At 57.4% G+C, this 58,476-nt stretch overlaps 2 protein-coding genes across 2 annotated transcripts; both read right to left on the bottom strand.

The window, feature by feature from the left end:
• Positions 1-4,247: 4,247 nt before the first annotated feature.
• P2RX1 (purinergic receptor P2X 1) lies at positions 4,248-18,650 on the bottom strand. The gene is made up of 12 exons (XM_082678921.1): positions 18,499-18,650; positions 9,743-9,890; positions 9,371-9,442; positions 8,845-8,914; positions 8,507-8,603; positions 8,123-8,203; positions 7,719-7,860; positions 5,934-6,061; positions 5,409-5,499; positions 4,924-4,989; positions 4,583-4,684; positions 4,248-4,472 (listed from the first exon to the last, which is right to left on the bottom strand). Exons 1-12 carry the CDS (start codon positions 18,633-18,635, stop codon positions 4,407-4,409), a joined length of 1,200 nt encoding a protein of 399 aa, XP_082535047.1. The 5' UTR covers positions 18,636-18,650; the 3' UTR covers positions 4,248-4,406.
• An 8,693-nt stretch (positions 18,651-27,343) lies between these two features.
• ATP2A3 (ATPase sarcoplasmic/endoplasmic reticulum Ca2+ transporting 3) lies at positions 27,344-57,030 on the bottom strand (the record flags this gene model as incomplete). The annotated part of the gene is made up of 21 exons (XM_082678578.1): positions 27,344-27,525; positions 28,246-28,363; positions 28,882-28,999; positions 29,462-29,595; positions 33,110-33,195; positions 33,661-33,863; positions 34,735-34,955; positions 36,798-37,133; positions 37,242-37,460; positions 38,518-38,643; positions 39,037-39,168; positions 40,381-40,483; positions 40,649-40,737; positions 42,683-43,147; positions 44,719-44,804; positions 44,895-44,975; positions 45,240-45,378; positions 45,561-45,665; positions 47,105-47,187; positions 47,484-47,501; positions 56,823-57,030. 21 exons carry the CDS (start codon positions 57,028-57,030, stop codon positions 27,344-27,346), a joined length of 3,252 nt encoding a protein of 1,083 aa, XP_082534704.1.
• Between the last annotated feature and the right edge of the window lie 1,446 nt (positions 57,031-58,476).

The raw sequence follows: 58,476 nt of genomic DNA, 5'->3' as shown, positions 1-58,476 counted from the left end.
CTTGCACCTGAATTGCTACAGCAGCCTCCTCATTGGCCTCCCAGCTCCGTGCAGCCTCATTGCCCTCCCGCACGGCCCCCACCCACTTGCATTTCTCCACCTGGTGGCCAGAGTAATATTTTAGAAACACAAGTCCAACTGGTCAGCTCCTGCTTCGGAATCTTCCATGGCTCACCAGTACCCTGAGAATAGATCTAATCAGGCCCTCCATGACCTCAGTCCTAATCACCTGCCTCACTCCTTTCAGGACTTGGTTCAATGCCCCTTCTGCCAGACACACTTCCCTATGAGCTCACTGCCCAGAGTGGGTTAGCGAGTCCTCTTAGGGACTTCCTTGAAGTGAGCATCTGTTTACCTGCCTGTTCCTCCTCTGGACTGGGAGCTCCTTGAGGGCAAGGACCATGCCTGATTCATCCAGCACAAAGCCTGACACGTTGCTTAAAAGATGTTTGTCGAATGAATGATTAATTGATATGGCGATTAGGGGGTTGGATGTGTGTGGTTGGAGTTCAGGAAAGAGGGCTGGGCCATTGAGACAGTTTTGGGAGTTGTCCGAAGGGACCCATAGTAGGGCCATGGGAAAGGCTGAGATAACTTCAGGGCAAATAAACAGGGGCTGAGGACAGAACACTTGCTTTTAGGGGGAAAAAATTTCTGTACCAGGTAGGATCAGTTTTGACTTAGATAACAGAAATTCCATGTAAGAGCCTCAGGGAAGACAGTCCTGGGCTGGTATGGTAAGCAGATGAGGTAGGGGGTCCCCGAGGAAAAGAACCAGATGTAGCATTTTGACATAAGAGAAGCCATTTTTGGCCTAAGCCGTTTTTGTAATCTAACCCTGGCCACAATGCTTGTCCTTGAACAGGTCTCAGTAATTAATGATCATAAGGGAACAAAAGAATGGAGGAACAAGCAGCTGTTATCAGGTGGAGAAATAACAATAGCAAAGATAATAGAGCAGTTGTAAAGACTCCCAGTTCTGTTTGAGTACTTCAGATTAGCCTGAAATACTTTCTTAAAAGAGCTGTTTTGCAGAATTTAAACCCCCTTCAACCACCAGATCAACTAGAACCTGAGGGATGATGTTGATCTTTTCTGACGCTTCTGTCAACCTTTGCCCCAATTCTATGATGCGTACACTGCCCAAGCCTCTTCACGAATATGCATGTACCCGTAGCTTAACACTTCCACAATTTTGCCATTCGGGGAGACACTGCTTTGGGAAAGATCCCCAGTGTTCTCCTTACTTGCCTCAGGTAATAAGTGTCTCCTTCTCCCACTCTTTGGCTTGGTTGTGTCTTTGGGCTCAACACCCACCAGAAGGTGAACCCAGTTTTGGGGTAACAGTATGTCAGCTGTGCTCCACAAAGACCTCCCAGATGTGGCTCTTTCCACTCACTACTCCAGCCACTTCTGGATTTGACTCTTGTCCTCGTGATTCAGGATGGTGGCTAGAGCTCCAACCATCACGCACACATTCCAGGCAGTGGGATGGAGACAAGGATGAAGAAGAAGAAGGCAAAGGATCTGCACCAGCTCTCTTTTAAGGAAAGTTCCCAGAAGGCGTCACATGACGCTTCCACATACATCCAATTAGCTATAACAGTCACATGACCAGACCCAGCTGCAAGAGGAGGCTGGGAAATGCAGCTTCCATTCTAGGCAGCCACACACCCAGCCAAGAACCTGGGGACAGCTAGCTGACTCTGCCATTGAAAGAGAGGATAGAGGCAGGGGCAGAGCACTACTGTGTGCCAGGCTCTGTGCTAGGTACTTTATGCATCTTATCTTACCCCAACCTGAGTAGAGGCTATTATTACCCCTGACTCACAGAGGAGGCTTGGAGAGTTAAGCAACTTGCCCAAGGACACACAGTGACAGAGTTGCAATTGAAAACTATCTTATCCCTACACTCCAGGCTGACTGGAAAATCTGGAGAGGGTGGGTCCTAGGAGCTGCTGGAAGGAAATCTTTCAACAAAGGAGGGCTCAGCCAACAGTGTCAGAGGCTGACAGGCTGAGCAGGATATGGGCTGAAGTGTCTGCTTGCATCTGGCAACAAGGACGCCGCTGGTAACCTTGGCAAGGGCATCTAGAAGTGGGGGTAGGGGCTGGAGGCCAATTGTAGAGGGTGGGACCCAGAGGGAAGTGTAGACTGGTCTTTCTGGAATGGTGGTGGCAGTGAACGGAGAGCAGGCAGAGCAGCAGGGAAATGTGGGCTGCGAGGAGGCAGGAGGGGAGCGGGAGAGAGGAGAGGCGGCCTCCAGGCTGGGGGAGGCATGATTTCCAGGGAGGAATCCTCTGCTCACTCGGGAGGGAAGGGGACTGGAGGTGCACAAGCAGGTAGATCTGGAGAAGGAAGGGAGGGAAGAAGAGGGAGTGCCTGTCTTGTAAAATCCGAGGGATGGCTCTTGGCCGGGGAAGACGGCAGGAGGCCAAGGGCCTGAGGGAGAGGGGAGGGGCTAGCCTGTGATGTTCAATATGGTAGCCACTAGCCATACGTGGCGAGTTAAATTCAAATGAATAAAATAAAAAATTCAGTTCCTTGGTTGCATGAGCCACATTTTAAATACTTAACGTCCACAATGTGAATACTACATTGGACAGCACAGATAGACACTGTTCCATCACTGGTGTCGGACAACACTGGTCTAGACAGAGCATGGTGATGGGGGTGCCCAGAGACCCTGCTTGGCCAGAGGGTCATGCCCACAGCAGGGTCCCTGGAGGATCCTTCCACACTGTCTCCAGTCAAGACCTTCCTCCCCTCTTTGGGATTCCATCCGATCTCCCTCCTGGGACAGCCAGCCCCTTCCTCACCCCTGCTTTCATGAGGCCACTCCTGGGGTCTCTGCTTGTCCCAGTGCCGGGCCTTTCAAAGCCGGGGGAGGGGCGTGAGGAGGGTTGGGAAGATCTCCAATGACTGGGGCCGTGCCAGGACAGCGGACCCTGGATAGAGGTGAGCTGATGCCCAGCACTGCCTCTGCATAAGGGTCAGCTCACCACCTCCCACGGAGAGACCCAAAAGGATCTCAAAGATCGCTCAGCTCAGCCCCGTGTTTCACAGCTGCGGACACTGGGTTTCAGAGAGGGCTGGGAAGAAAGGGCGGAAGGCAGAGGTTTGAACTCGTTCACCAATCCTCTTATTACACTCCAGCCCTTGATTTCCCAGACCTTGTGTTCACACAGGGCCGGGCAGGCCCCGGGAGCTGGGGCTGGCTCACAGGCAGAGAGCCCAGGATTCGGGTGAGGCTCCCACGCCGACCAGAGGTAGCTGAGTAAGGATTCATCACTAGAAGGGGCTGTCCTGGCCTGACACACTTGAGGAGAAGCACATCCCCACAGAGGCGGGGTGGCATGGACCATGAGTCTGCGCCTGGGGGTGTAGGTGTGTTCAGATGGTTGTGTTTGCAGGGCCCAAGCTGTTCAAACACACAGTGTGGATGGGAGGGGGGGCTGTGCGTGCGGGTGAGCGTGCATGCGGGTGAGTGTGCACGTGGGGGAGGAGTGCATGAGACACCGTGTGGCCTGTGAGCACACCACACACCTGCTCAAGGCCCGCACCTGCCAGGGGATGCCGGCCCCAGCTAAGTCTGATACCTGATCAGGAGCGGTTCTAAAACTTAGGTCCTGAAAATGACCTGAAGAGTTTGCTGTGCTTGCAGACCATGTGACCAGACGTGGAGTTTCTGGTCCCGGAGGTCTGGGGCGCACCCAGCTGCTGGCACTGCTTTTCTTTTTTTTTTTTTTTTCCTTTGGCCTCGCAGCTTGTGGGATCCTAGTTCCCTGACCAGGGATCGAACCCAGGCCCCTTGGCAATGAAAGCGCAGAGTCCTAAACACTGGACTGCCAGGGAATCCCCCGGTGCCAGCACTGTTGATAAGCATCCCAGGGAAATCTGGGGTCAGTAAGAAACAGGGTTCAAGCAGAGCTGTCCAACAGAACTTTCTGCGATGCTGGAAACGTTCCATGTGGTTCAATAGGGCAACCACAGCCATATGCGTGTATTCAGCAGTTGTAATGTGGCTATTTGAGGAACTGAAGTTTTAATTTTATTCAATCTTAATTAATTTAAATAGTCACCGATGGCTAGTGGCTGCCATATGGGACAGCAGAGGTCTGGAGACATGAGGGAGTAGGATGGATGGACAAGGGCCCAGAGGGAGAGGCATAAAACCTGGGGCCAGGAGTGGCTGAGGCTGGTGTGAGGCTCCCTTGGGGGCTGCAGAGTTGGAGCCAGAGCCCAGAATTGTGCAGGACTCTCCCAGAGTCCACCCTGAGCTTCCGGCAACCTGGTGTCTGCCTGGCCGAGAGGGTGGGAGCGCTCCTGGGGAGACCCCTCCACCCTGGCTGAGACCCCACCAGGCTCCCTGCCTGCTGTGTCCAGTAGGAGGGGGGGGACAGAGGTCAGGATGTCTTCACGTTGTCCTGCAGAACCAGGGTGGAGCTGGTGGCCGCAGGGTCGTGCGCCTCCTGTGTAAACATTGGGGGGATGAAAGTCATCCCGGGGGAAGCAGCTGGTTCCCCGGCACAGACACGCAGGCCTGGGGCCTCTGCAGGGCTGGCTCCGGGAGTTCTCTTACCGGCCCTGACCCCATGTCCTCCGCGTACTTGAACTTCTTCTGCTTGTAGTAGTGCCTCCTGGGCAGGATGTGGAGCAGCAGCAGATCGCAGAGAACCGTGGCCTGAGGGGCGGCGCACGGGAACCTGGGGGTGGGGACAGGACCCTCCACTCCCCACCTCTGTCCTGCCCCAGCTCTGGGCCCCAGTTTCCTCAGACATACTGTGTGCGGGTCTAGGGAGGTGGGGTGGGCTCAGTAATAGGGAACAATTTCGGTCAGGTCTGGGATGGGAGACTTGTTGCTGAGGTGTGGAAGGGGAGGGCCTGACCCCGGCGCAGTGACCCCATGACCTCAGCACTTACCACCCCAAAGATGCCAATCCCAGAGCCAATGGTGGTCATGGTGGGGATGATGTCAAACTTGCCAGCCTGGTGGCAGGGCCCAGGGGAAAGAAGGTTAACAGTCAGAAGGGTCTGGTGGAAAAGGCCTTCCACAGGAGCGCTGAGACCGGGCCGGGAGCAAGGGGCCTTCCCCACCCTCCACTGGCAGCTGGTCCCACAGCCTGCTGCCCACGGCTCTGGCTCTGCATGGAGACCCAGCTGCTGCTTGGGAGCCCTGGGTTTTGACCTTGACTCTGCCCTCCCTGGACAAGGGGAGACAGTGAGGGAGGTGTGGTCACAGGCTGGAAAGCCCTGCCCTCAACAGCATCTGGGTCCCTCTGTTATCAGATGTAGAAGTGCTGAATGAGGCCCATCCAACTTCCTGTCGCCTCTAACCACAGACACCCAACAAGCACCGGCAGGAACTGAGAGTGTGTCTCTGGCTACCCCTCACACTGGACACTCACCTTGCCGTCCACGAGGATGTCAAAGCGAATCCCAAACACCTTGAACAGGTGCCGGTAGTTGGTCCCATTCTCCACGAAGTGCCTGGCAAACCTTGGGGAAGGGGAGAGGTTGCAGGAGAGGGTGGGTGATGGAGAACTGTCTTGGGTCCAGAGTTTCCACAGCATCAGGGATACAGGAGCCCTTAGAGGTCCATGAGGACAGCCCCGTGCCCCCCAACATTATATAGAGGGGGAATCGCAGGCCTCATTCCAGGAATGCTGTACTCAACCGCTGCCCTAACTCCTGATGTGGGCAATCTCCCCAGCCAGTCCTGGCCAGGTGGGCCTCAAGGGAACCGAGAGCCAGGGGCAGGGCTCAGGCCTCTGGGCCCGTGCTCCCTGCTTGGTCAATTCCGGGAGAATGGGAGTTTCCTAGGATCCGCTGCTCCCCTCCCGGGGACACTTGCTTGGCCTTAAGGGGTTCTGGGAGTAGAAAAGCCCGCAGGACGCCAAGGAAGGATGCACTGGTGGGGGCCCGGCAGGCACCTGAAGTTGAAGCCTTGAGACAGTTTTTTCTCTTCATACAGCCCGTGGAACTCGTAGACGGGTTTGCAGTGTCGCACATGCCAGTCCAGGTCACAGTGCCAGTCGATGGTGATGCCTACCACCCCGCCCTACCAGGGACACAGGCCCTCAAGATCCGGGGTTTAGGATCAAGAACTCCTGCCTTACAGCTGGTGCAGCTGTTTTCTGTCTGTTTGAGAAGAGACACTGAGGAGCTGCTTCAGGGTTGAGGTCCCATCACCCTCTCTGGTCCTGCCTCCCACCCATCACATTCCAGCTTTCTGACAGTTTCTAGAATACACCAGGTTCTTCCTACCTCAGGGTCTTTGCACAAGCAGTCACTCCCCCCACCCACCCCCACCCCCGCCCACCACCATTCCCCACAAGGCTGGTTCTTTCTCATCCTTTGGTCACTTCTCCTGGGAAGCCTTCCCTGACCACCACCCCCAGTCTAAAATATGCCCTTGTGATTCCCTCTGTGTTCTCTTCTAGAACACGTGTCACTTTGTAACCACACCTTTATTTTGTGTGATTATTAACGCATCTCTTCCAAGACTGTAAACTCCACAAGGGTGGAGCTGTCTGTCTCATTTGCACTGACTCCTGAGTCACAGCGCAGGAGGCAAGTAAATAGCTGTTGAATTAAAGAGGGAGTCTGTAAAGACATGGGCTGGGAAGAGAAAACCTGAGAAAGTGAAGCCCCTCTGGGCGAGGCAAGGATCAGGGACAGGTGGGCTGAGCAAGAGGAGAGTTGCGTGTGGAGCTGGGCAGCTAGGCGGGAGGCTAGATGCCTACCGACAATGGTGATGGGTGAGAAGTTCCTACTGGGGGTGGCAGGGAGATTTTTAGGAACAGGGGAAGCTAACATTCAGCTTTCTGGTCCTGTGTGTTGCTACTGTGTAAACCCCCTCCAGGGGTTGGCAAACTGAGGCCTCAGGGCCGAATCTGTTTTCACATTGCCTGTGGCTGCCTTTGCCCTACAGCAGCTGACCTGGGTGGCTAGAACAGAGACCATGTGACCTGTGGCCCATACTTATTCTCTGGCCCCTTAAAGAAAAAGTTTGCTGACCCGTGTTCTCCATAAAGGCACTGTGGGTGAGTCGTTTTGGTGTGTGATGTCACAGAGAGGGGCTGATTTCCATCCCTGGATCCCACAGGAGCGGATGATAAGGCTCACAAGGGAGCATGTACCTAGGGTGCCTTGGGCCAGGCCACCCTGAAGTGCTGTCCCGTGCCCTCAAGGCAATCCCGAGAGACTTGCACTATTACTGCTCCCACTTTACAGGTGCAAAAGCGCAGACTCACAAGGTAAGAGACTTGTCTGAGCCAGGATCTGAACCCAGTCAGACAGGTCTGTGCTCCTTATAAGGTAACGTTTCTCTGGGAATCCCACGTGACTGTGTGCATCTCAGCCTCCAGAATTCCCAGGAAACCTGGGCAGGCACAGGATTTCCCAGGGCCATGGGCCATGGGATTTAAGCTGCTTGTATCTAATATTTAAAAAACACTGGGCCCTCGGAAGACAGCCAAGTGACATCTGCCTATGGCCATTCATTCTGGGCACCTCCTCTGTGCCAGGTCCATGCCAGGCCCTGCTGAGGACACAGGCCTGAACCACAGGGGCCCCCAGTATTAGGGGATAGATCTATATATATGCTCGGCCCACGCTAGGGACTGGGTGCGGTGCGGGGGTTAACTGGGCCTGAAAAGTCTTTTTGGGCCTGATGATCTGGGGGCCCAGCCCTCCCCACTCGGCTGGCACCATACCTTCTCGGCCAAGGTGCTAAAATTCTGGCCTGACTCTTGTACCATATAGCCGAGCTTGAAAACTGGGCACAGTGGGTGCAAGGTCTTGTGATAGAGGCAGGTCTTCATGTAGGCGGCATCCACCTCCTCCACCAGGTTGCGCCTACAGGGGCAGACGGCATTGGTGGTGGCAGCATGCCAGCTGGGAGGGCACCCACCATGCCTGGGAGCTCTGGGGACCCCTCCCGGGCCCTAGAGACGCCCCTCCCCTAGCCCTTGGAGACTGAAGGCAGCCCACCCCAGGGGCCCAGCCCAAGCTTCTGCCTCCAGAAGGAACTCAGCATGAGTGCAGGGTGACAGAGGTGACAGGTTAAGACCGGCTGGAGCAGCCTCCGCCTGCATCTCTGCCCGCTTTTCCCACAAACCTGGTGACCTTGAAGCGTGGAAAGCTGATGCTGTTCTTGATGAAGAGAGTGAAGTTCTCGGCCTCTCGGAGAAGGGCAGGGCTGGAGGAGACGGCACTCACCTACTGCCCCCTCCCCAGGAGTCCTTCGTGTGCCTACCAGAGCTGGGCTTGGCGTGTGGGGCTGTGAGAGCCTATGGGATCTTCCTGAGTCATTGGAGGGGTGGGCATGATGTAATGTGGACTCTCAGGCCCCTTGAGCAGAGGCTGGGGCATCTTTGGCCTGAGCTGCACAGATGGGGTGAGGGTGGGGTTGGAAGAAGGGGGGACAGAGCACAGATCCAGATGCTCCTCTAGTCTGGGCTGGGGACCCTGCTCCCAGCTCCCTGGAAGGACAGGGCATTACCATGGGATGTTGTCATCCACCTCCACGGGGCACCAGCCAAAGATCTCACACGTATGCACGATGTCGTTGAAGGCCACACACTTGCCTGTGCGGATGCCTGGAGCAAGGGTGGAACCCCTGGGTGCCCACCCCAAGCTGGGGGTGCAGAGGAGAACCCCCAGGCCCCACTCCTAGGAGCCCCCATTGATGGGGCGCCCAAGAGCAGAAGCCTGGCTGGTTCTGGGACAGGGGAGGCCAAGGTCAAGGTGGCGGGAAGAGAGAGAGCAGGAAGGACATCCTGGTGGAGGAAGCCTGGAACTGACAGGCTGTGGAGGGGGACAGGAGGAGGCCGACCTTACCTTGGGCCTTCCTTTCTGCCTTTCCCGGGGTGCAGCCACTATTATTCGTGCACGTGCCCCCTTCTGGGTTCTGGGGAAGGGGAGAGCTGCTGGCCCCAGGTCCCCTGGGTAGGGTCCTAAGAAGATCCCCCCGCCCCCTGCATGGCCCTAGGGTGTGGGGCAGAGTCTCAGACCCCTTTGGAGTGACGCTTAATCACAGCCTCCTTCCCCCAGTCCCCTCCCAGGACCCTCTGGGCTCATGCCCAGCTGCCCTAGTGCTGATGTCACAGCAGGGGTAGGGGAGGTTGGGGCCTGGGGGTTGGGCAGGCACTGAGGCTCAGCATCCTGCGTGGCACACAGCTGGGAGGGAAGCCTCAGCAACCGCCAGTGGTGGGCCATTACCGGGTGTGAACTTATGCCTGAGATTCCACCACTGTGGTGCCGCAGGAAGCCTACCTGGCTTCCCCTCCAATGCCCAAGGGGGCCTCCTCTTCTATGTTATTTTCCCCTGTGGGTCCAAGAAGGGGGGATGGGCAACAGTCCTCACCTCTGCACAGTGGCCTTGGGCCTGCCGGGGGGTGGCGATAAAATTGGTCATGACCACAAAGGAGTTGTCCCCCTGGAAGTGAGAGGCAGGGGGAGGGGAGGGCAGGGCTCTGAGCTGGGAGAAGAGCCCCAAGAACCCAAGCACTGCCCTAGCAAGCCCCCAGAACCCACAGGACACCCAGCAGCCTCCATAACCCACGACATCAGACTGGGGTGATGTTATGAGGCTGCTTCCGCCCCTCACTCACAGGGAATCTGAGGCCCAGAGAGAGAGAGGAGCTAGGCTGGTCCCCCAGGGAGGTGGGACGGAGCCTAACCCAGCTCTGAGCCAGCAAGCCCTGTGGGTGGAAGGTGCACCCCCGAGTCTGCTCACCTGGGCTGGGAAGACGTAGTCAGCCACATCCCAGACCTGGGGGCCCAGGCTTGGGAGCTTCGTTACAGCCAGACCCTTGAGTTTCACAGACACGCTGCTGATGAGGCCACTCGAGGTCTGGTAGCCCTTCTCATAGACAAACACCCACCTGCAGGGGGGCAGAGGGGCCAGAGTTGGCCGGAGCCATTCAAGGATGGCATGAGGCTGTGGGCCACCGCCCCTTCCGGCACCAGCTGGACGTGTCAAGTCCTTTCCCTTCCCCTCCCCAGACGCATCTCTGAGCCACTCTCCGTTCCTAAAGCTACATCTGGGACTGGAGGCTGGAAACCCTCACCTGCTCCCCCTGCTGGCCTGTGCCTAGGGTTCTACCATTCTTTTCACTATGAAAATACTCTTACTGGTTGGCCAGGGAGCAGAGCCCCTGAAGGTCTCTTTCAGAGCCTTTTCCAAGAGTAGCATTTGTTGGAGGCCAAGCTGCTTGGACTCCAGTCTTCATCCCTATCTCCTTCCTTCCTGAGCTCTTCCCGCTGAGAAACAGCAGAGTATGATGATGGCCGAGAGCCTGGCCTTTGGTGCCCGAGAGTCTGGGCTTGAATCTCACAGGCTGTATGAGGGTAAACTAGTCTCTGTTTAGGGCAAATCCCTCTCTGTTTCAGTTTCCTTGTAAAATGTAAACAATAATAGTACCAATACTACTTATGTTGTGAGTTAATGACTGTGAAAGCACTTGGAATGGAAACGGGCATGGGCTAAGCACTGTATAGACATTAGCTACTATTATCTCAGCCATGCTGGGAGCTCTTGGGGAGGGGGACTGACTGGAAGGGAAACCGGAGGGGCAAGTGGCCCTTTGAAGGGCTCACAGCATCTGGCCCCAGATGAGGCCCTTGTGGGTGTGGGTCAGGCTGGAGGTCTCCCAGCTTTCTCGGGAGATTCTGGCCTTCCCCTCCCAGCATCAAGAACCCCTGCTCCTCTGGGTTCTCCACTTCCAATCTGGGAGGTTTAGTGGGGTCAACCTCCCTCCTAGCCCCACAGTGGGGGGCACACGACCAGGGTTTGCCAATCAATGTTCCATTGCCCTAGCAACAGCAATGGGTCTAAGGATGGGCACACAACCCTGAGGAGTTTCAGCAACGCAGCCCGAATTTTTCTGGGAATTACTGGGAAAGAAACGTCCTCTCTGTTGGGTGGCTAAGCAAGGTATGGTTAGTCATCTGTGTTACCTCACGGAGACAGCAAGCCTGAGAATGAAGCCAGCTTAGAGAAAAGCCAGGCCAGTAGATGGAGAGGGGCAGACCCCTGACAATGTTGCTTGAGCACCTGGATCCTGCCACACCTGAAGCATGTTGAAAAGTCACTTCTGGACTTCTCAGTTATATAAGTTAATAAATTCTTTTCCTTTATTTAAGCCAATTTGGGTTTGGTTTCCGTAGCTTACAAGTGAGAGTTGTGGATAATACTTCTCTCCAGGGTGTGGTCCCCTTCCTTCAGGAAAGAATCTTGGCGATTCATTGTAACTCTGTGTGTGTGTGTGTGTGTGTGTGTGTGTGTGTGTGTGTGTCCATGGTATCCATCAGAGTGTGTAGCTGTGTATCTCCAGGGCAAATCTGTGAGCACACTTGTGGCTGTGGCTGACTGTGGGGAGGTGTGTTTCTGCCCCTGTCACCCCTCACCCTACCTTTAGCCCACCCGTCCAAAGCAGAGCTCAGAGCCCTTCTTCTGTCCCCCAGAGCTCAGGACCCATGACGGAGTTCTCCAGGCCTCCTATTCCCAGTCACCACTAGCTCTCTGGGGGCTGTCTCCCTGCTCCAGGCTCCAGGAAGGCAGCCCACCAATGTCGTCCTCTCCCCTCCTATAGTCTACTCCTCTCCTTCTCCAAGCCCCCTCAACCCCCAAAGCCTGGTGCTGGAGCCCAGACAACCCCTCCCAAGCTTAAGCGTGGTCACTGCTGCCCCCTGCAGGTCTCAGATGGCAACAGGTGAGGCATGACAAAGCCTGAGCCTGCCTGCTTGCCTCCAGCCCCGTCAGGGAGGGTGGGCCATCACCTATTCCCCCAGTCTCCTTAGGTTCCTTCCTCCAGGAAGGCCTCTGGCTCCAGGTCCAAGTGTGAAGTTGCTACTGAGGGGGATGACGGGGAGCTGCTCCGCACTCTGAACACGCTGCAGGAGAGAGAGGTCACCGGCCTGCCTCCTGGGCCCCCCGATCCCTGACATCCTAGTAGCAGCATTTCTCTCTTTGCTCAGAACCAACTCCTCACCGTATAGATAGAAAAACTGAGGCCTGAGGGAGTGTCCCTCCCGAGTCAGAGGCAGACCCAGGCTCGAGGCTCCCCAGCCCAGGACCCTGGCCCCGCCACTGAGCAGTCTGGCATCAATGTGTCTGCCAGGAGCCACACGGAGGCTGTGCCCCAGGGCTGATGTAGCCATTCCAGGCTGTGTCCGTTCCCAGGGGCTGTCAGTCCTGTGGCCCAAATCTGACATCAATGACCTCGGTTCTGATAATACCGGAATGACCATGGCGCCAGGCCTCTCCCTCCAAAGCCATGCTCTCCGTGATCCGGTCTTGTGGTCAACACCCCAGGAAGGCCACCAAGGGGGTCTGATGCCAAAGACACTGGCATCTTCAGAAGCCCCTCCCCTTCCAGAAATTCTCTTTTCCATTCTCTCCTCCTCATCCTCAGTAGTCTCTCTTCTTCAACAGCCATGGTGGAGTGGCTGAGAGTGTGGCCTCTGGAGTCACAGAGGCCGAGGTTCACACACCAGCACCGCCACTCACCAGCTGCGTGGCTTCAGGCTAAAGACTAAACCTCTCTGAGCACTAGACGTCTCAGTAAAAGGAGGTGAAGGCACCTACCTCAAAGATGCTGATCGTTCCACAGATATTTACAAGCAAGGCCCTACCCCTCACTGAGCCGTGGGCTGGGCTCCAGGAAGAAAAAGAGTCTAGGTGATGGTGTGGAGGACGTTCCCATGAGTTCTTTTTAAGGAAATTAACACAGTGCTTGGCATGCAGCAAGCACGTGATAAAATAATCCTATTTATTTACGGTCTCTGGTCCTCCTTCACCAATTCCTCCTTAAATGTCGATCTGTCCCCATCCTCTGGCTTCCATTCTCAGCCCAGGCAGAACCTTGTGTGTGCTGTTGCGGGCACACTTTGTCCCCGATTTTTTATCTCCACTTCTGCACTCTCCTCCGAGATTCAGTTCCACACATTCAGTCATTCAACAGATATTTATTTATCGGACCCCTATTATGTGCCAAGGAAAAACAAACCAAAATTCTGCACTCAAAGAACTTATATAGGGGCTTTCCTAGTGGTCCAGTGGTTAAGACTCCGTGCTCCCAATGCAGGGGGCCCAGGTTTGATCCCTGGTCAGGGAACTAGATCCCACATGCCAGCGAAGATCCTGCATGCCGCAACTGAGACGCGGTGCAGCCAAATAAATAAACATTTAAAAAAAAAAGAACTTATGCAAATGTTGAACCTCCAACTGTTTGGTGACACAGATTCCTCCCCCCCTGCCCTGCCTACCCTCCCACCCCCCTCCCAGACATCTCATAGGTACCTCCAACTTAACTTGACCCTTTGGAAAACAGTCTGGAAGGTCCTCAGAAAGTTAAACATGGAATTACCATTTGACCCAGCAACTCCACTCCTAGAACCGAATACCCAAGAGAACGGAAAACATGTCCACACAGAAACTTATACACAAATGTTCACAACATTATTCACAAGCAAAAAGTGGAAACAACCCAAATGCCCAGCTAAGTGTGGAATTTCCATACAGTGGAATATTATTCAGCCATTAAAAGGACTGAAAACTGAAACGTGTTACAACCAACGTGGACGAACCTTGCAAACATGGTGCTAAGTGACAGAAGCCAGACACAAAAAGGCCACATATTGTACGATTTGATCTTTATGAAACGTCCAAAATAGGCAGAGCAAGGGGTAGGGAGGCGCGACGGGGAGTGGCTGCTAAGGGGTGTGAGGCTCCTTTTGGAATAGCGCAAACGTTCTGGAATTAGATAGTGGTGATGGTTGCACAACTTCGTGATTACACTAAAATCCACCAACTTGTGTACTTTAAAAGGGTGAACGTTATGACTTGTGAAATCTATCTCAAAACAAAACTTCAACCGGACCAAACTGAACGCCTCATCTTCCCACAGAACTTCCTTCTCTGGTGCCCTCATCCTGAAGGACGGGGCCATACTTGCCCCAACCCCCAGGCTCACAGCCTGGACACGGCACCCTCCCTCTCATGCCCCCATTCTTTGCATCCCTCCATCCTTCCCATCTCCCCTTGGCTTTCATCAAAGAACCCAGAGGGCTTCTTGTGGGGAGGCTGAGACACAAGAGGAGCTGGGGCAGATGCCGGGGCAGCTCGCGTGCGGCAGGGAGGACAGGGCATGTGGCTGGTGATACAGGGTATAGCCTTGGGCCACGGGCTATTGGGCAGAGCACCCTTGGAGAGAGGCAAGACCAGGCTCCGGGCCCAGGAGGGACTGAGTTCAGAGCTGGGGCCCACACCGGGGCTCAGAGGTTCATCAACGTGCAGTCTGCAGACAAGTCAGGCTGATGATTTATGTCTGTAAGTGTTTTGACTGAATCATCAACCTCTAAAAACCAAGAGATGTTCCTTTCACCCATAATTTCCAATTTCCCACTGCTCTTGAGAAGTCAGGAACTCTGGCCATGCTGGGCACATGTCCTGATGCAGCAACGGTGGGCAGAAGCTGAGCTGTGGCCACCCCCCGTGCGGGGCCCGCTGGGATGATGACCTGTCTTCCATGCTCGCTGCTTCTGCCTTGGCCTCACCCTCACCTCTTATCACTGCTGCCTCTTCACAGCTGTCCTGCCTCTGGCCTCCACCCCCTACCCCAGCACCTGCCTGCCCTGGGCCTTCCCCTGTTAGACACCCTTCCATGGCTCCCCACCACCTGCAGGAGAAAGCCCATATCCCTCAACTCAGCATTGAGAGGCCTGAGCCAGTGGCCCTGCTCACTCCTCCACTTCCTCTCCCTGTCTCTATTCATGCTCCCTCAGCCTAGCCCTAGTGACTCTTTGGGTGTTCCTTCCCTGCCCCAGGACCTTTGATCACACTCTGCTTTCCAGCAGAAGTGCCTGAAGCGAGGTGGGTACCCAACCAGGCTCCACCAGTCAGGACATTCCCTTTCCTTGGCCACAACAACTGGTTCTGGGATGGGCACATGACCCAACCACAGCCGATAAGAGATGGACCTGGGACTTTTGCTGGAACTCTGGAGGAGAAGACGCTTTTGTGCCCCAGGGCTGCTGGTGGCCATTTTTCCACTCTGAGGGCAGAGAGCCTGCCTGAGAATGAGGCCTCCACAGAGGAAAGCAGAGCTGAGAAGATCCTGCCTAGCTTCCTTGGAGAACCCAATGGGACCAACCTGAGTTCCTCATCTTCCCATAGAACATGCTCCTGCACCCTCATCAGGGAGGATCCAGCCAGGCCTGAAGCCCACACTGATTTTTCAGTTACACAAACCAGTTAATACCCTCATCCTCCCTTGTTAACCCATTTTGATTGGGTTTCAGTCCCTAGGAACCAAGAAGTTCCAGCTAACTCATCCTCATCTTCTCTCTCTCCCCCTGCCCACCCTGTACCCCACCTCTGTCCCAGGGAACCTGACACAGGCCTAGGCACAAAGAAGATGCTATGGAAGTGTCCCTGGATGTGTCTCTCCCAGCAATAATTGCTATCTCTCCTTATCTCTGATTGGTGCACTCCAAGATCAGAGGCATGTGATTTCATGAGCTCTGTGTAGGGGCGCACAGGAGGCCTGAGGGAAAGCCAAGAGCAGGACTGCCTGGACTAGAGCCTCCAGGCCTTTGCTCAAGGCTGGTTCTACCACTGTGCCACCTCCTCCAGGAAGTCTTCCCAGGCTCCCCTCCCCAAGCAGCATTCATAAATCCCCTTGAGACCCTCCTGTGTGTGCAGCCAGAGCCCCCCAGACAGGGACATATCCCAACACACCTCTTGTATGGGCCTGCGAGGTCATGGATGACAGCTCACTGCCTGCACACCTCCAGTTACAGAGAGCTCATCACCTCCCAGGAGACAGCTTTAACGGCAAATTAAACCATCCCAATTTGAGATAAAAAGAGTGACATCTTAGCTCAGGCCGCCAGGGCCTCAGGTCCGCTCCCTCCACTTGCCCTCGACTTCCCGGAGGATTGTGACTGACAGAGAAAACAGCCTCAGTTTCCCTCCTCGGAGTCTGTTCGAGTTCTCAGCATCTCAGCCTCTCTGCCTCTGTCTCAATAATTCCCTCTCCATATCTGAGCCTCAGGGCCTCTCTCTTCATCTGAGTGCTGTGTTCCAATGTCTGTCCCTCTGTCCAGTTCTGTCTCTGTGTCTGCCCACCCCCCATCTGGACTATCTCTCTGTCTCTGGGGTTGGGGTGTCTGGCTCTTCTATGCTCCCCTCTGTGCCCCTGCAATGCCCACAGGACCAGAGAGTCTGACAGACAGGGCCCTTGGGAAGGGGGGGCAATTAAAGATAGGCCATCCCTCCTCAGAAAAGGGCAAATTATTGAGCCTGCAGACAATGTCTTTGGAGGGGGTCCCCTAACCCCTGCTCTGTGGAACAGCTGGGAAACTGAGGTCTGAAATTGTAAGACAAAGTGCAGGCTGGGTTTGGTCAGCAGTTGCGGGTGCCTAGCTGAGCGGTCAGTGCAGCAGTGGGCAGTGGCCAGACGAGGGCACCAGAGACAGCAGGAGTGGCGGCACCAGAGACAGCAGGAGTGGCAGCCCCAGCTGGAGTCTGGGGGTTGGTGGGTGTTTCCAGGGACTCTGCCTGCCTCCCTCTGCTCTGTGACTGGGGCAGGTCAGTGCCCCTCTCTGAGCATGTTTCCTTTCCAGGATATCAAGTCCAACTTTGGAGTCACACAGCTGGATTCAAGTCCTGGTTCAGCCTTTTTCTAGCTGTGAGAACCAGGCTAAATCATTCAGTGTCTCTGAGTCTCACCAACACTGAGGAGGCCACATCCATTTGGAAACTGAGTGCACTGTCTTGGGAGAGAGGAAGGGAAGGAGGCAGGTAGTGAGGTCCCTGTCACTGGAGGCATGTGTTCAGGACTGGATGGTGGCTTGGGGCATCTGCTGCAGCTGGGAGTGGGGTGGGAGGACTGTGCCTTTCCCTCTGACAGTCTGTCACCAACACACAAAAGGAGGTCTGGCAGTGCTGACCCGAGAGCAGAGATGGGGAACCATGGGGGCCACGGTGAGGACAACGTTCTCCCAGCCTCTTGGTGGGAGCGATGCGCTGGGCCTGTGGGCAAGCTCTCTCCCCGCTGGAGGGTCAGGAGTGTGGCTAATGGTGGAAACACATCGGGGCCCCATTAGAAGGGTTCTCAGAGCCCTTGTGAGGAGGGGAAGAGAAGGCAGAGTCAAGGCTGGGGATCAGGAGGCCCCAGTTCTAACTGGGCCTGGATGCTGACTTGCTGTGTGACCTGGAAACCCCACTGCTCCCCTCTGGGTCTCTTTCCCTCACAAGCTCAATGACACTGCACATATCAAACTGGTTTGTGAACAGTAAGGAGGCAGAGTCCGAAAGGTATCGGAGGGCTGGGTCGTGGCCCTGGCTCCACCCAACCAGCTCTGGGGCCTCGGGGGCAGGGGGTGGGGGGCAGAGGGAAGGTTGTTTTGGATGTCAGAGGCCCTAGGGGGACCAGGTGGTCACTGGCCTCCTGGTCAGCCCGCCCTAGTTTGGTCTCACAGCAAAAACGGGGACACGGAGACCAGAGGGGCAGGGCTTCTGGGTGCCCCAGACCCCCCAGCGGGGGCTGAACCCCCTTCAGTGGCCTTGAGGCCTCCAGGAGCCCTCTGTGGAGTCACTGTAAGTGGACATAGTGTCCCTGACACAGGGGCGCCCAGCCCCAGGGGCACCCCCAGCAACCACACCCGATAGGCTCGTGCCCAGACACACGAGGGCACGTGCACCCCACACAGAGCCCTGGGTACGATGCACACGCATCCACACACCACACACACGTGTGATCACATAAGCACCTGCCCAGACAGCCAGACCGATTTCAGGAAGATGGCCTTTGCGTGGCTCCCAGAACAGCAGCCCACAGGGGAGTCCCACCTACTTCTGCCCCTGCACCCCTGGGGCGGTGGGACAGGCCCCATGATGCCCAGAAAGGAGCTGTCTTCCCCGGGACCAGAACGGACCTCCCACCTCTGTGTGACATGCCACCATTAAGGCACCAGGTGTTCTGAATTTGAAGGTTTCTCTGCTCAGGTTCTGGAATAGACCAGGATGCCTTTACTTTAGGCAGGGCAGGTGAGTGCAGGGCCCGTCCCACTCTGGCCTGTAAAGTGGGGTGCGGCCTCCATCTCTCAGGAGCTGCGTGGCTTGGCTGGGAGGTCAGAAGTGGAAGGGCTCTGGCTGGGGCTGGCTGGGGCCCTGGCCTCTGATGCCCCCCCCACCCCTTGAGGGAACCATTAGCAGTGGGTCAGTTCCTCAGAGCCCAGAGGCTTTGCCTCTTGTTCACCACATGACCGGAGGCAGGGCTGCCCCTCGTCACAGTGTCCCCACCTAGGCAGCGGGTTAGCAGGCTTCCCTTCCTTCTGAATGGCACCTGAAAGGTTTGTCAGGAAGCATGACAGGCCGTGGAGGGAAAGAGGGGCTCTTTGGGGTCATGGGAAGCATCAGCCTGGAGGACAGGCCTGGGTTGGGGGCTGGTGCAGGAGGGCAGCAGGGGGGGCGTCCAGACTCACCCAATGACGTAGACCAGAACCACGAGCTGGATCAGGCGGAAGATGACGCCCACCTTCTTGTTGCGCACAAGCACCATGCGGGGAGTGTCATACTCAAAGAAGAAGGCGGCCAGCTCGTCCTGGAGCCGCCGCGCCATGGTGGCCCAGCTGGGGGCTGAGAGCCGAGCCCCCTGCCCGGCCTTGGCTCCTGGGGTGAGCCAGGCGTCAACACCCAAGTCTACAGCGAAGTTTCTAGAGGTTTCCCAGCCCCTTAGGAAGAGCAGGGTGGGAAAGGTGAGGCCAGAGGTCGGGAGTCAGAGGTCAGTTGTCAGCACTTGAGTTGGGAGGGAGAGTCCTTGGGTGGTCAGAGCCGCTCTTGGCCCCTGGCAGGCAATGGACTGTGGACCAGCTGTGCCTGTGGACAAATAAATTCCCAAAGATAGGCGGGGGCGGGGCCAGGGGGCCACCCAGGCCCGGCCCCACTGCCCCTCCTGGCTCCGCCTGGGCCCTGCTGGGCCTCCGGAAACGGGAGCTGCTGGCAGGAAACCATGGGCCACCCGTCACAAGGCAAAGATAAAGCTGTCTGCCCCCCACGAGCTTGGTGGAACAGAGCTGGGGGCTCAGGCCAGGGCCTGGGTGGAGTGGCCTCAGGCTGGAGCCCTCCCCAAACCAGGGACCCATCTTGTATCCAAACATCCTCCCCACCCTACCTTGGCCCCAGGTGGAAAGCTCAGTCCCTGGGAGTCTACAGCCAGGAGGGCAGAGAGGAAGGAGGGCTGCTTCCAGCCCAGCTGCCTGACACTTCCTGAACCTGGGGCAGGACCCCCACCCCGCCCTTATAGACCACCTTCCATCCACCCATCCCTCTGGGTCTGAGCCTGGCCCGTGCCCAATCAACCTCAGGGTCGGGCTGGCATCTCCATCCCCCCACCTCTCTTGTCCTAGCCGCACCTCCACCACCCTGAAACCAGCACAGGGCGCAGGAACCCAGGCAAGGCGAAGGCCGCGTCTGTCACACATCACTGTGGGGCTCTCAGAGCCCAGCAGGGGAAGCCTGACATCAGACCGCCTCAGCGAACACCCCTGGCTGTGCTGCTTGCTGTGGGGGCCTGGGTACCTTGCCTCACCTCCCTGAGCCTGCTTCCTCATCCGTGAAATGGGGCAATAATGGGACTTTCCTCATAGGGAGAGGCCAGGGGATGGGTCCTGACAACACTGAGGACAGAGAAATTGAGGCCACTCCTGCAGCCCCTGCCCTCAACCCCAACCCAGGCCCTGAAAGCAGAGGCCCTGGGGGCTGGGCTGGGGCAGGTCCTGTGTTAACTCTCCAAGCATCAGAGCTGGAGGCTAACTCCCAACCTCCCTCTCATTTTGCAGGTGAGGAAACTAGAGCTCAGAGAGGAGAAATGAATTGCCCAAGCTCACCCTGCACGGTACAGGAAGCCCCCGCTTGAAGCAGGAAGGTCTCCCTGGCCCTCCCTCCACCCAGGCTGGGTGTCCTCGGGGCTCCCCCACACCCCGCCCGCCCCGTCCAGGCTGCCCCACCCTGAAGGCTGATGGGAGTCTTCTTCCTGGCAGGCCTTTAGCTGGGAAATCACTCTGGGCAAGGAGCCAGGCCCCGGGGCTGGGAATCCCAGCCTCCTGTCTGAGTAGAGCTGCCTTCTAGACAGCAGGGGGTCCCCACAGAGGGCCCCTCCAGCACCCTAGCTCAATCCCCCCATCAAACAGATCAGCCTCACCCAACACAGAGTTCCCGCTAATCTCAGGCTCAAGGGTCTGTCCGGGGATGCTGCCTTCAAGAGGGGCTGGTGAGTACCACGTCCTGGCTTTTCTAAGGAAAATCCAGAGATGCTGGGAGGCAGAGCGGAGGTAGCCACATCCCCTTGGCCTGGTCTTGACCTCAGACAAACGGGCCTGTCCTCTTCCCAGCTGACCTCATGCCCTTGGAACAGCAGGCGCTGGACATGAACTGTTTGCAGTGGGGGTGAGGTGGATGCTGACACCGTGTCTGGGCCATCTCTGTGTTCCCACTCCACCCACACTTCTCAGGACAGCACACCACACTTGGGAGGGCGGCAGGCACTAAATTGGGGTTTGGGGGAAGGGGAGGGGGAAAGGAAGGGAGGAGGAAGGGAGGGAGGAAGGAGGGAGGGAGGGAGGGAGGAAGGAGGGAAGCCAGACAGTCCTCCAGTCTGTCTGTGCTCTTCACTCCGTCACCATGTTCTCCTCCTTCTCCCCTGCCTCCTCCTCCTCTTCCTCCTCCAAGGAGCTAGGCTTGCTGACAGACAGATGGACCAATGGACAGACAGACTTGCTTGGAACACACACATGTGCTGCTGTTACAGCCTCGGTTCTGACCCTGACACTCAGAAAACAGGATGCGCCGGAGGACAGTCTCATTTGGGGATGTTATCATAACCAAAAATGTGCCCAAAACAAAAAGAAATAAAAGCAATTACATTTCTTTCCCCAAATTCCTTTTCTCGTGAATCACTCTGCAAGAGTAAGACGGGCAGCTGAGAGGGTCGATGTCCCTTTCACTGGTCCTAAAGTGCGTCTTTCCACTGAGGCCTGTGCTTTCCCGCCCTTGGCCCCCACCTCAGCATCCCCAGGGGCAGATATCCGTGTTTGTTCCAGGCATTTGGGGAAGTGAAGGAAACCTAGAATTCTGCAGGCTTTTCTTTACAGCAGCCCCGTGATGGAGGCTCAAGAATTGTCACTTTGCAGATAAAGACACTGAGGCTCTGGAAGTTAAGGGCCTTGCCCAAGGTCACACAACGATTAGCTCCCGTATCTGCTGGTGGCCGGGAAGGAAGCTCCCCAAAGTCTGAGATCTTGGCCCAGAGCCCACCCTAAGACTCCAGCCCTTCAGAGCCGCCAGACCTACCTTATAAGCCCAAAGGCCGGATGGCCTGAGCGGGTACTGGGCCGGGCCTTGTAGGGAGGCAAGGCAGTGCTGCCAAGCTTGGCCCCAGGATGACCTCCCCTGCGTGGCTAAACTTAGCCACTCTGTGAGGGTGGAGGGGGCCTGTGTGCCTATCCTGGAGGCCAGCCCGGGCCCTCAAGGAGGTCGGCACAGGCTCCAGTGGGTCTCCTTGGCCACTCAGGGTCCCAAGGTGCAGGGGCCACGCCTCTGCCCAGAGAGGAGCTCGGTCCAAGCTCCCACACCAGCTGGTCCAGCCTCAGTGTTCACACAGCCTCTCAGACGCTGTGGAACAGGGCCCTGGGCTGGCCTAACTGGACTGTCTAGGGGAGGGCAGGCATCCATGGGGAGGCCACTACGGGGGTCCCCAGGCTGGCTTCTCCTCACTGCCCAGATCTTGCATGGCTTCTCTGGCCTCTTCCGTCCCCTACTAAGGGCCTCCATCCGGCTGGAGCCCCTCTGCCAGAGTGTCTGAGGCATCACGACCCCCTGGTTCTCCTCCATGCTTTTGGGCCATCTCCCCTTGGTTCTCAGCCTCTTCCTTCCCCTGGAATGTGGGGACTCTTTGGGGCTGGCCTGGGCCACTGCCCCACAAACACTGCGCACACACCTGGAGGCCCGCCCCCTGCCGACGCTGAAGCCACTACACCTACAGCAGCCGCGCGCCCGCCACCTCCTCTGGCTCCCACCTCTTTTCTCTTTCTTCTAAATCAAACTGCACTAAGGTATAATTTACGTGCAATAAAATGTACCCATTTTAGGCACACAGTTTGATGAGTCTTGACAAATGCATGGAACTCCCCTCCCTCCCCAATCCCTCACCCCTGAACGTTCCCTCCTGCCCCTTTGCTGTCGGTCTTCCCCAACCCCCAGCCCCCGGCAATCACGGATCCGCTCTGTTGCTACAGCTTTGCCTTTTCTAGAACTTCATGGAGGTGGAATCGCTCAGTATGGGCTCTTTTTGGTTCTGGCTTCTTTTCCTCACACCAGGGTTTTAAGCATCACGCATTCTGTCGCATACATGGGTGCGTTGTTTTCTATTGCTGAGCAGTATTCTGCTGTATGGACATGCCAGTTTGTTCATCCTTCCCCTGCTGATGGCCATTTGGGCTGTTTTCAGTTTGGGGCTACGATGAATAAAGCTGCTGTGGACACTTAGGTTCAGGTCTTTGCGTGGACACATCTTCATTTCCTGTTTTTGCCCTTCCACTTCTCCCAGGGCAGCCCCAATGGGCATCCATCCCTCCTGGGAGGGGTGCAGTGTGGGGGTCCGTAGGAGCACAAAATCCTGGCCTCTGGAGGGGACGGGGAGGCCATGGGCATTTTGGTCACTGCCATCCCCGAGCCAGTGCGAAGTGTGCCGGGGCTTTCCCCGGAATTCCCTCCTGGGTCAGTGGCCGTGAGGTAGGAAACCTCTGTTTACCTTGGCCCATCGGGCTCCATGTCCTGTGGGCTGGACAAGGCCGGACTTGGGCAGGGCTGGGTGGGGATGGAGGCAAAGCAGGCCTGGCCACGTGCCCCAGAGGCTGCCAGGAGCTGGAGCCCGCCTGCCTCCTATGTAAGCACCCCAGGCCCATCTTAGCGCCACTTGCTGCCCGTCCGTCAGGATGAGGGCCAGCTTGAAGGTCAGACTTTCAGAGGGCCTCAGGCTCTTTAACTGTAAGACGGAGCCCTACGCCCTGCCGGGCCCATCTCATGGAGCTGGTTGAGGACCCGGAGACAAGGTACATGAAAATGCTTTGTGATCTGAGATGGATTTTGTTCAAGAGGGAATCCTTCTGCCTGCCCATCCCCAGCTTCTGCTGTGTGCTGTGTGTCAAATCTTGTCTCCTAAATAAAGCCTGGGAGCTCCGAAGGGTGGGTCCTGCCTGTCTCCTCTGGTCACGGCCTGCTTCCTGGACGTGCCATCCTTGCATTACATGGGGCCCTGTGCTCAGAAGGGCCCCGCACTTGGTGTATTGCTCTGCTGCCACTGCTAAGAAATTCTTAAGTTTTGAACAAGAGGCTCCCCATTTTCATTTTGCACTGAGCTCCACAAATTATACAGTTGTTCCTGCCTCTGGCCCTGTGGGCAGGGCCTGAGTCCCCTTCCGAGGGCAGTGAGTCCTCCTTTCAGAGGAGGAAATGAGGGAGGCAGGGGAACACGGCTCTTCCCTTCCCAGAGCTCCCACTTTTGGAGGGCAGGGTCACCTGGGCGAGTCAGGAGTTAATGTCAAGCAGCCTCACGAGGCCCCGGGACAGTGTGAGCCTCAGGAAGCCTCGGGGAGGTGCATTTGAGCGGGGCTGGGAAGGACGAGAGACGGATGGTACCTCAGGGAGACGCAGGACCCCTGGAACAGCCAGGGCCGGGGGCCCCTCTGTGGGGAGCAAGTGACCCTGGATATTCAGGCTTCAGACCCAGCCCTGCCCCGGGGAGTCACGGGCCCCTCGCAGCCTCATCTCCCTTGAATCGTGTGTAAAGGGCTTTGATCACATGCACAAACTTTCAAGTGCTGTACACGTGAGGAGAAGGCAGTCAGGCCTCTGCTACGGGGGCGTGGCTCCCCGCCCCCTGTCTGAGGATGAGATCTCCCTCCGGCTGGCATCAGAGCCCCAGACCTTCACTCACAGCTCCTGGCGGAGGGGGCACAGGTGGTGGGAGCCCCCAGGGAGACACCGAGGGGGCAGAGGGGGGACCGCTCTCCAGGAAACACGCTGATGGCCCTTGTTGCCCCAGACACTCAACCTTTATTTCTCTACCAGACTGCACGTCAGCAGGTGGGTACAGGGCCCTGCCGCCTTCCGAGACCTCCGTTCCCCCAGCAGGAAAGATGCAGGAGAATCTCTGGGGGCTCCAGGAAAGTCCCACCCAACTCTGATTCTCTCACTTTCGAGAGAGGGGAGGGCGGAAGTGTGGGCGGAGGGGCTACTGAACGTGGAGCCCATTTGTCTGCAAGGCGGGCCCAGGGGGCCTTTTGATTCTGGGGACCGGGACAGGGATGCAGGTCTTGATTTACACATAAAATAATCGCTTTGTACACTCTCTAGGAGGGGCGAGGACGCACGGCCATTTACTCACTGCTTCTTCTTCTCTTAGCTAATTTTCGCTGGAGGGGCAAAAGCTGAGTGAAGAGAACACTGGTGTCCCGCAAACGCTCTTTTCCCATCATCGGAAGGGAGGGAGCGGACGTGCCCTTGGGTAGCTAACCATTCTTCAGGACATCCTTTCGGCCCATGGGTGTGGGGACTCAGGATCACGCAGCCGTGCAGAGCTTGACGCGGCCAGGAGTTGGGTCAGGGTGTCAAGGCGCAGTGGTCAGGGACCCGAGGACGGCTCGGGTCTCGGGCGCCAGGGACGCAGAAGGCAAATCGTCCTCCGCTTGGCAGAGCAGGCAGCACCAAGACGGCGCGTGCTCTGTCGGCTTGGAACAGAGAAACCTGAGCCTGGGGGTGCGCCGAGCTGCGGCAGGCAGGCTGGCCATCTCCCAGGAAAGGAGGGCCTTGCTCTGCCCCCCTCCCCCGCTCCCGTGTCCCTCTCTCTGAGCCTTCCACCCCCTGCACACATAAACACAAACAGGCGCAAGCCCTCGGGAGCTGACTCCGTGGAAGCAGAGTGGAGGGGGCTGTCTGCCCTCGCTGTGCACAGCTGGGCCTGGCTGTCCCCGCTTCACCCTGGGCCAACCAGGCCCCAGCCCAGGCACTGAGGGAGAGGCCAGAGTGGCTCCCAGGAGGGCTCTGTCTATGCAGAGATGCAGGTCACCTGCGTCCAAGGAAGGGGAAGCAGACTCCTGAGCGCCCTTGTGGATCTGGGGAGGAGGGCTCTGCTGTGGGCTTCTGGGCAGGCCCTGCCCGGGCTGTAGCTCCTGGGCCACAGCTTCAGGGATGAACTGCCCAGGAGGGCCCTAGAGACCTGAATTACAGAGCCCCCAGGGAGATGGGAGGGGGACAGAGACCCCGGGATGGGCCTGGGGGTGGCCGCCCCGACCTCAGCAGGGTCCAGTGAGCAAGCAGGTGAGCGTGCAGGCAGGGGGGGCTCGGGGGGCGAAGGCTTGGGCACCATCACTCTGAGGTACACACTGGAAACTCCACTCTGCTCCCGGCACTCTCTTCTGGAAGAAAACCCAAGAGCGTGTTAACATGTACGTAGGAGAGCACACATCCACACTGGTTCCTTCTGTCCTCCTCTTTCCCTGGGACAGCCCCACTCTCCCATGGCATCTCTCGGTCGGCCCCCAGCCCCGCTACACCCCCTGGATGTCCCTGGAGCTTCCTTCACCCCACATGTTCCATCAACTCCCTCAGAGCATCTGATGCACATTACCCTCTTGGTTTCCAGTTTGGGGAACCACTACCTACCATCATGAGGTCCAGAAACCCTGGCCATCCTTTACTCCTTGCCCATCCCACATACCAGGCCTGCTATTTCACCATCTTCATCTCTCTTCCTCCACTGCCCCCACCAGGGCTCAAGGCCTCTCACCAACAACCTCCTGTCCCTGGCATCACACTACAGACCTAGCCCATCACTCCCTTCAATGGCTCCCCAACTGCCATCAGAATAAACTCCAAACCTGCCCCATATCCTGAACCCTCCCAGATCGGTCCCCACTCAGTCTCTCCAGGCCTCCCCTCCCTTCAGCCTGGCCCACAGGCCTCCGCCTGACAGCTGAGGTCGGGTAAGAGGCCCCTGCCCCTGACCCTCCGGGACTGACCCAGCATCCACAGTTCTTCCCAGGACACATCTCTCGTAAATCATGGGGAAGCCACGAGCATCAGGCCTCAGCAAAACTTCCCTAAAAGGCCACCAGGCTGGCTTGGGAATGTAACAGAGTCCCCTGTCTCACCCCTGCCCTGTCTGCCTTTAGGAGGCCCGAGGGACTGCGGCCGCACAGGCCATAGCTGCCTGGGCTGCCAGCGGGCACACTCCACCCCACCTCTCAGATGTGGCCACAGATACCCAGCCTGTGTCCGTCCTGCGGGTCCCATGGCCACTCCTGAGAGCAGAGCACCACCCTCACGAGCCGAGCTTCACCAGGACCACAGTCAACATCTCAGGTTAATGGTGGAGGTGGAGGCATCTTCCGGGACCAGCTTACCCTGGGCTGGGCCTCAGTGTCTCCCTCCCAAACCAGCTTAACAAGGCCCACCAGCCTCCCTGCCCTGAGTCTCGCTCCCATCTACCCTCCATGGTCACCGCAGTCCCTCCCATGCTTCCACCCTTCTGTGGCTCTCTCTGACCTGAGGATAATGTCCAGGGTCCTTACTTTGGTATCCGAGGCCCCTGCCACACTCTGGCCTCAGCCCTCTACCCTGCACTCCAAGCCCCAGCTCCACTAAAGAGGCCAAGCCTTTCGAGCCCAGCCTCTTCTCCACCAAGTTCAATCCTCGCCTTTCAAACCTCTGCCCAAACCCCACCTCTTCTAGAAACCACCCCCAACCCTGGCCCAGTAGGGGCTGCTCCCTCCCCAGTCCTTCCAACCTACCCGGTCCTGCTAGGGGCCCGCTCCTCTCCCCCACCCAAGCCAAATCCTCCATCATCCAGTAGCCAGCACTGGAACAGTGCCCAAGACATAGGCTTCTCCCATTGGCTGAGAAACGTTCTCACTTTTCAGCTTTCTCGAGAAGACGCGGAACCTCTTGGCTAGGGAAAGCTCTTAAAGACGAAGGTGCCCACATCCCCCGGAGGATGTGGGGGACTTTGCAGGTGAGTTAGTGTGGTCAAGGTTGGCCGGCAGCCTTCCTGGTGGCCCAGCCCTGTGCTCCAGCCAGAGCTGGGGCTGCTGCAGACGGAGTTTCAGGTGACAGAGCCATTTCCCTGTCTTCACCTCCCCAGAAGCGCCCTGAGGGTGGGCCCGAGAGAACCATGCCGGGGCAGAATGCCTTGTCTGGCTTGGCTCCCCCTTCCCCACCCCCAACCTGTGGGCTCCAACAGACCTTGCTTTGACCAAGCACCCACCTCTACCCTCAGCTGAGCCCCCTTCCCCCTGCCACGTGTGTGGTCACCCTCTGGACAGACCTGCGGTGGGCCAGCTTCTCCAGAGAGAGGAGGCCAACTTGTTTTAGCCTTTTTAATAACATAAAATATTTGCAGTGCCTGGGAGGGCTGGCCAGCATGGGAGATGGGGGCTGATCGGCTGCCCTGGCCCCTGCGGAATGACAGGCACGTGATCTGTTTATGCCCCCCACCCCCACCCCGCCCTGGCACCCTCCCCTGGGCCCGGGATACATTCCTGCCAGAGGTGGCCCTCAAGGACCCAGCTGCTCCAGAGCAGGCCTCAGCCATCTCTGGGCCTAACCCGGGGCCCTCAACAGCAGCCTGGCCACAGACCTACAGCCTTGGCTCAAACTCCCAGGAACAGGGACTTTCTCACCCCTGCCTCCTCCCTCTCTGGGCAGCTCGGGCAGGGTCAGAATCACCCACGCTCTGAGCCCCTGGCAGAGGCAGGCAGGTGGACACCGTGCCCCAGCCTGCTCCTCCACTCACCGCCCCCCACGCCAACCCTGCCATTCTGTCCTCCATTCCCGGGTTCAGGCAGACCCAGAGCTGTGAACTCAGAAACAGAGAACCGCCTGGGAGACGGTGCTGAGAATGCCTGCATAAGATCAGGCCCGGTTCAGGGAAGTCAGAGGCCAAGCAAGGCCCAGGGGAGGGCACAGCAGGCCTGGCTGTGCAGGGCCGGTGGCAAGTGAAGAAAGCGAAGCCGCGTGGCTCCGAGCAGCGCTCCCGCTGGCGGCCCAGTGAGCCCAGGGCCCCAAGCCCTGCAGTGCGAGACCCTGCGGACACTCCCTGCAGCCTGGAAGCAGGGGTGGGCGGGGGGCGGGCTGGAGGCGAGCAGGGTGGGGAGGGTCTGGGGCCTCTCACTCACCATCCACGTGCTTCCGGGACAGGTACTTGAAGGCCTCATCGAGCAGGATGACAGGCAGAGATATCTGGAGCACCACCACCCACTGGTGCCCACTCAGTGGGGTCACCTGGAAGATGAGCTGCGGCGGGGTAGTTCTGGTTAAAGGAAGGAGTGCCCAGAGCCCCCCAAATCCACTGCTTCATACACCCGGACTACAGTGGACTCTTCACGAGCACGTCTGAGATGCCTCTCAAGGTCCCACCTCCAGATGTGTCCCCCCTGTTTCCTCTGCCTGAGGTGCTCTCCCCTGCCCTCACCCAGAGGACCAAATCCTTCTGTTCTGTTGGGAAGTGGGAGGGTTTCTGCACTGGGAAAGGGCATCAGGTTTCCTCCTGCCCTAGCCTGGGAAGGTTCCCCACCTCTTCTGTTCCCCAAGTCTGGGGGGAGGGTCCCAAAGTGGGGGACACATCTGGAGGACAGTGGCTGGCCAGGGTCCCAACACAGGCTGCAGTCACAGAGCACCATCAGATCCCCCCATCACACCCCCCAGGCAGTTTCCATCACGAACAGGCCCAGAAAGGCCTAGCATCAGAGGAGAATTAAGACCCTGTGACCCCAGGAGCCCGAGAAGGTGAGCAGGGCTGGATGGAGACTCACAGGCAGGGGCGGCACAAGCAGGATGAGGAAGTGCAGGGCCATGGACATGGCCACAGCCACCAGCAGCCAGGGGTTCAGCCAGGGCGGCATCCGCAACAGTGACTGGTTCTCCGAGACGCTGCCAAGGGCACAGGGCGCTCACCTCAGGCCAGGATGCGGGCAGGCCCCGCCGTGGTCACCCACCCGCCCCCCCATGTGAGATGCAGCAGGTGGTCTGGGCCTCGGCACTGCCCTTTAAGGACGGGAGAGCTTCTGGGAGGCCAGTGCCGCCGGAAGGTGGATGTCACTGCTGCCCTCTCAGCCCCCAGGGGCCTATGCTGGGACTTGGACGCCCTTTCTCTGCCCCTCAGACCCAATCCTGGCCCCTCTGTTTCCTCACACCTCCATCAGCAGGTCCACCAATTTGGGCCCCCATGGGTCCTCAGAATCCTCTTCTGGACCCTCTGACCCCCCGACCCCAATCCTGGACCCCCGAAACCTCAGACCGCACTCCTGGACACCTCTGACCCCAATTCTGGGCCCCACTGACCCTCAGCCCCCATCCCTCAACACCCTCTCCAGGTCCCTCTGCCCAGCCCACCTGTTAAGGGCGTTGCACATCTCAATGGTCACCAGCACAGACAAGGCCATGGTCGTGGGGAAGCGTGACTCAAAGACCTCGCATTCAGTGCCGGCAAAGAGCGGGTTGTCCTCTGAGCACTTCAGGAAGTTCCTCTGAGGGCCCCCAGGTGGGGTGGGGTGGGGTGGTGGCAGGGAGAACAGCGGTCAGGGGCGGGGCCAGGGCATGGGAAGAGGGAAGCCTCACTCCGCCCTCACCCTCACCCTCACCCTCGGCTCACATCTGAGGACTCAATACAGCCAGCACTGCCGCGGGGAGGGTCCAGGGAGGGTGCTCGCTCTCCCAGGATGGGGACAGAGGGGCTGCACTGGGCCAGGGAGAAGGGCAGACCGTTCTGGGGCAGGGGGGTGGTGGGACGGAGGGGGAGCAGCTGGCATTAGGCTGGGGATGGACGGCAGGGGGCCCTGGAATCAGGGAGTGGGGGACTGAGTATCCGAGGTACAGGAGTGCGGGCGGTGATTAACTGAGGCCACAGAGTAACATGAGTAAACGCATATGAAAACTGATCAGTAAAATTATACTTGAACAGAGTTCACCCTTGGTGGGTAGAAGAGGAAGGTTACTGGGGCCCTAGTCATGATTATTAAATAAGATTCCATTCACACCTCCCTCCACTTCTGCTGCTGAAATCGAGCTCTACCAGACCTGCCCTTTGCTTATGACGTGGCCTAACTCATGGCCAGGTGCAGGCTTGCTGCACGGCTTCTTCATAATTAACAGGGAGCTCTCGGGGCTCAATAAGGGAAGTGGCCCTTGCCCCTGCAGCCCCAGGGGAGTTTTCTTCCTGCCCATAAACCTGGCTCACAGAATCTGCTGTAATAACATGCTAAACTGAGGACACTCGTGAGAACTTCCGTCTTGTTCTCTTCCGCACCACGGGGATGAGCATGAACGTTCATAACCGTTCAACAGCTCTGTTCTCCAACAATACAAATCTGGCCTCTGGAATCTCATCTGAACACAGTGATCCTTTAAGCTAAAAGTTCAGAAATGGGGGGGGGGGGACACATGCTGTGAAAATAACTCTCAAAGAGAAATCTGTAAAGTGACCAGCTGTCTGACCTCCTGTCCAGGAAATCCATCCCTCATTTCTCCCCGGGCAAAAATGCGGGTAAGGCGACTGTCAGCCAGAAGGGGCTGCTGGCACTTCCCTCTCTCGTGCAGAACACAAAATTATAAAAGGCTATGGCTTGGCTAGATTTCTTATTTTAACAAAGAGATGGAGAGTCTTACTTAAACGAACAGTGGGAATTTCTCCAAAAACCAAGCTCCGGTATTTGGGACAAGTGCATGTTTTTATTTGGCACTGATCACAGGCCAGAGAAAATGTCCTAAACTTTGAACCCACCCACTGATCAAGAGGACCAAATGCTCTTGCGAGTTGTGTCACCGCCGCCAGGCCCCACCTCCAGACCTTAATGGTAAGGACCTTGCACATGCATGTACCCACAAACACAGTGCACACGCCTCCCACTCGGGCATGTGTGTGCTTGCATCCCTATGCCCATGCAGGGGAAGAAAATACAAACAGGATTGAAACATGGAGGTGTTTCCATAGACAAACACCCTGCCCAGTTCAGACCTCCTGGGTTTCAGCCGTGAGCACCTGCCACACACGCATTGTCCCCAGGTCGTGGGTCACAGTGAGGCCTCCTACATTGTTTATTAGAAGGTGCTCAGGGCTGGAACTTCCGCCTCACAGATGCATGGTGAGCAGCCCCCGAGGGGTGGGGAGGCTGCTTCTTTGGGGGAAGCCACTGTTCTGCCTACTCCTTCCCTTTGCCTCCCTGGTTATTTCCTATTCACCTTCACCTGCAAGGCCCCCTCTGGGTTTCATTAACTTAACACTTACATAGCTCTTACTATGTGCCAGGTGTTGGTCTAAGCACTTTGTAAGTATTGAATCATCTTAGCCCTATGAGGCAGGGTCTATTATCCATTTTATATGGATGAAGAAACCAACAGAGAGGTTAAGTAGCCTGTCCAAAATCACACAGCTAGTGTGTGATGGAACCAGGGTGGGAACCTGGGCAGCCAGGATCCAGGATCCACTCTGCTGCTTTTACTCAGTGTTCCTCCAGGAATCAAAGGGGGCTCTGGGCACTTCTCCTGAAATTCCAGCACCTGGAGCTGAAAGTTCTCTTAGGTCTAACTCTTGACCATCTCTGAGTTCCACAGCCACCTGCCTTTTCTCTGCTGAAGCACTTCTCACTGTGAAATGTGACTGCCCATTTCCGTGGCTCTCTCCCCCACTGGACTGTACGCTCTTTGCAGAGCCTTTGCCAGCTCGGTCACTGTCATCGCCCTAACAATTTGTGCCTGGCACAGAGTCAGTGCCTAATAGCTGTTTCTTAACCAAGTGGATAAATGAGAAATGGAATGACCTGAGGACAGTTGGGAAGGTGGCACCAAGGGGACTGGGGACTGACTGGTAGTGGGCATGGGATGTGTGTCTAGCATGACCCCAGGGGTCATGACCCCAGGGGATCCACAGCACAAAGGATGGTAACAGAGGCAGGGCAGGAAGGAGGCAGCAGCGGGATGGCTGGCACATCCCCACTCTCCAGCTGCTGCCCCCACAGGAGCTACAGGAGCAGGTGCCTGAGGCTGGTCTGAGCCATCTGCCAAGGGCTGTGGGGCCACCAGCCTTTGGGACAAGGGTCTGGGCCCATGCTCTTCATTGCTGCCAGGAGGGAGAGCCCCATGTGCTTGAGGGCTGGTGGATGGAGGAAAGCATCCCCAGGCTGCCTCTACCTAGGTGTGAACCCCTGAACCCCTGAAGGAGCTCTCACGCTGCCCTCAGGGTGGGGAAGACTGTACTCCCCTGACACTCCCAAGAGTGGCCAGGAAGTCAGGGTCCCTCTCTTGAGCTCTTCTACCTACAGGAAAGTAGCAAAGTCAGGCACAGTCAGAGGAAGGAAATTCCACATCCCCGCCTCTCTCCCCTTTAAATGAGAAACCCACAACTGCCTTTGCCGGAATTGCCGCGAAGGTTCTTTCAAGCAAAGGAGATGCACTGGCTGCTCAGACAGAAGGACAGACTGACAGACAGCAGCTGAGGTGGGGCTCCCTGCCTGCTTCCAGAGTTTTGCTGAGCTAAGCCCGGCCCGTGGTGTGCACCTGCCAGCCAGGTGACTTCCAGAGGTCAGAGGGTCCCTTCCCCAAGACACACGTTGGTTATGAAAGTGGGGAGCCCGGCAGATTCCTTCCGTCCACTGTCAATTGCTCCAGTTTGACCCTCTGCCTGAAGTTCCACCATTTAGGGGCTCCTACCTCTGAGCCCTCAATTGTTTGGGCAGTTTCCCAGTAAAGTAAGACACTTCTGGGCAGTTAAGCCCCTTGGTCCCCCTGTAACTAAATGATTGGGGGAGGAAGTAGCCTCCTCTCTGGCTCGGGGGCTGTGCTGCCGTCTCTAGGCTTTCTGTGGCTTCTGAGCTTGTCTCTTTAGGTGGTGGATGTCTATACGTGAGGAGTGGGGGGGGGGGCGGGACAGCCACTGGCACCCGTGGGGTTCTGGACTCCTTTCCCCTGGAACTCCAACAACAACTTGGGCTGTGAGTTCTACCTCCCAGATGCCCCCAACAGGCTCCCTGGCCATCCCTTGCTCACCAGCTGGTAGAAGGTGACCTGAGGTCCCTCGGCATCATACAGGAACCACCAGGTGGCAGCAGCCACTGTGGCCAGGCCAACGTACACTGTGGGGAGGGCAGGAGAAAACTGGTTATAGTGGACACCTCTGGTTTTCTGGTATCCGTTTCCCCTTCCTAATAATTCGCTGGAACCACTCTCTCCCTTTCTGAGCCATGTGGTTTGCACACTACTGCAGGAGTAAGAGGACAAAACGCTCTTTCTCCTGCTTTATTTGAGGTTGTAATGGGGCAAGTACAAGGGCTGGAGCTACGGCAGCCATCCTGCCACCCCAAGGAGCACCTGCATGAGAATGGAGCTGAGGCAGAGCCAAAATATGCCAATGGTACTGTCTGAGGGCTGGGTCCAGCCATGCCTGAGGCATGATCTAATCTCTTCAGTTACACGAGCCCACACAGTTTCTCTTGGCATAAGCCAGGCTGAGTCATACTGGTCTGTAGTTTGCAAGTGTAACTGATACAAGGGTCTTAGGAAGCTCCAGGAACCGCAGTGAAGACTGGGGCCCCACTCACCTCCAATAGCCAGATATCGGAAGAAGAGCCAGCCACTGATGAGGGCCTCCCGAGGGTTCCGGGGCCGCTTCTCCATAATGTCCAGGTCTGGTGGGTTGAAGCCCAGAGCCGTGGCAGGTAGGCCATCCGTCACCAGGTTCACCCAGAGCAGCTGCACAGGGATCAGGGCTTCGGGCAGGCCCAGAATTGCTGTGATGAAGATGCTGGAACCAGAGTCATGGGCTCTAGCCCCAGCAAATGGAGGGTACAGCTCCTACTCTTACCCCAGGCCCAGGAGCTCCTGCACTGTCTCCACAGCAGCCCCGCCTCACACTGGGCCACCCCTGCCCCCTCAGTCCCAGCTCTGGCGCCTGGACAGACCTGCCTTTTAGGCCTCTCCTCTTGAGGACACAAGTCCTCTTTAGGGGCACACACACACACACACACGTGGACAGTGCATGCCTGAAACATATACACATTTGTTCACAGATGTGTACAATAACCTAGCACAGGTTACACAATCCCACAAACACAAGCAAACACCTACATGCTTGCCCCGACGTGCAGAGATGCAGAATTCTTACATAGCCAGGCAAACGTGTTCACCGTTCTCCACAGGCATCACTCACATGTGAACCTAAGTGCGTACCCAATTACACACTAGCACAAATCCTCATGCGAAAAGATGAACAAGGACTCACATGCACACACGTACACACACCTCTCACTCAGGCATACACCCTATGTGCGCGCACACACACACACACACATGCACGAACACATTACTGCCCAAAGGTGAAGCAAGTTCTCCCATCTTGCAGGACTCTGAAAGTGGGAAGAAGGTCAGGCTGGAGGGATGACAGGGGACTTTTCAGGCACCACCTCAGGGGCTGAGGTGCATCAGGGCCTCTGGAGAATGATGAGGTGTCCCCATCCCTCCCCAACCTGAGGTGGGACTCTGGAAGGCCCCAGCCTTCCAGGGCAGGGCACGGGTCCCTCCATCCCTGCAGCCCCATCCCAGGAACAGGCATTTCCCCAGTCTTAGGGATGCAGAGCTGGTCCAGAGGGCTGGGAGGAGGGAACACAGGGCCTCACCAGACGACCTCGCCAACATTGGAGGAGATGAGATAGCGGATGAATTGCTTCATGTTGCTGTAGATGGCCCGGCCCTCCTCCACTGCAGCCACGATGGAGGCAAAGTTGTCATCTGACAGTACCATCTCTGCCGCTGACTTGGCCACGGCTGTGCCGGAGCCCATGGCGATGCCGATCTCCGCTTTCTTCAGGGCTGGGGCATCATTCACCCCGTCTCCAGTCTGAGGGCCAGGTTAGGTAGGTTCATGCCTGAGAAACTTCCCTTCTACCTCCCTGACTCCCCTCAACTCAGCCTATCACCAAGTTTAGGGGATGTCCCCGAAGAAGCAGACAGCTGGACAGAACAAATGGTGAGGTCATGAGCCTAGAAACTGATTTGGGGATGAGGCTAAGGGGAAGGCAAGGAGTGCAGATAAGGACAAAATTGAGGAGATCAAGTCAAAGATCAGAGAGAATGGTGAGGTGGGGACAGGGATGAGGGTGAGTCAACGCCGAGAGCAGGGGTGAAATTCAGGTGGGATGTGGGGTAGAAGATGAAATTGAGATTAAGGACAAAGGTAAGCTCAAGTCAGGAATGAGGTGAAGGTCATGGCCCAGGTCAAGGGTCGGTTAGGTGTTGTAGTCAAGGGGAAGGCTGGAGCCAAAGTGACGAGCAGGGTCAAGAATGGACTCCTTTCAAGATAAAAAAAATTAGATTAAGGTAGAGGTCAAGTCAAGGCTATGGTCCATATCAGGAACGATGTCATGGTAGAAGTTGGAGTTGAGGTCAAGACTGAAGGCCAGATAAAAGTTGAGGTCAACATAAAGTATTGGACTGCGGGGGGGATCAATGTCAGGGAACAGATCAGGGTCCAGGTCAAGACTGGAACCCATATCAGGGTTGAGCTCAGACTAAAGAATCAGTTTAAGATGGTCAAGGTCAAGGTCAGGGACATAGTGTGAAGATCAAAATAAGGTCAAGAACAAGGTTACAGCTGTAGTCAAGTCGAGGTTGGTGCTCAGCTCATTATCAAGTCGAGGTTGGTGCTCAGCTCATTATCCAGGTCTAGGCTGAGCCACAGGTCAAGGTAAAGGACTGGGTTAGGCTGGAAGTCAAGATTATAAACTGAGGCCAAGTCAGGGTTGAGGCTGAGATTGAGAATCAGTTCAGTGTTGATGAAGAGGTCAACAATCAAGAATGAGACAGAACAAAAACTGGGTCCAAACCAAATGTCCATTCAGAGGTGAATGGATAAAGAGACTGTGGATGGGAATTCCCTGGTGGTGCAGTGGATAAGACTCTGCACTCCCAATGCAGGGGGCCTGGGTTCGATCCCTGGTCAGGGAACTGGATCCCACATGCATGCCGCAACTAAGAGTTTGCATGCCACAACTAAGGAACCCTGGAGCTGCAACTAAGGAGGAGCCCGTGAGCCGCAACTAGGGAGCCCACCTGCCACAACTAAGACCTGGCGCAACCAAACAAACAAGCAAATACATAAATAAATAAATAAATCTTTAAAAGAGACTCTGGTATATTCACACCATGGAATGCCACTGAACAGTAAAAAAGCTATCGTGTAACTGATACCTGCAACAACATGGGTAAACCTCAAAGGAAAGAAGCCAGACACAAAAAAGCACATGCTGTATGATCCCACTTACATGAAAATCCAGGAGAGGCAAAACTAATCTATGATGCAAAAAAATGGGAAGGAGCATAAGGGAACTTCACGGGTTGACGGTAATGTTCCCTAGCGCGTGTGGGGGAAAAGTGTACTGATGTCTGCAACTTTGAAACACATTTAAGAAAAGATGGATGAAGGATGGGTAGAGAGATAGGTACGTGATAAAGCCAATATAACTATGTTATTTATAGAATCTAGATAGTGGATATTTATAGGCATTCACTATAAAAATCATTTTGACTTCTCTTCGTGTTTGAAATGTTTTGTAATAAAATGTTGGGAAAAATAAGAATGAAGCAGAAGCAGCGGTTGCCCGGGTTGCTCCTCCCAGGGCTTATGGCAAGTGCTCGCCCCCACCCTCGCCACCTTCCCCAGGCTCCCGTCTCGTGGCCTCACCATGGCGGTGATCTCATTGAAGGACTGCAGGTTCTCCACGATGCGGGACTTGTGCGCGGGCTCCACCCGAGCGAAGCAGCAGGCCGTGCGGCAGGCGCGGCGCTGCTGCTCGGGGCTGAGGTCATCGAATTCTCGGCCCGTGTAGGCCTTGCCCGCCACGTCCTCTGTGTCCTTGAGGATGCCAAGCCGGCGGCAGATGGCCACAGCCGTGCCTTTGTTGTCCCCCGTGATCATGACCACACGGATGCCCGCCTGGTGGCAGCGTGAGATGCAGGCAGCCACCTCGGGCCTCGGAGGGTCCAGCATGCCCACGCAGCCCACGAAAGTCAGGTCCGTCTGCAGGGAGGGGGCAGATGCGAGTAGGGCCTGGGCCCATCCTCAGACTGCCACCTGCCCAGCACCGCAGGCGGACACATGGCTCCCAGCCCTGGGGCCAGCACCCACCTCGTACTGCACAAACTTGCTGCAGTCGTCTAGCTGCATGTCCTCCTTCCTCGGGGGCGCATCCCGGGTGGCCAGTGCCAGGCAGCGCAGTGTGTCCGAGCCTGAGCTCCAGTCCCGGATCTTGGCCAGAATCTGCTCCCTGGAGGTGGTGTTCAGGGATACCGTGCGGCTCCCCACGCGGACTGAGCTGCAGCGCTCGATCACACTCTCAGGTGCCCCCTGCCGCGTGGGGTAGGGGAGGAGACAAGTCCGTCAGTCAGGACCCCTTCCCTCCCTCCTGCCTAACAGAGGAAATTGAGGCCCAGATACGGGGAAAGGTCACCCAAGGGGACACACAGCAAGGCACAGACCAGAATCCATTCTTTGGAAGCTCGGAGAGGGAACCAATTAGGCCCCACTGTGAGAAAGCCCAGAGGGAAGGGGGCTCACACAGGGTGTGACACCGTGTGAAGCCCAGGCAGAGGCACCCTCCCCTCACCAACCTGCAGCTGAGAAGGCCTGCTGCAGCATTTTGGGGGATGGGGTGGGAATGGCAGCCCTCCTGCAGGCCCTGCCTCCCTGCCAGCCTGCTGCTACCGGGATCCCAGTTCTGTGGGGTGCTCGGCAGCGGGACCAGGAACAGAGCCCTGCTGAGGGTGTGTGCGGTGTGGCTCTGGGAAGGTGGTCTTGGGGGTGCCGGGCTACTCAGCGGCCTTGGGGTCTCAACCCAGATCTCGCCCGAGGCCTGGGAAGAACCTCTGAATCCTCCATCAGTGCCTCCTCCCCCTCCTCAAAGGGCACTCCAAATGCTAGGTTTTTTCGGCTGCCCAAGCTCCCAGTACAGAAGCTTGTCATTTCCAAAGAGGTTAAAACCCTCCACTGCGCGTGAAGACGTGAACGGGGGTCTGGATGGGAACGTGGGTCTCGGTTTCCAAAACACAAAGCACCAAAGTTGCACACCAACCACCTCAACACGCCCTATCAGAAGCAAGAGGGGTTCCAAGACCTGCCAGCCTGACCTGCTGTTCAGATGGGGAGCCCGAGGCCCACACGGGGGTACGGTGACCGCAAGGTCATGTGGCCAGGCAGTGCCTCTCAGCCCAGAGCGGGGACCACAGGGCATCTGGCCCTGGCTTTATCTGCCCCACATGTGGATCCCACTCCCAGTTCCCCATGGCAGGCTGAGCACCCTTGTTATGGAGTCGTCGCTTTGACAGAGGGCCTCACACCTCCCCCAGTCTCCCACCGCTGCAAGCTCCGGCTCTCCAGAGGCCCCAGGCTGGTCAGGCAGGCCCACCTTCACAAACATCTTGCTGCCCTGGGCCGCTAGGCCAGGGTGGGTGGGCGTGCAGTACACCGACATGGACTTCCGGTCTCGGGAGAACTCCAGGGTGAACTCCTTCCGCATCAGCTGCTTGATGACCTGCAGGGCCCAGGTGGGTCAGGGCGTGAGGGGCACAGCCAGCAACTCTGGCTCCTTCCTCGCCAGCTGCTCAGCCCCATGAAGAGCCTCTTGCTCCCTGCACGATGTTGTCTACCCTCTTCTGACCCTGGCATTCAAGGCCTCTCTCCCCCCCTCCAGCCCCAGAAATGCCCTGAAGTTGCCATTTCCTGACCACGCTGTGTAATTCCCGACTCGGAGTCCTTGCCCACACTCAGCTTTTCCTCTCTTTTCCCCCTAGACCAGTCTCACTAGGGGTCTGAGGGCCCTTCTCCTCCCAGAAGCCTCCCACCACTTCATTCCCTTCCCTCCCTTCTCCAGATGCCCCAGAAGCCCCAGCCACGCGGCCTGTGGCCGAACCCTCAAGCTGCTCACCGCGTTGCAGGCCCCAGCTCGCTCCACCCGGGACAGGGCCTGCAGGTCCGTGTCAAAAACATTCATCTTCTCTACAAGGCAAGTCAGGGCCGTCTCCGTAGCCTCTCCCACCTTCTCATACACGCCCTTCGCCTAGCGGGGGCCAGGTACAGGGAGTGAGGGGCAGGGTGGCCCCCAGCCTCACCTCCCACTCGCTCCCTGCCCCCTGGAGCTCCCTTTGCCCGTCACCTGTAACGCCCTTTGCGCCAGGCCTGTGGGCCCTTCCCAGCCCAGCTGACCTGACCCTCCCTTCCTCCCTTCCCTCCTCCCCTGACATCAATGGCCACGCACCTTTCCTGTCCTCTGAATCGCCCTCTGCTCACACTTCTCAGCTTCCTTCACCAGATTCCTCTTTCTAAACCTGCTGTCTGGGCCCTGCTCCTTCCGTCCACCCCCGTCTCCCTGAGGCCTCATATGTCCCTGGCCTCTCCCATCCTTCACGGGCTCATGATGGCCAGTGCCCACCCAGCCCACTGCAACCTCTCTCCTGAGCTCCAAGCCCACACGTACAGCTGCCACCTGTTGGACTCTGTTCCCTGGGGACCCTCAGGCTACCTCTCCCCCTCCCTATTTTGCCACTCCCATGACAGTCCCAGCCAGGACAGCAACTACAGGCTACCCTGACCTCCTCCCTCTTTCACCTAACCAGTCACCAAGTCCCAGGATCTGGGCTCCAAACTCTCTCTCCAACCCATGCCTGCCCCCCTCCCCCTGAAGCGCCAGCCAGGACTCAGCTGGCACCGCTCCGGCCTGGATGCCCACAAGGGGCTCCTCGGCTCCGGTCTTGCCCAGTCTGTTCTGTCCTCCACACAGAAGTCTGGGTGATCTTCTGTGAGTGCAGATCTGACCATATCACTCTCCTGCTCCAAACCCTTTGCTGTCTGTCTACTGCCCTCATCTGGGCATCAGACTGACTTGGCCAAGCGCCCCCGCCCCAACAGGCAGGAGCGGCCTCCCACATGCTCCAGCCACAGGGAAGAGCATTCAATGCTCGTTTCTGGGCTGTGCCTTCTGCTTTAAACACTTCTTAGTCTTGTCCCCCAAACCTCTTCCCCCAGGCACCCCTGGCCCTTCTGCCCTTTACATTACAGTCCCCCACAGCCCAAGAGCCCCGAGCAGGGTTCCAGAGCCAGTCTGAGGAAGGAGGGGTGACAGTGTGGAGTGGACAAAGGATGGCAGTGCTCCTGGGGTGTGGCACTCCAACGGGGCAGGACCTCCAATCCTGCGAGCTTTGATACTCTGGGAGCAAGGTCTGTTCTGAGCGCCTGGATACTAGGGAGGTCACGAAGGGGAGCGGGGGCCCACCTCGTTGTAGTCCAGCGCTGAGTCATTGCACAGGGCGCAGATGGTCGCCAGCTCCGCCAGCGCGTCAAACTGCCCGCAGCACACAGGCCACCCCCCCAGCCGCCTGTGGAGCCAGAGCTGTCAGTACGGTGCCCTTGTCCCAGCCCCTGGGCAATGCCCAGCTCTTGGCCCCCAAGAGGTCTCACCAATGACAGCTCTCAGAGCTGTCCTACATAGCTCCGCCCACCAGGAAACCCCGTCCACCTGAGCCCCCTCGCCGAGCACTCACACTTCGCCCTCCGGGGCATACGTGGTGCCCGAGATGGTGAACTCGTGCAAACTGCAGGTACCCGCTTCGGCCTCGGCTACCACGAACATCTGCGGAGCGCAGGGGCGTGCTCAGGCAGGCCCTCCTCCCTGGGCAGCCAGTCGGACTCAAGCCTGACCCCAGGGTGGTGTCCTGTGGGTCTCCAGAGGAGGTACCGGCCTTCCCTCCCCCAGGATCTTGGAGGTGAAGTGTAAGAGTACTGCGTCCAGGCTGAGGCCGGGCCTCTCTGCCCTGCCCAGCTGTGTCCAGTTCAGGCTTGTCCTTTGCTCTAAACCCACGAGAGATTTATGGCAGATTCTTCAATGTTCTGGGGCAGCTGCCAGCTTGACAGAGCTCTGAGCTGGGACGGGAAGCCTGGGTCCTTGCCCATCTCACTATGTGACCCCTGGCGGAGCACCTAAGCCTCAGTTTCTCCACTGGTAACGTGGAGAAAGTGGGATCAGAGTGCAGCTGCCCCTCCTTGCCCTTCAAGGGAACGAGTTCCTGACCTCCAAGGGAGGAAACCTACATAGCATCCTGAGGCACAGACCCCGTCCCAGAGAGTGAGCTCCTGCCCGCAGGGCCCAGCCCCTACCTGTGCCCCTGCGGGACAGGGGGCTCACCTCTCCCAGGGCAGCCCATGTCCTCATCTGTCAGCCAGCTCTGCCAGGGAGCTAATGCTTGCTTCCTGGAAACGGCCTCACTGCACATTCCCAAGCCAATGGCCAGCCCAGCACCCAGCAGGTGCTCAGTAAACATCCCTTCCATTGCACTTTCCTCCCTGCGCCTGGGGACAGCCCTCCAGCCAGCAGACCCCTGAGAAGTCAAGTTTCTTAGCCCATCATCCAGTATGTAAGGCCCCTACGACTTCCCTATACTGTGTTTTTCAAATCTTTATTTCAGAACCCCTAGTAGGACTGTTCAAATGAAGTCCTACTAGGGATTCTAGCAGGTCAGGGGCTGCAGGGCAGTAAAGCGTGCTGGTGCCGCCAACCCCATGGCAGCCGCTGATGGGCTTCTGTGGGGGACTAAGGTCTCAGATATAGAGCCTGGGTTTCCCAGGCCCAGTGGGCAGATTATGGGAGCAGGGGTGGGAGAGGAGTGATTGGGGGACCTAGGGAGCGGGAAATCCAAAAGCTTCACCGTCATGCCACCCACTCCTCTACCCCAGGGGCCTGCTGGAGTCTCAGCCAGACTCCCTGATGCATGTGGGCAGCAGCCCAGGATCTGGGATCAAGTGCCAGGAAATGAATAATTCCTGCCTGGGCCCTTCCCAGGTCACTGGAGCTGGCGCAACTGGTGATAGGCGTTGACCACAGAGAGTCACGGTGGTGAAGGATAGAACCTGGGTCCAGTCCCTGGTCCAGAAGATCCCACATGCCGCAGAGCAACTAAGCCTGTGTGCCACAACTACTGAGCCTGTGCTCTAGAGCCTGCAACCCACAATTACTGAGCCCTCATGCCACAACTACTGAGCCCACGCACCTAGAGCCCATGCTCTGCAACAACAGAAGCCACAGCAATGAGAAGCCCATGCACCACAGTGAAGAGTAGCCCCCGCTCGCCACAACTAGAGAAAGCCCGCGTGCAGCAACGAAGACCCAACACAGCCAAAAATAAATAAATAAATAAATTTCTAAAAAAAAATAAAGAAACGAACCTGGGTCTAGGCCCAGCTTGGATCAGATGCCCAGGCTGTACTTGACCCTCCCCTGTGTCCTTTATGGTTACCTGGCAGGGCTTGCACACCCAAACTTCAGATGGGGAAACTGAGGTTCACAGATGGGCAGTTGCCTGCCAGGACCCTACAGAGTGACCCATGGGTCCTAACGATGCATGTCCAGCCAGGCTTTGCTGCTCTGCCCCATGAGAACCTGGATCTGCTCCCCACCATGGGGCAGCACACAGGTTCTCTCCTCCACCTCTGGCCAAAAAGGAGTCAGGGAGTGGCCCAGAGAGGGAGCCTAGCCTGCCAAACATCACACAGCAATACCCAACCTGGCTGCAGCCACTCACCCGGCAGACCGACATCTGATTGGTGGTGAGTGTGCCCGTCTTATCAGAGCAGATGACCGAGGTGCAGCCCAGGGTCTCCACGGAGGGCAGACTCCGCACGATGGCGTTCTTGCGGGCCATACGCCGTGTGCCCAGTGCCAAGCATGTAGTGATGACAGCCGGGAGGCCCTCAGGGATGGCGGCCACTGCCAGGGCCACGGCAATCTTGAAGTAGTAGACAGCACCTCGGAGCCAAGAGCCGCCGTGGGCCGGATCAGCGAAGTGACCAATGTTAATGACCCACACGGCCACGCAGACCACGGAGACGGCGCGGGACAGCTGCTGCCCAAACTCATCCAGCTTCTGCTGCAGGGGCGTCCGCTCTGGTGCCATGGCCGCCATCTGACTCCGGATCTTACCCAGCTCCGTGTGCAAGCCCGTGGCCACTGCCACACCCATCGCCTTGCCCGATGCGATGTTGGTGCCCTGGCCGAGGGAGGGATAAGGAAAGGGCTGGTTAGCACCCCAACCGGGGCCCAGAACCCCTGATCCCTTCAGGCTGGGGCTAGGGCTCTTATTCCCCTCCTTGGCTTTCTTTTTCTCCATACTTAGTGCTCTCAGAGGGATGCCACTATGTAGTCTTGAGTCATTGTCATCGCCATGATAGTGTCAGCTCTATGAAAGCAGGGACTTGGTTCAGTGCCACATCCCCAGTGCCTAGTGTGGGGGGCCTGGCACAGAGGAAGCACCAGCTGATACTGACAGTATGATCAACCAGCACAGCACAGCACCAACCCATCAAAATTCAGCTCATAAACGACAAATACAGCCACACAGGAGTGTGGCTAACCGTGCCCTCAGGTAAACAGTCGATAAATATTTACTGAAGAATCCAGAAAATGTGCGCTGAAGTCCATCCATTCCCAAGGCCCCAGTAAGATCCCCAAGCCCCGGTGCAAGTGCCGGCCAGCCTTGAGCCTCTGTGTCCTCTGCTGTAAAACGGTCCAACAGAGGCCCGAGACACAGCTGCTCTGAGGAGGCTCATAACTCGGTCCCCTTCAGACAGGTGCACTATGCTGAGGCTGGAGAGAAGGTGGGTTCTGGTAGCCTCAGCGTCCCTTCTGCCCTGAGCCATGCAGCTCCTGCCCCCCCTTACAGGCCCCTCCGCTAAGGAAATGACCTGCAGTTAGCCAGGGCACCCTCCTTAGAAAGCTTCTAGTGACAGCTTCTAATGCCTGAACATGCCCCTTGGCGTCCCCTCCCCACCCAAGGCAGCTTGTCCAAAGCTTCCAGGCACCTAGGCAGGGTGCTCTCCTCAAGAAGAGCTGTGGGTGTATATCACTTTCTCCATTTCTGTTCACTTCTGGGGAGACTTTAATAACTTAGTGCCCAGGGCCACTGCCAATTGGCCTGACCCCTCCTTGTGGCCTCCGTGGGCAGCCTGTGAGCATCACTGGTTAAGTCCCTCTAAGGCCACAGGGGCTGATCCCTCCCACCAGAGAAGAACCCATCACTCTCCCTGAGAAGAGCTGGGCGGCTTGGAATCTTGCCTTGGGGATCAGTTTTCCTATCTGAGAAATGGACTGTTCTTGATATCCTTCACCATTTTGGCAATGCTTCTCCCTCTAGAGGATTCTGTTGAGGCAAGAGAGGCTCTGCCTCTCTCCAGTTTAAGGCAGGATAAGCCTAGCAGGTAGGAGGAAAAGCTCTGGAATCAGGAGTCTGAGTCCACATCCCAGCTCTGTCACTCGCTGGCTGTGTGACTTTGGGCAACTTACTTAACCTCTCTGTGCCTGCTTCCTTGCTGGAAAATGCAGACAAGAGTACTTATTTCAAAGGCGCTGTGAGGATTAAATAAATTAATACAGGTAAAGGGCTTAGAACAGGGCCAAGCACACAGCCTTAGGTAAACACAGCTATTATTATTACTATAAGTTTGTACATATTCTTAATAACAGATGAGGTTCTTTCCCACAGGGCTTCAGCTGATTAATCTAAATGTTATTATCTTTACCATCACCGTCCAGGCAAAGGCCCCAGGCATCCCAAGCACTTACAGAAAACAGCATGTTCTTCTTGTCCTGGTTCACAGCTCTGGGGTCTGGGATGGCATCCGTGTGCTTGGTCACAGACACAGATTCACCTGGATGCGGAATCAGAAATGAGAAGCCCCACGTGAAGGCGCCTCTGTCCCCTGGCCTAGCCGCCCCTGGCTCCAGCCTCCAGGCCTCACCAGTCAGGATGGACTGGTCCACTCTCAGCGTGGTGGACTTGATCTCGATGAGACGGAGGTCGGCGGGCACTTTGTCTCCCACTGTGGAGGGAGAACAGCTTGGCTGAGGGTGGCTTTGGATGCCACCTCCTGGGAAAGCCAGGAGGGCTCCCAGAAACCAAGGCTGGGGCTGGGAGGCAGAGGCCTGAGCTGTCCCCTGGCCTACAGTCCCCTTATCTGTCCGATGCGGTTTTGGCCAAAGAGCTTTAGAAGACTCCAATAGCTACCCCCTCTGCATATACAGTCAGAAAGAGAAGGATGGGCTCATCTGCGTCACATAATGAAAGGAGGAGGCCCCCAACGCACCTGCCACTTCCACGATGTCTCCGGGGACGATGTCCCGGGCGCGGATCCGCTGCACGCCCTTGCGGTCCGAGCGGATCACCTTGCCCATCTCAGGCTCATACTCCTTCAGGGCCTCAATGGCACTCTCAGCATTGCGTTCCTGCAGAGGCAGGAAGGCTGTCTGTCTCTGCTGGCCCCAGCAGGCCACCCCCTTGGAGTGACACCCTTAGGGCTTGGGATGGATCTGGAAGTAGAAGGACCTGCAGGATTTCCGGACCAAATGGAGGTCACACCTAGCAGCTGGGAGACCCCAGGGCCCAGTCCCACCACCGAGCCTCCCACCTGCCACACGCCCACGATCGCATTGGCCACAAGGATCAGCATGATGACCAGGGGCTCCACGAAGGCAGTTGTGGTCTCCTCACCTTCCTCGAACCAGGCCAGGACCTGCCGGGATCAAAGCTGGTGAGTTTAGGCTAAGCCGTGGGCCAGGGTCTGCTTGCCATTTCCTTTGTATGCAGGGTCTCTGTCTGCTCCCATTTTGGGGGAAATACCCCTGAGGAGCACCAGACCTAGAGAGGTCTGCTCTCAGAAGGCCTTGGCTTACGAAGTCCAGCCCCTGCAGGTAGTGACCACCAGAGCCCACGTCCCACCCCACCCACTTTCAGGGACGTGGGGCCGTTGTGTGATGGCCAGTAGGAGGCATCGCCACCTGCCTGGCGGTGGTTCTCGGAGCAGGTGTGGTGTGCCCAGACCAGGAGTGGCGGCAGCATCACCTGGGAACTTGTTAGAAATGCAAATCCTTGGTGTCCATCCCAGACCTCCCAAGTCAGAAACTCTGGGGTGGGGCCCAGCAGTCTGTGTTTTAAGCAGCCCAGGTGATCCTGCTGCAGGCTCAAGTTCATGGTTCACAGACCAGAGGACCATGATTCCAGCCAGAGCCCAGGCCTGGAGGCACGAGACCTGGTTCAAGTCCGCTCCCACCTCTTGGCCCAGGTGGGCACTTGTCATCCTCTCCAGGCCTCAGTGTGTCCATCTGTTCCGTGGAGAGGGTACCAGAACCCTTTTGGCTCAGCTGTTTTGGGCACATGCCTGGACAGACTTTTTTAAGAGTCCTCCGTTTCCAAGGAACAGTGAGTGGCCAGGGGGGTCAGACACAGCTGGCTGGGCCCCTCCTGGCTGGAGGGGCCTGGGGCAGGAGTCACATGCACCCCCGGGGCTCCATTCCCTGCATGACCGTTGGGTCTCTGCTGCTCAGCCACTGGTGTTCCCCTTCCCCACCGCTCCACTCTGGCCCCGTGGCCCTGCAGGTGCAGAAGGAGCCTGGGCAGGGCGGATGGGGGACAGCCGCAAGGAGCAGCATCCACGAGGAGGCTGCAGGAGGTTAAGGCCCGAAGTCTGTCTGAGGAGCTCTGCAAGTCACAGAATGGGCTCACAGCCGGGGGGATTTCGCCCACCAGGGACATTTGGCAACATCTGTAGGCTTGATTGTTACAAGTGGGGAGTGCTACTGGCATCTGGTGGGCAGGGGCCAGGGATGCTGCTAAAAATTCTACAGTGCACAGGACAGCTCCCACCACCAAGAATCATCTGGTCCAAGAGGTCAGCAGGGCCGATGCTGAGAAACCCTGCGCTAAGGCAAGGAGGGGTGGGGTCAGACCTGTGCCTCTGTGAGCTCACTCTGCCAGCCAGGGGACAGGTGGGAGCCGCGAGTCCAGTGCGCGGGGCTGCGAGGGTGTGGGCAAGGGCAGGGGGCAGGCAGGGGCCCAGGGATGCCCACAGCTGAGAGGACAGCCCTGTGGCCCAGAGCCTGGGCCTCTGAGCACTGCCCTGACCTGGTCTCCCTCCCGGGTTGCCCGATGCCATGAAATGGGGGCCCTACTTACGAAGGAGACCAGGGCCGCCAGCAGCAGGATGCGCACCAGGAGGTCCTCAAACTGCTCCAGCACCAGCTCCCACAGGGACTTCCCTGGGGACAGGAGTGCCGCATGAGGCCTGGGCCCCTGACCGACTGACCTGCTTCCATGCAGAGCTGGGGCGGCCTCAGGACCACCTGGCCCACTCCCTCCCTACCATTTGAAAAGGGAGAGCCCAGAGGCCCTGAGAAGCACAGATGGGCAATGCAGTGGGGTGGGGTGGGGTGGGGGTGGGGTGTTGCTCAGCAAGGCCCCACCCAGCCGGGGATGGGGGGAGGACACGGCCTGACAGTGAACGGCCCACGATGGTGTCTGGTGGCCTCATAGGCCGCCCTGGCCCAAGGCTCACCTTCCTCGGTCGGGAGCTCTGCAGGATCCAGGCAGCCACAGGAGCCATGGGGAGACAAGAAATGACTGGGTTATAGAGTGGAGTCTGAGCAGCCCCTGCCCATGTGCCCACCGGGACCTCCACGATGGGCAGGACACATCACCCCAGTTCTCTGAGATCACAGAACGGATGGTTTGAGCCCAGATGCTTCCACCCCCAACCCTCACCTCACTCTGGTTGAGGAAGGTCTGGTGTGGCCTGGCTCACCCTGGGACAAGACGGGAGCCAGGAGCGGCCTCATAGACACTCCCCCATTGCACAGAGGGGTAACTGAGGCCTGGAGAAGAGACGGGACCCCTGAGGTCACATAGGGAGTTTGTAGTTCTCACAGCTCCCTGCACTCTGCTCTTTCTCAGATGCCCACCTGGTCCCGTTCAATGTCCCCCACCCATGGCAGGGTAGCCCTTCCCTTAAATTGAGAACATCGGCTCAGGCCACCTCTGACACACCTGCTTCTCCAGGACCACAGGGACAAGGCCCACAGCACTGCTGTCCCTCTGAGCCTCACCCCATCCCAGGCTCCCCCTGAGCACGACCCCAGCAGCCAGCATCCCGGACACTGAGAAACCCACCGCAGTTCAGTTCCTAGAGGCTGAGTCTCAGCTTGTCCCCTCCCAGGCCCTCCACTCCAGGCAAGCTCAGTGAGGACCCAGCCAGCATGCCCAGGCCAGACCACAGAACATTTTGAAGAACCATGTTTCCAAACACCACCAGGACCTGCTGTCACTTTACGGGCTCCACTTTTATCTCCTGTTTCCCGAAGCACCTATGTTACAGGTGGAGCTGGCTGCCCCAGTACCTGAAGTCTTGGAATCTTCCCAACAGCCTAAAGGGGAGGCAGGTGGGAATTCCGACCCCGTTTCGCAGGTGCAAGAGTGAGGTCCAACGTGGATTCGTGGCTTGAACAAGGTCACACAGCCAGCAAGGGTATCTGTGGGTCTGTGGAAAGGGGCCCTGGACGGGCTTCTCCCTCCTCCTGCCAAGCTCGGGACCTGCCCACAGCTGTCTGAGGCCCCTCCCAGATCAAGCCTAACTGAGTCTTGCCTCCTCTTGTCTACACCCCCAGCCCCACCCCGGGTCGCTTGGGAGCTTGTTAGCATGCAGAATCCGAGCCCCACCCCAGGCTGGCTCTCCCTCTCTCCTCCTCCCTGACATGGGTCTTTGCCTCTGTCCACCTGCTTTCGGCTCGAGCACCTGCCAGCATTTCTTCCCATGGGCACCTCTCCCCTGACCATCTGTTTCAAAGGTCTGGGGTCTGCACCTGGCAGCTGAACCATGGGGAGTAATAAGCAGCCCACCGGGCTGCAGGAATCCAGGAGGAAAACATGTAACCTAAAAATACACTTTCTAGCATTTTCTCCAAAGTCCTATTTTAGGCAATGGCTGACATTTTCCGTGGAAAATGTAATCTCCAGTGTCCTGCGTTGAGATTAAAATCAAACAGACTTTTTCCTTCTGATCTATTTAGCTGAGGCGAACAGGAAAGGCGGGGGGAGGGCCAGGCCTGGTTTCTGGGCCGATTCTCCAATGGAGCAGCGCCCTTTAGAGGTCATCTCGGCCATGCCCCAGCTAATGGCACACATCAGTCTGCTTCTGCCATGCTCGACCCAGGAGATTCCTCAACCCCTCACCTCTGCAGGTGTCTTCAGGGTTCCTGACCTAAGGGAGAGTGTATCCGTTAAGTCTCACCTGAATCCCTCCTGCTGTCTCCCTGACCCCTCCCTCTATTTGGCATGTAGCCCCTTGACCACCATATTCCTCAGGGCTTTTTTTCTGGGTAAGAGTGAGGTCCGGGGTTGGGAATCATGTTATTGGACACACATACCAGCTCTAGTTCCCCTGCAAGCTGCCCTCTGCCTGCAGGTCTCACCAGTTCTCCTTTCTCTCCCCTTCCACCTGGATCTCCCCTTCTGCTGACCCACAGCTCGATCCAGGGTCCACTCTTGGTGGTGGTCATCATGCTGTTCCCCAAATACTTCTCATTCTCCCCACCTTGTGGGCACACAGTAGGACTGCACGTCCCAGCTTCCTGTGTGAGTGGCAAAAAGAAGGATGTATATTCGGGCTGGAATGTTGAACTGCTGGAGAAGGGCGCCGTCCGATGGAAAATTTCTGTGATGATGGAAGAGTCCTATAGCCACACTGTCTGATATGGTAGCCACCAGCCACATGTAGCAACTGAGCACTGGGAATGTAGCTAGTGTGACTAAGTAGCCACATTTTATTTATTTTTGCCACACCTTGAGGTTTGCAGGATCTTAGTTCTCTGACCAGGGATTGAACCCAGGCCCCCAGCAGCAGAAGCACGGAGTTCTAACCACTGGACCACCAGGGAATTCCCTACATTTTAAATTATACTTAATTTTTATTCATTTAAACTCAATCAGCCACACAAGGTTAGTGGCTGCCCTATTGGACAGCACAGTCTGGACTTCTTTGACCCTCTGCTACAGCAACCAGCACCTGTGCAACGGTATCTGCTTTGTGAACCTGAGTCACAGAGTCGGGAGACACCGAGCCCCCAGATGGGCTGCACTGAGGTACATATATACAGTGTGAGCAAGAAATGACCTGGATTGTTTCAAGCCACTGAGATCTGAGGGTTGTTACTGCAACATAACCTAGCCGATCCTGACCGATGCCCCCTTCTCCCCAGACCTAGCCTCTACCGCAAGGCTCCCCTTTCACCCCCATCCGCTGCCCCTGGGGGAGGCTCAGCCAGCCATGAGGTCACCACAGATGCCCTGCCCATCCCTGAATGAGGGCCATCCCTGCTCATGTAATGCACATGCTTCCAGTCATGTCTGAGTAGCTGGCTCCCCGTGGGGCCCTGAGCCTCATTTGGAAGACGGAGTACCCACCCCCACCCAGAAGGGCTGCTGTGAGGATCAGCATTAGTATCATTAATATTAATAAGTCACATTTATTGAGCACCTACTATATACCGAGCAGTGTGCCAGGTGCTTTACCTACTTCATCTCCGGAGATAAACGGGAGGGCACTGTGTGCCCAGCACGTGAGAAGGTGCTCCACAGACAGAATAATCACTTCCTCATGTGCATTACTCTCTTGTGATTCTCAAATAACCTGGGAAGGAGGATACAATTATCATTCCCATTTTACAGAGTAGAAGTACAGAGAGGTTGAGTGACTAGTTCATGGTCACACAGCTGGGAAGTGGCAGGGAAGCGTTTTGAGCTCAAATCCCTACTCTGGACCTCCTGCACTCATGCCTAGGCTGTCCTGCCTTCCCACCCCAGTGGTCCCCCTGTCTCCCCCCAGCCAAGGTCACCTGAAAGAACGTAATATCCCACGTCCTGATTGTTGGGCTGGATGCCCTCATCCCATCAATCGGTTCATCCTTCTATTGTGACCCTAGAGCCATCAGCCCAATCATCCCGGCCCAAAGGCTCTTCCTCACAAAACAGGTGGTGTTTTGGGGGTTACTAGACCGTATCTGCTCAGGCCTGATCTGCTTCAAACTCCAATCCTGCCAAGACTCTGAACAACCCAGTTCTCCCCTCACATGAATTAGTTCCAGGGGCACGGTGGGGGATCCAGGGGCTAGGAGAGCACCTCCTCCCCTTCCCAGGCATCCCTGGAAGATGCTGGTTCCCCCTTGCCACCTCCAGGTTGCATTTGGTGGGGCTGAGCCAGTTCCCCTTGAAATGATGGCATTGGGCCCTCAGCAGCACCAGATGCCCCATTTGTTAAGTGAGGAGAATGTCCTGGCCCTGCCCACCTCTTGGTGCCATCTGCCAGGCTGCACGGGCCAAGTCAGTAACAGGAGGTGCTGCCCCTCCCAGACCCCAGCTGGGCCAGCCTGGGGGCATATGAGCCCCCACTATTCTTGTCTGGACCTCTCACGTGGTGGCTTCTCCTGGCCGAACCCTGCTCTGGGTCACTGTTGCCAGACTGAACCAGCCCATGTCCACAGATGCCCGATGTGGAGCTGGCCTGGAAGGGCCTGGGATGTGATCAGAGAAACTCTGCAGCTTAGAGCAGACAGCCTGGTCCAGAGGGCTGGGGTTCAAATCCTATATCTTGGTAGTTCTGCGGCCACAGGCAAGTCACTTTAACCCTGGCTGTGCTTCAGTTTCTGCATCTGGAAAATGGGGATAATAATAGTAACTACCTCATAAGGTTGCTGTGAAGATGAAATGATGTAATATGTATGAAGAACTTAGACTAATGCATAGCATATGGTGAATGCTCAGTAAACATCAGCCATAACAACAGTTAAGAGGATGGAAGCTCCAGTGTCCCTAGCACCTGGGACAGCGCCTGGCACACAGTAGGTGCTCAATAAAACTCTGTGAATGAATGAATGACCCTGCCCCGCTCACAGACCTTCAGTGACTCTCCTGGACCTACAGGATAAAGACTAACCTTAACAGGGCCTTCAAGGTCTTCCTGGATTTGCCCCAACCCACCCTTCCAGAATCACTCTCATAGCTTAGACATCCGTCCCTCCCTCTGTCAGCCAAGTGAGATGCCTCAGGATTGCTACCACGTCCCCTGGTTTTGCTAAAGCTTTCCCCCCTCCAAGATTTTGTTTCGCCATTTTTTCTGTGCAGGGTACCTCCCCATTTCCTCATCTGAATCTCCAGGAAGGCTTCCCAGAAAAGCTTTGCTCTCAAGGGTCATCAATGTTGCCTTCTGCTTCCCGCCCCGGAGCACCCCCAGGGCAGGCAGGGGCTGAGTCATCCCTGGGTCCACACAGAGCCTCACTGAATTGTTTATTCGGTTGCCCCATGGTTCAGCCCTGGACCCTGGGCTCACAGCCCAGAGCCCAGGAGAAGGGGGGTGCGGGGCCAGGGCTGCCCCCAGGCTTCACACACCACCTGCTCCCCTAATCCCCCCTTGACTCCTTCCTTCTCACAATGGAAACTGGTATTTCAGCTTCTAAGTGTTGGTTCCAGTTGGGAGAGGCGAGTGCTCACCAAGGTCTTCCTCAAAGGCAAATTTACAGAGCAATTAAATCCTCACTCACAAAGTCAGGGAGAGATCTTGGTTGGCAGACGCCACCCCGCCCACCTGGCCTGCCACGGTCTCCAGGCCCCACCTGGAGTGGATAACCTCTGCCCTGGTGCAGCCTTACTGGCTGACCAGGCCCAGAGGCGAAGTGTTTGCTGGGCGTCCTCGGAGCTGTGCGCAGACCCAGCCCCGCCTCAGGGAGCTCCTGGTGCAAGGGCTTGGGGTTCTGCAGGGGCGGGGCTGGTGCTGTTCCTGAGAGGGGGTACTAAGGCTGCCCAACAAGGGTGTGAGAATGGGGGTGAAGCCTGAAATACCCGCCTCAGATCCGAGTCAGTTCACATCTGCAAGGCCCTTGGGGGATCTCAGGGGCCTGTCTCTGCCCTACTGACAACACTGGGGCCAAGGAAGCGGGTACCTGGGCTGAGGGCAGGAGATAAGGTCACAGCAGAGACCCCACCGGCAGGAATCTAAATCCAGACTATCCCTCCCACCTGGCACCCCTGGAGCTCTGGTACCCACTGTACAGATGGGCAGGCTGAGGCCCAGGAAGGCAGGCTCCAGCCCCTGTCACAGCCCCTCCCCCAGCTCCCCTAAACAGAGACACTGCCCCTCCCCCGCAGAGACTTCCTGGGACCTCACCTGACTCCCACATCAGTGGGCTCTGGGGTGGGGGTGGCTTAGGTGTTGGCCCGCCCATTTGGGGGGACACCCCCAACCCAGTCCTGCCTCCTGCCTAGGCTCACGTCCAGCAGGGGTGATAGGCAGCCCATCCACGGACATGAGGAGATCAGATGGCTCCTGCATATATGAAAAAATGCCCAACATGACTGGCAAACAGAGAAATGCAAAGTAAGACTATGAGAGGCCACTCTTCTATGAGATTGGCGTCCAGTAACACACTGTGCTGGTGAGCTGGTAGGGAAATGGGCAGGTCAACTGGTGCAACTTTATGGAGAACAATTTAGCAACAGCGGTCAAAATTTAAAATACACACACCCTTTGACCCAGCAATTCCCCCTCTAGTAATTTATCCTTTGGAGATAGTCACAGTGTGTGAAATGACATGGGGACAAGGTTGTCCCTAATAACGTGTGTGTGATAACAGAGGCTTTGAACAACCCCAGAGCCCATCAAAAGCTCGGGTGAAGAAGTGCTGGAACAGCCACATGCTGAAACTCTGAGTGGCCACTAGGAAGCCCAAGGATGCTCCACGTGGAACCACCTGCAAGAGTGACTCGGTCACGTGGAAATCAGGGGCAAAACAGCCCTCAAAATCCACTTCCTTTCATGTAAAAAAGATCATCGATCACAGACCCAGAAGTGTGTGTGCACAGAGTATCTTGGGAAGGAGACACTGGGGTGGCTGGGAATGGGTGACTGGGGACGGGGCTGGGGAGAATTTACTATATACCTTTTGTACATTTTGAATGTGGTACTGTGTGTACATTTTTATTCAAAAAAATAAGTTGAAGGGATGTAGAAAGGCCCCTCCGAGAAAGCTGAGTCCTGGGCACTGCTGGGGTCTGCAGAGAAAGGCGGCTCACAAGAGGCCAGGAGCCTCCCACTTTCTGCCCTTTTGGGGCCTCAGAGGACATGGCTACTTGCTGGGGTTGGGACAGATGTGGGGGAGGGAGGTGCGACTCCCAGTACACTCACTGACTGAGGCCCCTCCCCCAGCTCTGAGGAGCAGGGAGGGAGGATCCCCGGCCCCTGCTTCCCCTCTTCCTGTGCTGGCAGAAATTGTGAACTTCAAGACTTAAGCAAATGACTTCCTTGTGGTTTCCAGCCTAACGACCTTGCAGGTGCATAGACTCCTGGGGTGGGGGAGGACACTAGTCCCTGGGGTGTTCCCTCCACCTGCAGGTCCCGCCCCCTCCACCCCATTTCTGGCCCAGAGCCAGGCCCAGCTCCTTCTGCCACAAGAAGGGATGGCTTGGTGTACGCAAACACTCACAAATGTCTGGCATGGGTCCTATCGTAGCCTCACTTATGATGAGCATAGAGGCACCGAGAGGCAAAGCAGTATATCCAGGATTGCACAGCTATGAAAGGGCAGAGCTAGGGCTCAAAACCCTGTCAGCCTCACCCCAGAGGCTGCGTGGGTAGAGACCGCGGGACACCCACACCTCCTCCTCAGGCCGGGGCTCTGCTGCAGGAGCATGAGCCAGGAAGGGGAAGCCGGCTCCCTTCTCCTCACCTGATGATTTCCAGAGCTCTGGAATGCTTCCCGAGGAAAAAACTCTTGGGGTCTCCGCGGGGGCCGGGGGCAAGGCTGTACTAGCTCCTGTCTAGCTGACCCCAGCTCCTAGCACAGGCCCCAACACCAGGGTCCCAGAGTCTGCAGAACGGATGACTCCCTTGAACAGACAGGGGAACTGAGGCCCAGAGAGGGGCAGGCACCCAGTACCAGCTCTACCACTTACTGTGTGACCTTGGGTAAGCTGTCTAACCTCCTGGTGCCTCAGTTACCTCCTCTGTAAAATGGGGATGACAACAGTTGTTTTCATAGAGTTGTTTTGAGGAAGGAATGAGACAAGAGATGAAAAGTGCTATAAGACCAATGCCTGGCACGTAGTATCAATAGGTAGTCAGCGAACATGAGCTTTCATTTTTACTACCGTCGAAGCACAGAGGAACCAGAGGAGCCTAGGAATAGCCCCCTAACTTTTCCTACCACCCTCCCCAAAATGCACATCCACCTCTCTGTACCTACACACTGCACCAACATCCTTGTTCATCACCCCACACAGATGCTCAGCCGCCAGGGCACCCCCAAATCCTCTCACCTAGAGAAAACAACATGGGGGGAACTAGAGGCTCCCTCCTTCCCAGCCAGCTTCCCCTCCTCATGAAGACATGGGGGCCAGAAAGGAGAAGGGTGTTGGCTAGAGTAATGCAGGGCAACATCTGTGTGATTCTGGAGGCAGAACCAAGGGCTGGATCTCCAGCTGCCCTTGGGAATCAGGACTCCTAAGCTGGAGGCCACAGCAGCACAGAGGAGGCAGTGGAACCCCAGACCTGCTGCCCCGACCCCCAGCCCCACCCATGGGCTGGGGGACCAGCCCTGATGCCCTGCGCTCCTGCAGCGAGGACACCCTCCCTGCCAAGTCACTAGTAGGGGATATTAAATAATATTTATCTCCCTAGTTCCGCCCACAGCTCAACTAAATATAGCAACTAATTTTTTCGAAAAAGGATTTCTGCTCCAGAAAGATAATATTTATATAAGAGGTGGTTGTCATAAACCAATACAAAACCCAAAGCTCCCTTTCTGACAGCTCTTCGTAATTTTCAAGCCAGCCCTGAGCAGTGAGACACACAGGCCAGAGAACCTTCCTTCTGGCTGGCGGGGAATCCTGAAAGGGTGAGGCCCCAAGTTCTGAAAGGGCGTGGGTCCAGGCTGCACTCTGGGGATGGAGGCGACACTTCTCTCTGGACCCCTAACACTCTGCGCCGTGCCCTGGGGTGGACCAAAGGGGTGGCAAGTCCTGCCTGCAAGCGACCTGGGGAGGGGCCTCTACACCTTCTACCATCCCTGGGTCGTATCTGCACAGCTGGCACTTGCCGTGCTTTTTGGCAGGTGGAGAATCCCACACTCCTTTGAACATGAGGAAGAACGATACCTTTCCCTCCCAAACAGCAACAGCATGAAGGCTCCCTCCTTGCCCAGAGATGGGCGGGCGTGGCTCCAGGTCACCCAGGAAGGAAAGGCCTCCCCAGGCAACTCCCTGAGTGAGGCCCTGAACCTGCCACCCCCAAGGAGGTGGGTCTCCCGCCTCAGCAGTTCAAAGCCCCCACCGACTCCGCCAGCCACATCCGCCTGGGGTTGCAGAAAGAGGAAGACCTGGGGGTGGGGTCACCAAGCCTGCCAGCTGACAAGCTGCACCTTCTGGGCGTTTTACTGAGCCCTCGGGGGAGACCCTCGGGGTCAGCTAGGAGGCTGAGCCTCAGAGTCCCCGGCTGGTCCCTCGCCGGCCGACCCCGGTATGTGCACCTGCACGATTCCGGCGGACTGCGGCGGCGCGGGGATGCAGCGCTGAGCGCCGATGGGGGTGGGCGAGGGCCTGCAGGAGTGGACTGGGACGCGGGTGGAGGTGGGAAGCCCGGAAGGGCCGCACGGGTCCCTGGGCCCGGAGGGAGGAGAGCGGGGCAGGGGAGCCAGGCGTCTGGTCTCCGAACCCGGAACCCGCACCCCCACTTCCCCTGCGAAGGTACCGCGCAGCCCCGCCGGGAGCCCCAAGGGCATCTGCAGAGGTTTCCTGAGCCCTCGCTTCCTGCCCGCCCGCCCGCCCGCGGGGGCCGATGGCTGGGAGGGGAGTGTACCTCTCCGCAGCCGCGGTGCCGGGGGCGATACGGAGACCGCGGCGCACGCGGCCCCGGCTGCCCCCGCGTGGCCTGCGCTCTCACCGTTAGGGCCGTAGCGCTCCCGCGCGCCGGTCACCTGCTCCGGGCTCAGGCCGCCCTCGGCAGTCACCGAGAAGCGGCGCAGCACGTCGGCGGCCGGGAGCAGGTGCGCCTCCGCCTTCTCCATGCCGCCCCCACGGCAGTCTGCGCCGTCGGCACAGTCGGGGCCGCCTCTCTGCAGGGCTACTGCGCGGGGCGCGGGGGGCTCGGGCCCCGACGGGCGCCGCGCGAGGCCAGGACCGCGCTGGGACCTTCCCCGACGGCAGTGGCGGCAGCGGCCGCGGCCCGCGCCAGAATGCTGCGCCCAGGGCTCCCTCCCAGGGGCGGGGCGGCCTGGGGCCCGCCCCCGCACTCACACCCCTTCCGGCCGCCCTCGGAGCCCTCCGCCCCGCCCCCGCAGGACCCCGAGGCGCGGAGGCTTAGCTGCCCGCCCATTCTGCAGAAGCGGGAACTGAGGCCGCCCACGCGGAACGCGCTGAGCTTGGGGGAGCCGAGGGAGCGTGGTCCGGAAGGGCCTCGACCACTGTCCACAGAGCTGGAAGGGGGAGGCAGGTCAGAGAACTGGGAGGGCTGCTGAGCACGTGTCTCTGAGATGCCTTCTTTTGAGCCCTCTTGGGTCCTGGGAGGTTGCAAAACGGGGATGTCCATAGAGGGGCTTCCTACCCCCTACTCGAATTCTGCAAAGTATGACCCTGGGTCTAGAGGGAACCCAAAAGCCTGTGAATAAGCATGACTCCTCTGGAGATTACTTGATGTTTTCTTCTTCTGATGTTTATGCTTGCTTTATTGTTTTCATAAAGTCCAGCGATGAGCGGTTATTCCTCACACAATCAGAACCTCTAACAATGACCCAGTATATAAGAAAGTAAACCAGTCTTGCTACCTTAGACTCACACCTTCACCCCAGCAGGAAATGTAACTGCCAGGTGGGATGAGGGTTCCCTGGAGAAGTCTGAGGGTGTGGGGGGGAGGCCTCTGACCAGGCCCCCAGGGAGAGTGACCCTGGTGCAGGGCAGGGGAGGGAAGAGGAACCCCTACTCCGGTGCTCCCTGAGATCCAGTCTGTTCAGGGGTACCAGGAGGAGGGCTGCAGGTCAGGGAAGCAAACTGTGGGAAGGCAGAAACCACTCACCGCGCCAAAGGGAAGAGCAAAAAAGAGCAATCTGCTTGCGCCCCTCCAGCTTGAGAGACCCAGCCAGTCTCACCCCACCCACCATCATACCCCTACTGGTGGCCTCTGCTGCCCAGAGCTCTGGGATTCACCTTGCTGGCACAAGGTCAGAGATTCCAGGACTGAGCCCACTCAGCTGGCTGTTCAAACCTCAAACCCTATAGTGCCTCTGCAAACAGAAAGCCTTCAGGGAGACTGCAACTGCACACACACAAGCCCCAGCTTCCAGCCTGGCTCCCCCCCTGCTGACCCCTACCCAGTGTCCCCCCAGTTCCTGATCTCTTCCTCCCAGGATGGGGCCATGGTCCTGCTCCTCTCTCTCCCCTTTGCCATTACTCCTTGAATATAGAGAGATTGAGTGAGGACTAGCTGGCGGAACGGTCCAGTGCTTTGCTGCTTTTGA

This window comes from Grampus griseus (genome assembly GCF_964374135.1).
Source record: "Grampus griseus genome assembly, chromosome: 20".
NCBI lineage: Eukaryota > Metazoa > Chordata > Mammalia > Artiodactyla > Delphinidae > Grampus > Grampus griseus.
This window is presented reverse-complemented; position numbering and strand designations above follow the sequence as displayed.

Excerpts from the sequence above, each read along its gene's own strand:
- P2RX1 (XM_082678921.1), bottom strand. The coding sequence starts at position 18,635 with ATGGCGCGGCGGCTCCAGGACGAGCTGGCCGCCTTCTTCTTTGAGTAT. Across the intron at positions 9,891-18,498 it reads GTTCTGGTCTACGTCATTGG|GTGGGTGTTTGTCTATGAGA; the intron begins GTGAGTCTGGAC and ends GCCCCCCTGCAG. Across the intron at positions 8,604-8,844 it reads GGCAGAAAGGAAGGCCCAAG|GCATCCGCACAGGCAAGTGT; the intron begins GTAAGGTCGGCC and ends CCCTTGCTCCAG.